Here is a 60,948-nt window from a genome sequence, read left to right on the forward strand (position 1 = left end):
TTGAAAGGATAATTCAAGCTGGATGTGATGCAGGAAATGGTGGTACACCAAACAACAATCATTATCAGCAATGTGGTTCATCTTCCCAACCAGTAGGTCCATCTGTCAGTCAACCATTAGTTGCATCTGTCACTCAACCATCAGTCAACGAGCAAAGGGTCACATCTCCAAAACAAGCCAAGATATTGAAGAGGCTTGAATCACTTCAGTAATTGCTGTAGCTCGGTCTTATATTGAAGAGGCAAGAATGATGTATTTTGGGCAAAGATGGATGTAATGAACTGTTAGGATAAGGCAGGCTATTTTTTTTTTTGGGCAAACCTGTAATTTTTTTGGTATCAAATTGTAAACCTATAACCAGGCTATTTTTTGGGGTCGCAAACTCATTACTATTGTTTTTTAGTCACAAACATGACCTGATTACTTTTGCTATATCATTATATATGACCTGATTTCAGTTCCTTAATAGTATGTCATTTGTGTAGTTTTATTTGTGTAGTTTTATTTGCAAAAGTATCAACTTAAATTAATGCACAAATTTATATATAGACTAAGAATTCAAGTTTATTAATATGCCAAAAGGATCAGCCAACAAGATACCATATATATCAACTAATAACAACCCCAATTAAAGAGCAACCCTTTACATTTTCATTACAATTACAGCCAACACAAACATAATCACCCCAATTTAATCAACCCCAATTTGAAGGCACCCTCAGCAAATTTGTTCCTTAAATCCGCTATTTCATGCTTCAACTCCATTATCGCAACAATGTCAGATCTACCACCCACACCTTGTGGGGCACGTTGTCCTCTCCAAACCATGGTTTCAGGCCCCACCCATTCGAAAAATCTGCAAAAATCGCACCTCCAATATGCCTTCCTAGGGTTCCTTGTTGAAGTAGAAACATGCAACTTGCAATCCAAAGGAGGCCTACAATTGCATTTGGGGCTGATAAAATCCCATTCACTGGTTGACATAAATGAACACCTAGAGTTCGCCATTAATTACAAGAAAAATGGTGAAGAGGGAAAATGGATAAGAAGAAGAGGAAGGAGTACAAAAGAAATGAATTAAGGAAGATCCTTATATAAACCCTAACAATTTTGGGCGGGAAAATTGCCTCCATACTAAAGTCATTAACTGTTAACAACACTCCTAACGACGATTTAACGTATTGGTTACTGTACAATACAAAAGATGAGGTGGAGGGTACAGCTATGAATTTTCAAAAAGCATGGGTACAACTGAGAATTCAAGGAACTTGAGGGGTATAGCTTAGAAAACCCAAAAAAAAGAAGTTTCATTTTTTAAACCTATACTAAACAACAACTATTTGACTTTTGCTCTATTAAATAAGGCAAAAGCTAATGAGCGCCCCTGGGGCGTAAGATAAGAGAAATAAGAGGGAGCCCCGGTTTCTCAAAATGAGAAACGAATTTGGTTAATCAAATGGCAATAGCGTAAATACCGAGGCTTGAAATCCGTGATCAATTGTTTAAAAATGCCCATCTGCAACTAAGATAGCTGGCGGTAACGTTTGAAGAGAGAAGCAGAGTTAACGGTGTTTGAAACGGAAAAAAATGAACCGTGAGTACTCAACGTTTGTTTTTTACCATGAGAGAGAAAGTGAATTGAGTAACTCTGTCAGAAGAGAGAGGAGAGAGGAGAGAGAATAATGGAAAAGGAGCTTGAAATTGAACAATGGAGAAAGCAAACGAAATTCAACATTAACAGCTAGATCGATCGAGAAGGCCATTATAATTCTGCTATCTAATTGAGGTAATTTATATCGTAGATTTGTGCAAGGGGTGTTTTTAGTTGTTAATAGTTGTTGATAATTGCGGGATTTGATTCCGACAAATTAGCTTTTGACCAACTAGTAATCTCGTAGAGAGGAAGTCATTTGAAATTATCCATCCTGATTACTTGGTTTTGGCTTTGCAAAATTATCCGTCGATATTGTGTATATTTAATGCTAAGTTAAATGGTGTAATTGATTGTTTTGTATTAGCTTTAATCGAATTGTTTAATTGAATTGTTTAATTGAATTGTTTACCCGAATTGTTTACCCGAATTGTTTAATTGAATTGAATTGTTTAATAGCGCGGAATTCAGCAAATTCAGATTAGCTTGCCTTTATTGTAGAATTTGTGATTTCAAATAGGTTACTAGTTGTTATTATGTAAATGTAATGCAATTTCAATGTAAAACCGTTGGTTTACTAGTTATATTCATCAGTGTTAATGTATTATCTCAATGCGGGCTGTGATACAGGTAACTAACTATTAATTATTGACCTTTGTTGATATTATGGATGGTGACTGTGATGCTATAGACGACGTGGCTGGTGAGGGGTGTTGGTCTGACTATGCAGATGACATGGATGACATTGATCTTATGCCTCCGATGTCCCCCATCCGCGAAGAACAATCTGTTAAAGTTGTTGAATATCGTTCTCCCATTCATACAGTGCAGACTATAGAGACAGTAGTTTCAACTAATAGGAGGAGTCCTGGTCCTGTTGTTGAATCCCCTAAAGTTGGCATGGTTTTTTGAAGATGGGAGGATATAGAGATTTATTACAAAAAGTATGGGGAGCAGGAGGGGTTTGGGGTTACGAGGGTGCAAGGAACGAAATCTAAAGTTACCAATGAGCGTAAGTGCATGACATGGAAGTGTGAGTGTTGGGGTGCCCCTAACATGAGGGCTCAAAGGGAGGCGAAGAAGAGGGCAAAGGCGATGGATGTTGGTGGGTGTGGAGGTAATGTTAATGGAGTCATAGGAGTGCAAGAGCATGCCCAAGGCAAGAGAAAGTCCAAAAAATGTTACTGCCCTGTTAAGATATATGCCGGGGTTAATGAACATGAGGAGTGGGAGTTAAGGAAGGTTTGTAATGAGCACAATCATGACCAAAAGCCCAGTGATGCAGTCTTAGTTAAAGAATATAGGATGAAGAACTACACCTCAAATGTGAGAAAGACTCTGATTAATTTTTATGAAGAGGGTGTATCTGTTTCCAAAATTCGTAATGGTATGTCACATACGAAGGAGGTCTTGCCTTCTTTGAAAGATATGGAACATGAGGTTTATAAAGCTAGGAGACTGAAAATGGAGGGTGGTGATGCAACAGCCATGATGGCTTATTTTGACCGGATGCAAGCGGACAATCAGAATTTTTTCCATTGTCACCGATTAGACACACATGGTCGGTTGAATGATGTGTTACGGGTGGATGCCAGGAGTCGGGCTGCATATGAGTATTTTGGGGATGTAGTATGCTTTGATGCTACCTATTTAACTAATCGATATGAACTTCCATTTGCAAATTTCGTGGGTGTGAATCATCACGGGCAGTCCATCCTATTGGGTTGTGCACTAGTTTCACGAGAAGATGCTGAAACATACACATGGGTTTTTCGACAGTGGCTTGCTTCCATGGGCAACATACCTCCTTTAGCTATTCTGACTGATCAAGCAGCATCCATGAGGAAGGCCTTGGTACAAACAATGCCCAGCTCCAGGCATCGCTGGTGTATATGGCATATTGTCAGGAAGTTTGGTGACAAACTAGGAAAGTGCGACAAGTAAGTGATTGCTTGTTTTGCTGTTTGTATATTATTGGTTGTCACTGTGTGATTGTGGTTGTTTTGCGTATTGATTTACTCAATGCTTGCATTGTAAACTGATGGTGCTTTTATAATGAAATTATATGTGTCACAATAGGTACAAAGAGTTTAAGAGCCCCTTGAAGGCCATAATATATGAGAGTTTTACTGCGGAAGAGTTTGAAAGAAGGTGGCACGAGTGCATTAAAAAATACAAGTTGGAGAAGAATGAGTGGTTGGATGGCTTGTTTAAGGAGAGACATATGTGGATTCCAGCTTATATGCGGGAGTATATCTGGGCGGGGATGAAAACCACGCAACGTGTGGAGAGCATAAACAGTTTCTTTGATGGGTTTGTTAATCGGAAAACCAGGTTGTGTGAATTCCCTGTACGCTACATAAGGGCAATGAAGAAGAGGGTTTCAGACGAGAACGAAGCCGACACAAAGGCTACCAAATACATCAGACGCCTTGTGAGTGGGTTCAAACATGAGAAATTATTTCAAAAGTTATAAACCGATGCTAAGTTTCAGGAAATTCAAAGAGAACTTACCCGAATGATGTATTGTTATGATGGTGAGGTAACTGTCATTGATGAAAGTACGACTCGGTATGTGATTGATGATAGGGTTTGGATTGTATTGGAAGGTGAAAGCGAGGAAGTAATCACTGATCGACGACGTAACTACTCTGTCATCTTCAATCATGTGACAAAGGAGGTTTCATGTGATTGTAGAAGGTTTGAAACTCATGGCATCCTATGCAAGCACTGCATACGTGTGTTGGATAAGAACAAGGTGGTAAAGATTCTCAACAAATACATCGTCGATAGGTGGCGTAAAGATATTGTTCGGAAGCACACTAGAGTGAGGGTTGCGTACCATGATCCCACGCAGACCCCAGAAGTTAAGAAGTTCAACAACATGATGAATGTGTTTGAGCCGATATGTGATGATGTTGCAGTTGCTGATGATGAAACAGTGGACATAGTGGTGAAAGCATTATCTAAACTCCATATCGAAGTCAAGGAGAGGAGAAAGAAATACATGGAGTTAATGGCTACAACAAACCCACCGTCTAGTGAACCTCCACCCCAGTCAGAGATAGACTCCAACAGTTCGTGTCCACCCTAGTCAGAGTTAGGTATCCACAGTTCATGTCAACCATCTTCTTCTAATGTACAGGCTACAATTTTAGATCCGCCAATTAAGAAGCGACCTCGGGGCAGGCCTAAAGGTTCCCAGAATAAATCATATTCTGAGACAAGTTATAAACCACCTAAGACCAGGAAAACCAAGGTAATTTTTGAGTCATTTCACTATGGCTTGTGAAGGTCATGCGGCTATGATGTTTGGTGTGAACTCATTTATCTTGAATTTTTTGAACAGGGGCGAATCAGAATGATGAGTTGGGAGAGTTGCAGGTATATTGTGTTGTTGTTGCATCAATTTGTTTATTAAGCAGGCCTTAAGTGCTCGTGACTTGTGTTGTTATGCGAACTCTAATGTGGGTCTATTTAATTATACTAACCAGGACTTGGATCCCAGTGAGGTTGATGTTTGCAACACCCAATATGGTAGTGCTGATGATGCTGATGTATGCAACTCCCAACATGGTGATAGTGTAAGCCTTGCTGATGATGCTGACTTGGTGATGGACACGAATTGCATGGAATGGACCAAAGGTAGTTCTGAAGCGTTTTGAGGCTATCCATGTAGTACTCCACCCTTTCAATTTGTACCTGCTGCGAATATTGTGTTCTGTAGTTTGTAATGTCAAGTAGTAATTTTAGTAAAATCTAGTAACTGAGTTATGATACTTTCAGATTTCGGTGATGAATTATGTTAGACGAAGTAAGGTGGTGTTGATTTTGTGATTTAAGGTTGGTCCAGTGAAATAAACAAGGGAATGTCTGTTATGGCCTCAACTTACTTATTGGATGTGTATGAGGATGACTGTGCTGGTAGCATCTAGGTGCAGCCTTAAGTATGGCTTGTTGGTCGAGATTACTGCCGTTGTTAAGTATTGGAACTTGATTAGTGTAGCCTTAAGCGTGCTTGTGTTTAGCTGCCCAATTTTGTGTACTTTGATCATCATTATTAATTAATTAAGCTCCTTTTCTATTTAAAAAAATATATATTAATCATATACTGGGGATGTCATACATGGCCCAACCCATGTATATAATATTGTCGTATGGGTTATGTTATATCAATGTATCATACCAATTTATTGGGCCTAAGCAATTGGGCAATCAGAATATGTTGAATATGTTGAAAATGTTTTTGAAATTTGGCAATTGGGCCTATACCAAATGTTTAAGCATGGAGATTGGTTTTTGAAAATGGATAATGGGCCCTATTCCATTACAAACACATTATCTAATTGAAACACATCTTAATAGTTGGACTTTCTAAAATTTGGCAATCAGCATATGTTGAAATTGGGCAATTGGGCCTATACCAAAAGTTTAAGCATGGGGTTTTTCAAAATGGTTTATGTGGGCCCTATTCCATTACAAACATATTAGTTATGGAAACACATCTACCTAGTTGGACTTTCTTAAAATTTGGCAATCAGCATATGTTGTAACCAGGAAGAGTTAGGTTGTGGGCCCTATTCCATTTCAAACATATATTGAAAATAAAACACAGACAATACATTACCACAACAAGTGTAGCCCATAACAATACACAATACCATTAACACATGAATATAGTCCTACAATTCCATAACAAATCCAGTTCAACAATTTAGACAAATCCAGTTCAACAATTTAGAATATCATCCAACAACTTACTACATGAAACCATTTCAGCCACCAAGTCTAGTCCATATTATTTAGGTGATAGTACCCTAACAACGGCGAACACCGCTCCACCTCCTACCACTTCATAGGAAGGATATACACACGCTTGCGGTTCCTGATACCCGCGCTCTGAACCGTGTGCTGCGGTGTTAAGATCATGTTCTTGTGCAACAGAACAATGCGACTAACATCAACCTTGAAAATATCAGCAGCCATGTGGTAGATTTTTTTGATTCTGACATGGAGTTGTGCTTGGACCTTCATCTTCTTGGAAGACCCACTGACATCAGCAAGATAGAACCTCCTCATTGATGTATCCATGTTGGATTTTGGATCCTTAATCACCAAGTTAAGACAAATATCACAAAGTTAAGCCAAATAAGTTAAGACAAATATCACCAAGTGAATTTATCATAACACTACAAATACCTTTTCAAGCATATTTCATACTAATCTTACAAATTAACAAGAGCAACTAATTACTAACAAAATATGTTAGACTTAATAAATCAAATAAAAAAAATTAAAAACAAATTATATTAGATTTATCAAAACTAAGCTCAAACAATTACAAACAAAATATTTTACATTTAACAAAACTGAGTTCAAACAATTACAAACAAGATAAATTAGATGTTAGGACCCAAACTAAATTAGATTTATTGAAAAAAAAAATATATTACATTCCATCCACAGGATTTATCATAACAATATAATTAGAACAACATAAATACAATTAAAAAATAAAAACAAAGATAATTAGAACTATGATAGTTGGATTTATTTTACAACACAAGCACCATAGTTAAAAACAACACAACCACCATCCATCTTTTATTTATTTACTAACATGGGTGAGTTAAAAACAAGAACCAAAGCTACATTAGAACACAAGTACCTTCCTATTGGCGATTAAAATTGATCCATTCCTAATTGAAGCTTGTCGAGCGGTGTCTTTCGCATCAATAGGCACACCATTTGTTTCCTTTGACAGCCAAAAGGATGTGGGCTGGCAACCAAGTTTAGTAGCATAGTCGTTGTAGATGTCATCAAAGGTTTGATCTAGGGTGATAGTGTACATCACACCTATGTCTCCAGGTGATAAGCTCCTCACAATCACCCCAAACTCTTCACCAGCATTCGCGTTGCCTGCATTGGAGGACTCTCCCACAGTGGGATGCACTTTAGATTCATCTTCAGTGCAGCTGGAGGAGTCACTACCGGAGGAGTCATCATTCCCCTGGCCAAAAAACGTCCTCAGTTGAGCCAGCAGCTTGCTTTTCACACATGGATTCAGCACCTCTTTCCTATAGTAAGGATGCACCTCACCCTCACCAAACATTGAGGAAGCTTTCTTCGACTGCAGCTTCCTTTTCTTTCGGGCTGACCTTCTAGCCTTTTTGGATGACATTACCCCCTTCCCTTTCTTATCTTTGCATATACCTTCTTCAGCCTTTTCCTTATCTCCTTTGGTTGGGGATAAGGCAAGTGACTTGCGTTTTCCCTTACCAACAACTGGGGGTAAGGCGTCATAAGGGGTGAGGGCAACGACCTTTCCCTTGTCTGCACTCTCATATGGTAAGCTCTTTTTCACTTTAGCCCTATCTTCCTGACTGGGGGAGAGACTAGCTATCTTCTCTCTTGGTTTGCTCGGAGAAGAAGCATCATCACTCATGTTGTCACTAACACCTTGGGAGATCACATCAGCTTTCGAGGAGGAAGGCATTTTGTATGTCGGTTGCTTAGGAGGCTGGTGGTGAGGGAGCCTATACAACACGCCTTTATATAGGAGCATATTTAGAGGGGTAAGGGTTATGCTTCTAAGTCCCACATTATATACTTATTTAGACCAATTTTGCTTCTGAGTTGGGTAAGGGTTATACTTCTAAGACCAATTTTGCATATAACCTAATTATACATTGTTAACATCTTACGCAACATCTTTTTTAATAGTTAAATAGACGTTACTAAGAACATCCAATCCAGTTAATATCCAATCCAGTTAATATCTTTACTAATACATCCAACTCAGCTAGTCGTTAAGAACTACATACAATACAACTAAAGTACCAACAAAAAAAAAAAATGAAAAAATTGGATAATTCGAATATTTTTATTCGGTTAAGATGTTATTACAACAACATATATGTACAACAACATATGTTAATAACCCGGGACTTCGTCGGGGCTCTAATAAAATGACCCTCCCGATTTAAAAATACAATTAGTATTATGTGCACCATGGTGCACCTAGAAATAGGTGCACCACGACTATACTTTTGAACATTTAGTAAAAGAAATTGAACATTTTACAAAAAATGAACATTTAGTAAAAAGAATATGAACACGTCACAAAAATTGAACATAAACATGCAATTTTAATGTTCATATTTTATCAAGAAATGTTCATTTTGTATACATTAAATGTTCAGTTTATATTACAAAATTATTGAATTATTACGAGTCAGTTCAAAATTTGTCTGACTCGTAATAATTCAAAAGTTGCAATTAACCAGATTTTTTTACTAAATGTTCAAAATATTTTATTGTTCATATTTTTTTTACTAAAAGTTCAAAATTATAGGCGTGGTGCATTGCGATTGTTCAGATTTTTTTTACTAAATGTTCAAAATTGTGATGTTCAGATTTTTTTAACTAAATGTTCAAAATTCTTGATTGTTCAGATTTCTTTTACTAAATGTTCAAAAGTATAGGCATGATGCATTGCAATTGTTCATATTTTATAACTAAATGTTCAAAATTTGCGATGTTCAGATGTTTTTACTACATGTTCAAAATTGCAATTGTTCAGATTTTTTTACTGATTGTTCAAAAGTATAGGCGTGCACCTAGAAATAGGTGCACCATGGTTTTAAACTCATAACCCGTAGCACCTAGAAATAGGTGCACCATGGTTTTAAACTCATAACCCGTAGCACGTAGAAATAGGTGCACCATGGTTTTAAACGCATAACCCGTAGCGCATCGACGGGTTATCAAATTCACGGGGCTTCGCCGGGTTTTAAACTCATAACCCGTAGCATCGACGGGTTATCAACTTACAGGTTATAAACTAATAACTTGGGCTCTAATTACATATTTACTGAAGTCCATGTTAACGCCGTTGTTAATTTGTCGTTATTCGTGGTCCGTAGTATATACAGGGAGTATTATTTGTAAAGCCACTTGGGAAAAGTTTGTCTAATATACCGGGCCTCCGTAGTATATCCGGCCCGAATTTAAGAGTCACAATTACCGTACTGGAAAATTATATTTTTAATTGGGATCTACTTCAAGTATGTACTTTATCACATGGGGTTGGCACTGTTCATCGTCAGGGGTTTCATTTTCCACGACCCAAGCCGTTTTTGACTGTACTCTAGTTACTCTTACAAAATTGCTAAAAGATCTTATACTTTCTTCCATATGCTTTATCGGTTTTCCTCCAACTTGTACAACTTTTCCTCTTTAATTATTAAAACTAGTACCCTACTAATGTATGACAAGACAAATGCTTTAACTCTATTAAACTACTAGCTTTGAATTGTCTTATCAACCATCACTTTCCCCCATTTTACTATCCCCTTTTTCATTATATTTTGACTGTACTCTTTTTTTTTTTTTTTGCAGTACTCTACTCCTACCGCCATATAAAGCCCAAGAAAAAGGCCCTTTTTTCAAGTTTATTTTTTTTTTTAAATTGGTGGGTCTAGTCCCCAATAAAGCCAAATCGGTACGGGACCACCTTTACCCTAAACCCTAACCATTCTAACCCTTCTTAAACCTTAAAGTCCAAACCACCTTAAACCCTAAAGTCCAAACCCTACTTAACCCTTAACACTAATCCTTAATTCCAAACCCTACTTAACCCTTAACACTAATCCTTAATTCCAAACCCTACTTAACCCTTAACACTAATCCTTAATTCCAAACCCTTGTAAACCCTTTACCCTAAACCCCAAAGTTCAAACCCTACTTAAACCTTAACCGTAGACTGTAAATCCAAACCCTAATAAACCCTTACAGTAAACCCTAATTCCAAACCCTAATAAACCCTTACAGTAAACCCTAAAAAAATCCTAACCCTAATTAACCCTACTTAACCCTTAACACTAATCCTTAATTCCAAACCCTTGTAAACCCTTTACCCTAAACCCTAAAGTTCAAACCCTACTTAAACCTAACCGTAGACCGTAAATCAAAACCCTAATAAACCCTTACAGTAAACCCTAATTCCAAACCCTAATAAACCCTTATAGTAAACCCTAAAAAATCCTAACCCTAATTAGCCCTAATTCCTAACGATTCCATACCCCTGTAACCCCTCTAAACCTTTCATTCCTAACACAGTACAAATGTAAACCTGTTGAGCCCATGCCATTGTACCCTTCTAAACTCTCAAATTCAAACACTGTACAACTGCAAACCCTATCGTTTCTTGTAGCCCTTCAAAACTCTTAAACCTTAAATCCCTACAACTATAAACCCCAAGTTAAACCGCCCAAGTGTAAGCAAAAAACGTAAATGGGACGTAATTGTACCGTTGGCGGTTACTTGATCAAGCTAACTATAGGTAATAATTGAAACTAAATTATTTTAAGGTAATAATAGGTAATTTCTTAAATCCAACAAATGGTTGAGCTATAAGGTGTATGGCATTATTATACATATTCAAGCATCACAACTCATATGAGTTGAAACAAAATTCTATGCATTACAGAATTATAAACACCTTCGCAGGACTTCAAATAATCACCATAACTGAAAGAAAATTACATTATAAACACCAAAATTGGAAAGGGAATTATGTACAATATAGAACTCTTTATTTTAAAACAAAAAGTGTAACAATAATAATAATAATGTCCTTACTAATTTTTCGTTTTTTACTATATTAATATTTGTTTTTTCAAAAAAAAATTAAAAGCAATTATATTATTGTTATTTATTTATAATTTTTTAAAAATTATATTTGCTACTTAAACCAAAACCGAAAATTAACATAATGATGAATTCGGAGTGTTTGCTAGGATTGGTCCCACGTGTACGGCCACCATTTAACACATCGCTTCACTTCAATCACACTGTTTGCCCCTTCATCTTCTAAGTCTGAACTCACAGTGTCTTCAAAAACCAAAATTAAAAAAAAAAAATCTGAAATCACAGTGTTTGCAACCATGCCTCCCCCCTTTTCCTTCGAAATTCGCCGAAATCCCATCATTTGTTTTTTCAAACCTCCCGGCGGTGGTGATGTTGACTATGAGCTGGACATAAACAAAACCACTTACCTACACTCCGGTGTCGCAGGCAATAGCCGGCAACCCACTGTGTCGAAAGAAATCATTTCCAGCTTTATCCTTATGCCTCAAAATTCCTCATACCCATTGCGAAACTTGAAGATGAAAACATGCGACGTGGATAGTGCTGTACAACCTGCCCACCTCCCAAGCATCCGTGTTTGCCACCCCCTTCCCACTAGTTTCCAAAATGCATGCGATTAAATGGTACCTCCAGAATTATCACGACATTCCTCCCCACCTTCTTAAATTACTTGACCCAAAACCCCAGCCCAATTTTGGGACACCAAGTTTTAAGCTGGTGTACGAAAAGCTTTATCTATGTATGGCAACCTACTCTGATGCTCTACAGGTTGTCGATGCACCGCTTCACTACTCTGTAATAGGCTTGAAGGTGTCACACCATGGAAATAATTTCCCCTATTACAGAGCACCTTTCCACACGGTGATCATGGATCCACTAGTTTGTCAACCATTTCAGCCGGGATATACTCCCCTTAGCCCTCAGACACGCATAGCTTGTTGGAATGTTCGTGGAATCACGAGACCTTCCTTTAGTAGCGAACTTCAACATCTTATGCGAGGTCCACAACCCAACGGTAGTCATTTTGTTGGAGATCAGGCACGCGGGGGAGAACGTGGCTGCCATGATCAATCAGGTAAGGGGGAGGTACCATCACTTGGCGACACCGGTGAATTCATTCGATGGAGGTGTGGCTATCCTATGGGTTCCGGGTGCAGTAATGATTGAGCATCGTCCAACCATCTTCCCTGATTCAGTGCTCAATGTGTTTATGCAGGGTGATTATAATTCTAATTGCCTTATAATGAATCAATTTTAGAGTTTAAGTTAATTAACAAAATGTAGTGTAATTGGATGTGCTAATTATGTTTCCAAAATTTGTGTCACATGGCAGGGGTTACAAGCATTGGAGGCACAGATCTTCCCAACTAAATCAGACTCATTGCCCTGGATTAATTTTTTGTACTTTTTATTTCAGATTTGGTCAATGTATGGACTGTAGTTTATTGTATTACCGTATGGTATTTTATTCCTCTTTTGGCTAAAACAATTTAATTGGTAATGAACGTTTACGTATGTCAAATAGCCATTTAAAATGACTCGGCTTCTTAAATATGGCTTCTTAAATATTACTTGTATGTGTTTGATTAATCCGTTAATGTGTTGTTTATATTACTTGTTTTTTAAGTTCACGCACACTATATTCAACTAGTCACGTTATACTTATTACCACTTTAATTCAAGGGTGGCAATATCGTCCAAACCCGATGGATAACCCGAACTTAAGCGGATGATGGATAGATGGTGGATGGGTTGGGTTACGGATCGTGTCGGATACGGATGATGGTACATCCAACTAGAGCTGTCAAAAGCTGACCCGACCCGAAATACCGACCTAACCCGACCCTAACCCTAACCCGTCTGAACCCGAAAAAAATGGTGACATGAACCCGACCTAACCCGACCTGAAACCAACCCTAGACCCGAGTTGACCCGAGTATTTGAGACCCGAACCCGACCATGACCCAACCAGAGATGACCCGACCCGAATGTGACTCGTAAATTATTGACCCAAATGCGATTTAACCCGTCAAAACCCGAATTCAACCCGACCTGTTACTAAACCGACCCGAGGTCAACCCGACCCGTTCCTAACCCGGCTCGAATTTAAACCCAACCTGTTACAAACCCAACCCGAAATCAACCTGACTTGTTATTGACCCGACCCAAATTCAACCCGACTTCTTATTGACTTGACCCGAATTTAAACTCGACCTATTACTAACCCGAAGTTTAGGATTTAGGAGTTGTTAGGATAAAAAGAGTACTCCGTATTGACTATTGAGTTTCAGGCTTTTTTTTTCAATTTATTAACATGGATTCCAATTATAAAACAAAAGTGGCCTTTCTCATCTTACTGACTTATCTCTTACATAATCCTCGTCAAAGAAAAACTGAACTGGACAACAACCAAAAAAAAAAAAAAAAAAAAAAAAAAAGAATGAATCTTAGTATAAATAAACTTTTTTTTTTAATAGCAAAAACATTTCATTAATTAAAAGCCATACGACATCTACAATAGAGATTCGACGTTAACAAATACATAAGATTATAACCCGTAAATAAACGTCAAAATAAACTTCCATATAACTACTTATATTTTTTTTTTGCAAATTTTAGTATTCACTTGTTTATTTTAATATTTTTTAAAAATGTTTTAAATTATGCAATTTGATTTGGAGCTTTAAAAAAAAGAATTAAAAAATGTATTGACTTGAATCGAACCCGAGTCGAACCCAAGAATGACCCGACTTGATTATAACCCGCAATTGACTTGAACCGAACCCGACTCGAACCCGATAATGACCCGACCTAAATATAACCCGTAAATAATTGACTTGAACCGAACCCGACTCGAACCCGAACATAACCCTAACTCGTTTAAACCCGTAAAAACCCGAATGTAACCCAACTTGTTTTTCACCCGACCCGAATATAACCCGACCTAAACCCGACCCAAACCCGATAAGATGTATGACCCGACGTGACCCGACTCAAGCATGACCCAACCAGAACCCAACCCGCATAGGTCCCGACATTAACCCTAACAACACGTTTCCTATTCCCCCGAAAGAGCTTGCTAATTCGATGTGGAACAAACTGGGATAAGATTTTAAAAAGCACATGTTACAATTATAGGGTTATGTCAGGACTTGTTCTCAATACACTTATGTACTTTCAAGTTAGGATACAATTGCTCACCAATTCAGACATCTTCTCGTCGTTAATCTGTACGGTGAACCAAGTCTGGCCTCCTTCTGACATAGCTACAAATTGAATAGACTTGAATAAAATTACACATTGTATTTGCTGAAAAGGTAATTTGAGAACACATTTTAACACGTGCGAGATTCTAAGATTTGTGGAGATAAAAGGGAAACGGCCTCAAAATTGACATCATACACAGCAAAGCAAACAAATTTTTAGTGCTGAAAGTGACCAACACTAGATTTTGGTATATATTTGGGGGAAAAAAATATAATTATTTATGGTAAAGTAATTATTTAAAACCAAAATTGTACAAGGGGCATCATGAGCACAAAATTATATTTAAAAAGATAATTATTTCAAGATAATAATGCGAAAAAAAACAACACATTAACATATAAGAATTATTGCACCGATTCACAACCACGAATCTAGGATCAGCAAAATTTAGCAACATAAGATACGTAGCTACAATCTCGAGTTAGAACATGCATGACCAAATCTCAAAGCAATTTTTAACATAGCGCACTATATATGAGAATGAAACATTCTAGTTTTATAATTAAGAATACAAGAACCCTGTGAATTTCATTACATGTAGATCTGGCCAAATTAGAGGCGTAAAATTGAAAATTTTGAAGCTAATAAAGGGGTGAGATTTACTGTATTTTCCGACTTTATTCAAGAGACAAAGACGCTCACCGTGGTGATGTTGACTGCGGCTTCGATCTGAGATGACAGTTGAAGGGTTCTTCAAACTCACCGGAGTAATGATATGGAAAGGAAAGTGAAAGTGATATATATTGTAAATGAAAAGGACAGTTAATTTTTTTTATTTTTTAAATTTCTTTGTATGGGGTTTAGAAGTCAAATAGTCAAGGGCATTTTAGGCGTGAAGCTAGCTTGTCAAATCATAATTTTTTTTAAAAAAGGTTATTGGACATAAACTGATTTGTAACATAACATTTTAACTACAAAATAAACCCAAACAATTAAGTGAAATAAATTGTTACTACTAAATATTACAATGGATTACAAAGTTACATGTTATGTGTTGGTTAATATCAACACATTACTTCGTAACAAGTAAATAGCTTAACAACGCGGACAACTTACAAGTGCACGGGCCAGGGGAGTGGGAAATTTATATTACACATAAAGCCAAAATCAATATTACACATAAAGCAAAAATCTCAACTCCACAACAAATACGATTTTGACAACTTCTTACAATTAGCAACTAGTTTGTACTCCCGGCGATGCCCGCTGTCCCAAGTTGGTGTACTCTTTCAATTTAATAATTATGTTCGATTGTTTGTGTAGTCAGTGTGTATAGTGGTTTGGGCGTTGTCTTAGGTGTCACTTTTTTAAGTAAAGTGTCATATGTATCTTATAATCTGATCTTTTTTTAACTTAATAAATGCAAGGAATATATCAAATTATTTGACTTAAAAACCATTACTATAAGTTTGGTAAAATGGTGAATGTGTCACTTGTGACATGGATAAGGTGGCTTATAAGTGTAAAAAAGTTTAGGGTAAGAATGTTACACAAAGCGTATTTTATTTTGGCCCTGTTTGGGAGAAAGCTGATAGCTGAAGCTGATTGAGTTAACTGATTTTGACAAGCTGATTTTATTAACTGATTTGACTAACTGATTTTATTAAAGGTGATTGAGTATGTGAAATGACCAATAAGCTAATTGTGGGGTAGGTAGTGTAGATAGGATTTTAAAATAAATGAGGTTGTAAGTGTCATTTCACAATAATTAATGAATAAGGTAATTGATAGGGGTCCTAGAATGAGCTTTTTCAAAAAAAAATTATTTAGTGGAATAAGCTCTTTCAATAAGCTTACCACCAAACACTTGTATTAGCTTGTTTGACTAGTCAATCAGCTAAATTTAGTCAAATAAGCTAATATACCCCCAATAAGCTTTCTCCCAAACATGGCCTTTGCTAAATGAAGGAGCTAGCTTAGCTTACGTCACACATAAGCATAACTAAATAACTTACAACCACACACATCCATCACTTTATTTTGGAAACAACTATATAATATCTACGTTTTTGAAATTGAATTTGGGAACAACTTATTGTTAAAACCAACCACACACATCCGTCAGTGTATTTGTTTTTTTTTTTATATATATATGTTTTTTTTTTTTGGAGGATGTTAATCTTAATACCCGTTACTTTTTTAAAAAAAATAGCAACATATTAAGTTGTAACAATTTAGAGGAGTATAGGTGTGTACTGAAAAAAATAAAAAATTAAAAAAAAAATGCATGCATGAGTAAATCGAAGAGCTGTAGGATTCGAACCTAAGATCAAGGCGCCTTGCTGACATGCTTTAATACCCAAACAACTTCCTTGCCATTGTGACAACCTTACTTATCTGATTGTATGCGTCAATTAAATTAAATGTAAGCGTGTTTTTTTTTTTACTTCAACAAAACTTATACCTATTTAGTGGTAAAAAAATTGGGTTGAATGAACCCCCCCTAGATCCGGCCCTGGGGTTTAGCACATCCGCTACTTAATATGGTACTTGTATCTAATCTAATGTAGTACGAGTAGTTCAGTATCAAGGAAAGATTAATTTATCAATGTACATATCTATATCTACAATTCTACTTATATATCAAAAATCATTCCTAAAAACTTTAAGTGGCGCACTGGCCATATGCGTTACGTATGCATGCATCCCTATAATCAGACTTAATTGGTGGTTAAAATTAGATGTCAGAGTCAGGTACTACCCGTACACTGTTACTCGAAAACATATCGACTCGCCTTAAACAAATTAGTTGTCACCGTAGTCGTGGTTGACTATATATGACAGACACCTAATGCGTTGCCTGACATGTATAAGATGTATTAGGCTACTTGGTTGTTTAAAGAGTCACAACGTAGAGGCATGTGGCTTTCAACATCTAAATTAGGTGAGTCATAAGGTGCATTGTTGATTTTCACACATCCCACTATGATCATCCTTTTTAGCTATTATATAAAAGTCAAAGTAACCAGGTAACATAAGATATTGTTGACTCTATTTTAATGTGTAGTTTGTTAATATTTCCTTTTTACGTCATTTATAAATATATACAACTTATTTAAAAAGATATAGACGACATATACAAGAGTCAAGGGTACTGTTACGAGTAAAATTTGAAGTTAGGGAGGAGTAATAGGCGACTGATGAAACAAGTTTAATTATGTTAGGCGATTTATCATGTCATTCGTAACTCTATTCATGTTTTACTAATCCACTCATAAATATAGGGATCTAGATTTGAACCTTCGATGCAAAAAAATCTTGTGTTTTATAATAGCGGAACCTATTATATGCTTACTTTACCAATTGTGGTAATACATGGCAAGAAAGATTAACTATTTTTATAAATGAGTTAAGGTAATTTACTTAGTTCGATAATACTTACGAGGTTATTTGGTGACGGCAAGGTGGGTCGAATATCATGTTAATTTTTGATCGGATTGGATCTAATTCGGGTTACGGATCTAATTTCGGATCGGATTGGATCTAATTTGGGATATCTGGTCCTGGGTCGGGTCAATATCTTAATCTGTGACAATAATCCGAATTATTGCATCGTACAACGTGTGTTTTACATTCGAAACAGTACGACTCTTCAAATTCTTCAAATGCTTGATGATCTTCAATAAAAGCAGGATGAATTCCCAAAAGGAAACGCTCCGCTCAAAGTAACACATCCCCCCAAAAGTTTTTTTCCATTTCCCTTTCACTAACCCATTCACACTCTCCCAATCACAGTCCCAATCCGGAAAAAAAATGGCCGGTGACGACGAGAACGCTCCATGGAATGATGAGTGGTATTGGAGGTTTCTCCAGAGGCGGAAACAACAGGCATGGGGTCGGCTTATGGCAAACGCCGAGCTCCGTCTGGAAGCAACCAAAAAATTAGACGCACTTCATGAGGAAATGGAAGACCTTGACAAACAAATAGCAAAGTGTGAAGCGTATGCAAAGGCCAACAAAAAACACGAGGAAGAGAAGGTGAGGAAGAACAAGAGCAAGGTTGAAGAATGTAAGCCTGGAAGCAACATCCACACTCCAATTGTAGTTGGTTGTGATAGTGATGACGAACCGGTGAGGAAGAGAAGGTATGCGGTCTGCGAGGGCGAGTCATCTAAAAGTAGGGGTCAAATTAGTGGTTATAAGGGGGATACGGGTGTTGGGGTTGAGGGTGGGGAGGTTGGGGTTGAGGGTGGGGAGGCTGACATGGACATCAGCGACGACGAGGGTCAGGGTCAAATGAAACTGGTGATTGATTTAAATGTAGTTGTCCAGGATGAAGAAGAAGTACAAGAAGAAGAAGTACAGGATGCTTCTGCGATAGGGGTAGATGATGCGGCGCAACAGGGCCAGCAACAGCAGCAGTTGAATCCGGGGGATGAGCAATCGGAGGAAGAAGAGGAAGGTCAACAGCAGGAGCATACGAGTGACGACAATTCAGAGGAGGATGGTGGGTACCCCTACCATTTCCATTCCCCTGAAGTCTCTCAAAGTGATGATAGCGCTTACGGATTCAATTCAGATTAAATAATCAAGGTATGTTACGGTTTAGTATTAATTAAGAATTTAGGTCTGATCAAGTTTTTTAAAGTAGATATGTTGAAGAATATGGTAATTGTCGACAATGAAACTTTTTGATTTGGAATTTTGGGTTTTTGTTGTAAATACTCTTTTAATTTGTAGCCTAATCTATCTGGATTGTGATTAAACTTTTATGTTAAGACCTTTTGTCAATCAGATTATTTAGTATATCTGCTTTGTGAATTTATGACTGTAATTGTGAACTTAATCGCTAGTCTAATTGGATTTAATTTCGGTGTTACAATTTTGAGCCTGAGTAATTAATTATTGTCTGTTGAACTTGAATGATTTTGCTTAACGATGTAGATTTCGTGTTTTATATGATTCCTTTGGCCTACAACAATAGCATAAGACTAATATAATTCTGAATCTAGTTCGCTTTAAAAATATATTTGTCCCATGTGGGATTATTGGTTAGTTTAAACAATAATAGCTTACGTATGATATAATGATATGTGTGATATGAGGTTAAAAATGAAATTGATATTAACCCAACAGTAAGGTATAAATCAAATGTTAATGTAGTACGGCGTGCGTTGGTCCCAAAAATATACGATTACAAATCGCGTAACAATTTTATATGACTTATGTGTAACAATGTATAGGAGATAATGGAATAATGAATACTTAAACCCCGTTTGAGACCTGTAAAACGAATACTTAAAGGAAATAATGTACGAATTGAGACCTTTAGTCTTCGAAGGGCACTAGAATTAGGGGTGTCCATAGTTTGGATATCCAATCCAAACCGAATTAGGGGTGTCCATAAATTCGGTTTGGGTCCAAACTTTAAATCGGACCTGATGTTAAACAATTTATGTTAATCATGAATATGTTTTATGTTATCGTACTAGTTTATTAGAAGTTATATATCGACTTAGTTTAATTCGGAATTCGGAATCGGATCCAACATAACCGAATTTTAATTCAGATTCGATCGGATTTGATTGGAAGAGCAATTCGGATCGGATCGGATTAAAAAATAAAAACGAATTATAATTCGGATCGAATTGGCCTAACTAGAATAATGTGAATTTGATGACAAAACTTGTTATTCAAATGGGGGTAACAATGAAAATATGTATTTATTTTTGTTACAAACACACGCATTTGCCTAATGGTTTAATACTCAAATTACACGCAAATTAGACTTATTCTATCAGCCACAAGCAACAGCTACTAGTCTAGACCTAAGGCTACACATTGAGTAGTCCCATCAGCTAAAAAGTGATACTTCCAGGGAAAGAGTAGAGAGTTTTTGGACACGAGCTTCAATAATGAGGATAGATCAAATATAAGTTTAACAAAAATTGTAAAATAAAGAAGAGGGATTTTTGCAATAATCCAACGGCATACGCAGTACCTCGTAAACACTTGATAGAGTAAATGATATAAAGACAACGTTTGACCATAAATCACCAAAAAACTCCAAACTAAACATGTTTAACTCCAAGAGTAAATCCATAGTTTCTCACCTTTCTACATCTGAGATCACGGCCAGGAGCAGGGGAATTAGATTTCATCCCAAAAATCCTGCTATGTATTTCAATCATTTCAATCCATCTACCAAAGCCGAAATCGATGTGAATGGCACCGATTACTACCACAACCAATTTGATTATAGTGATTTCAATAAGATCCATGTACAAACCCTCAAGGAGGAGTTGCGGATGAACGACCATAACGACACACCGTACGGTAGTCCATTCCGGATGATGAATTTTGAGGGGAATTACAGGCCTGCTTACATTCCCCTGCTATCTGACTTAGACGGATACTTACATAAAGGGGTTAGACACTTTATTAAATGGTTGAGCCTTCAACAAAGTCCCCTTGAACCAGAACTCATTCCAGAACAAGTGATCCCCATATTCGATCTGCGATTTGATGTAAACCCGAATCATATCGTCGACTACGCCCTCCCCACCGCACCTCGTGAGATCTTCATGGGGGCTTATCATGCTGGTGTGCACGTTATGGTGGTGACTCAGTTAATATCCCAAATTAGCTTCAAAATCTGGAGTCGTCAAACTAATCGTAGGGGGCATAGGTACTTCAGAACAACAATAGAATCAGAAACAGCCAATAAGTTTTCATGCCAATCTACATTCAGTAAGGGAAGTAGAATTGTGATTTGGAATGCTAGGGATGTTCACAGGCCCTCTTTTGCAGAAAACTTCGGAATCATTCACGACTCATATTCACCACTCCTCCTTATTGTCACTAAGGCAAGGGCATGGAAGCCAATGCTAAAATTCGTACAAAGTGAGCTCAAGGGAAACTACAGGGTTGAGGTAGTTGGCCCAAATTGTGGGTTAGGAGGAGTAATGTGTTTCTGGGCAAAAGGAGCTTCTCCATACTTCTCTTGCAGGAAGAATACCCTTTACGGAGAGGTTTTGTCAGCAAACATCATAGTAAGTATCCTCCCAACTAATTGATTAATTCAAGTAAATTTAAGTCAATTAAACAAATTTTCATTTGCCTCGCAGCCAAGCAAGCAATTGAATGACATTGGAAGGGAGACCTACTGCAGGGGGGTTTGTGAGTAATAATTTATCAATCATAATGCTTAATTTATGTAATTTCAATTCATGTGTATGATGGCAAACATTGTGTGTTTTAATCTCCGTTCATTCGTGCTGTAATAACACTTTTGTTTTTAAGGTTCATTATAGTTGCGGTAATTACAAAATTTAATCAAATTTAATCAAGTCCACGACCATCTTGTTGTATGAGGCCCATTATATTGTGCTTATACTAAATACTAAATCAAAGTATTGTGATTCATTGGGCCTACTTAAAAATGTTGCCGAATTCCAACCACTGTGGCCCAATCGCTTCAATTTTTTGTTAAAAGGCCCATAATATTCTGATGACAGCCCTAGTACAGTGTTCTCATTGGTTGGGCCAAGTATAGCGTAAGGCATGCTTCCACCCTTGTTTAGTGTGGCCCAATCGTATCATTTGGTATAAACGTTGGACGTGGGCCACCACGTGCGTGGCTTGGTAAGAATTGGGCGCGTAAGATTGCACCAATTTACAAATGGGTCAAAATTTGGGCGCGTAAAATTTGCGCCATTTTAGTACATCACAGTACACTTTCCACTGTTCATTCCCGCTTTTGTGAAATCAATACTATACAAGCAACACATCACTACAAACAGACATACCCCAAAAATTATATTCACCCTACAATCCAATGGTAACCTCAGTCGAAATACCTGTAGATGAAACTAATAGGCTCCAAATATGCGCTAGGGACTTGAAGAGAAGGCAAGGGAGAGGTTTTTGGATCAACCATGGTTGTAAAAACAAATTTGTTGTGTACAAGAACAGGTTGGTTCCAGAGACTGTTGTAGAAACCACTTCTCTTGCCGTCAAATTCAGGCCTCCTCGACCTGTAGGTGGATACCTACAAATGGGTAAAGGGATATTGGCTGTTGTACAGTCCGTATCAAGCGTTGAACAACAGAAGCTCAACCTGAAATTAGTTACTGCTGCAACCGTTGCTGATTGGATTGCCCATGGACGACGACCCGCTGGTGACATATTGCTTCTTAAAAAGAATTCCATTGTCCCAGCTCACCTTCCAGATCTTTCAGATTTGGCACTATTACCTGTTCCACTGAAAATAGCAATACAAAGGATTATCATCAAATGCGGGGGTGTAGATGGAATTGGGGTAGAACATGTTATCCCAAAGTGCGTGGAAAATATTGTAGACCCAAGTTCAATACTGCCGACTCTAATGGAATCGTGCTCCCTTAATGTGGGAAGACATCGGTTGGAGATAAACGGCTACTCCGACGACTTGAAGGTTTTTACAATTAACGGCTCACAAACTTTTACACAATTGTCAGCTAGCTGGAGTTGGTTATCCGGAAATGTGTTGGATGGACGGAAAGTGACACTACAATTCAGCGTAGATAGTTCCACCGGTGAAGACGTTGGGACGAGGATCATGGTCTGGAATTGTAGGGATATGGCGAGGAACTCATTTCTCCCTCAATTCAAGCACTTGTATGAGCTACACATGCCCGACTTGGTTGTGTTAACAGAGACCAGATGTTCTGTTCAAATGTCTCGCTTCATTTGTAATAATGTCAACTTCTACCGCTCGGTGGGACGTTCACAGTATGAAGTGATTGGAGGGGTTTTCCTGATTTTCCGAGATAAGAGACACAGAATCCAGAGCAGCGAAGAGAACCAGGTGATGAATGTATGGAAAATTATAACAAGTTAAATGTTAATCTAATGTTATTCACTGTTATCTGTTGTTGTTACATATTGCCAATTGATATTTTGCAGTTTTACATCCTCAATTGGCATAAGTATATTGTATTTTGGCAGATATATATTTTGGCAGCTATAATGCAATGCCATTTACTATTAACTTTTGTTATTGTTCAGATTCGGCAATAGTAGATGTTTGATCTGTCATTAGCAAATTGTAATATGTTGTGATTTAACAGTTCAAGTTTATCAATATCATCGGGCATTTGTTGATGTAGTATCCTCTCGGTTTTAAGGCCTTAAAAGGCCCACTACAACTAAGTTCCACAAAGTTGGGTTAAATTAAAACATCCAACTATCACTAGTAGAAAAAACATTATGGGAAACGGTTCAAACCCCCAAATGGGAAGCGGTTCTGAACCGCATGGGTTTAGGGGGCTTGCCAATTGCCAAGCAAATGGCAAGCGGTTCAGAACCGCTTCCCATTTGGGGGGAATGGCAAGCGGTTTGGCGCCAAAACCGCTTGCCATTTGCACTTCACATAACATTATGTGCAGTGCAAATGGCAAGCGGTTTTTGCGCCAAACCGCTTCCCATTTGTAATTTTTTTTTTATTTGAATATATATAATAATTAATAATAATATTATTATTAGTGATCTGTTTTGATAAGCACATTAATCCAGTTTTTTAAAAATTATTATTAATTAATATTATTATATTAATTAATAATATTAATTAATAATATTATTATTAATTAATATTATTATATTAATTAATATTAATAATTAATAATAATTAATTAAAAATATTACAAATTTTGGAATAATAATAATTCAATAACAATAAAATGCATAATAATAATAACATAATGTTTAGTACTAATTACAAATAAGTAATATAATGTACATATGGATTTACGTACTATAAAATAAATAAAAAAGATACGGTAACTAAATATTAATTGTTCATAAAAATAAAATAAAAAAAAAAAAAAAAAAAACTCAATCCAAGTCATTATCTAACTAACACATATATATTATATATTCTACCTAGATGCCATCAAATGTCACAAAAAAAGCCCACATGTCGCGAATTTCATCAACTTCTTCCTTTGTCAAAGGGTCTTCCCTTTTACAAACCTTTGAAAACAAAAAAATACCAAACATTAAACATCATTCATATATTACGTAAAATTCAAACTAATAATTAAAAAATAATAATGTATATATGCTAAATATTTCAAACATCATTCTAACTTGCCCGATTTAGCATTCTTCTAAGTTTTAGGACGACTTTTACCAAAAATCGCCTATTTCACTACTACTTTGCCCGTTTTCTACATTTCCTATCTAATGAGCTATTTATCTATCATAACATGTCAATTACAACTAGTCTTAGGTGTCTAATGTTTGAAATCATAGCAAATTAGCATTCTTCTAAGTTTTAGGACGGCTTTTATCAAAAATCGCCTATTTCACTACTACTTTGCCCGTTTTCTACATTTCTTATCTAATGAGCTATTTATCTATCATAACATGTCAATTACAACTAGTCTTAGGTGTCTAATGTTTGAAATCATAGCAAATTAGCATTCTTCTAAGTTTTAGGACGACTTTTACCAAAAATCGCCTATTTCACTACTACTTTGCCCGGTTTCTACATTTCTTATCTAATGAGCTATTTATCTATCATAACATGTCAATTACAACTAGTCTTAGGTGTCTAATGTTTGAAATCATAGCAAATTAGCATTCTTCTAAGTTTTAGGACGGCTTTTACCAAAAATCGCCTATTTCACTACTACTTTGCCCGTTTTCTACATTTCTTATCTAATGAGCTATTTATTTATCATAACATGTCAATTACAAATAGTCTTAGGTTTCTAATGTTTGAAATCATAGCAAATTAGCATTCTTCTAAGTTTTAGGACGGCTTTTACCAAAAATCGCATATTTCACTAATACTTTGCCCGTTTTCTACATTTCCTATCTAATGAGCAATTTCTTTATCATAACATGTCAATTATAACTAGTCTTAGGTGTCTAATGTTTGAAATCATAGGAAATTAGCATTCTACTAAGTTTTAGGACGGCTTTTACTCGAAATCGCCTATTTCACTACTACTTTGCCCGTTTTCTACATTTCTTATCTAATGAGCTATTTATCTATCATAACATGTCAATTACAACTAGTCTTAGGTGTATAATGTTTTAAATCATAGCAAAAGATCATTTCTCTCAGTTTTAGGACGGCATTTACCCAAAAATCGCCTATTCCACTTCTACTTGCCCATTTTTTCAATTTTTTTCCGTTTGGAATTTTTTATCACAAACATTGCCCATGATACACTAACAATGCAAGTACCCAAAAATTACACAAAAATTGCATGAACGGCTCGGTTTCTGCTCAGGATGCTGCCTGGGCTGCTGCAGCTGCCTGTGCAGCTCCTAGGCTGCTGCTGCAGCTGCCTGTGCAGCGGCCTGGCTGCTGCTGCCTGGCAGCTGTTGCAGTTTGGTGGCTGGCTGCTTGCAGCTGCCTAGCATAACCCGAGGTTGTTGCCTCGGGTGCTGTAGTTGCCTCGGGTGCTGTAGTTGCCTCGGGTGCTCACTTTCCCAATTTCTTCATTTCTTATCTAATGAGCAATTTCTTTATCATGACATGTCAATTATAACTAGTCTTAGGTGTCTAATGTTTGAAATCATTGCAAATTAGCATTCTACTAAGTTTTAGGACGGCTTTTTCCCGAAATCGCCTATTTCACTACTACGTTGCCCGATTTCTACATTTCTTATCTAATGAGAAATATCTTTATCATAACATGTCAATTATAACTAGTCTTAGGTGTCTAATTTTTGAAATCATAGCAAATTAGCATTATACTTAGTTTTAGGACGGCTTTTACCCGAAATCGCCTATTTCACTACTACGTTGCTCGATTTCTACATTTCTTATCTAATGAGCAATATCTTTATCATAACATGTCAATTATAACTAGTCTTAGGTGTCTAATGTTTGAAATCATAGCAAATTAGCATTATACTTAGTTTTAGGACGGCTTTTACCCGAAATCGCCTATTTCACTACTACGTTGCCCGATTTCTACATTTCTTATCTAATGAGCAATTTCTTTATCATAAAATGTCAATTATAACTAGTCTTAGGTGTCTAATGTTTGAAATCATAGCAAATTAGCATTATACTTAGTTTTAGGACGGCTTTTACCCGAAATCGCCTATTTCACTACTACGTTGCCCGATTTCTACATTTCTTATCTAATGAGCAATTTCTTTATCATAACATGTCAATTATAACTAGTCTTAGGTGTCTAATGTTTGAAATCATAGCAAATTAGCATTCTTCTAAGTTTTAGGACGGCTTTTACCCGAAATCGCCTATTTCACTACTACTTTGCCCGGTTTCTACATTTCTTATCTAATGAGAAATTTCTTTATCATAACATGTCAATTATAACTAGTCTTAGGTGTCTAATGTTTGAAATCATAGCAAATTAGCATTATACTTAGTTTTAGGACGGCTTTTACCCGAAATCGAACCGGAAAAAAGTAAAAACAAGTACCTCCTCAATGTGTTGGGCTTCAGTGCACCTATTGACTATGTCATTCATAAACCTCATCACGTAGAGGGCACAGTCAACGTCGTTGTCTTGTTGCGCACACTAAAATGACACAAAGTTAAAATAGTCATGCATAGCCAAAACTCAAGGCAATTTTATTAAATAAATCAATATATCAAGGCTTTACCTTCGCATATTTCCACGTGGGACCCGCAACCGAACGACAGTTCAAATTCTTCATAACACTTCAAAAAAATAAAAGACAAACGATTTAGGAACATAGCCACTCAATCACTTAAGTGATGATACAAAACAATAAATAGGAAGCGGTATGTACCTATTCAATAGGTTATTCACTAGCAACTTCCTTGGTGGCCATATACGAGCCGAGTCAAAGTAGTAGATTGTGTTATTGGAAACACAAATCACCATAAGGCTCCAATGTAGACTACATGTATATTAAAGCAAATATCATATCAATCAATTGTTATGCGTCAACATCTATACTTAACAAACAAACTAAGAGTGATATATTTAAACTTACTCCTCAAAACAAGGGGCTAATAAGAACTTGTTTCCCGCACGCATTGATTCTCTAATAGCCCGCTCAAGGTAATCTATCACATCACGAGGGTTATGCAAGCATTTGGTTACGGAGGTCTGCTCGGGGCATAACCACCCAACTGCTGCGTGACCATCGGGTTTACTAGCAAGGAGCTCCTGTAGTGACCTTCAAGAAAGTAATGTGTGCAAGTAATTACTAGTTGCATTGTTTTGGTATGAAAATATAAAAAATACAATATGTTTAGAAATAGTCTCATTAATTTACCTCATGAATGTTTGAATGATGGAAATGTTAAGCATGGAACTGGTTAGAAATTCCGTCACATCCTCTCTTGAAATGTATGCGATCGCATCCTCATCATAGTGGAACAATGCCTTAGGCAAGTTCACTTGAATATGTGTACCCGTAGGCAACTCACTAACACGGTTGTGAAGAAAAGTACATGCTTTCGAAAGCGACCTAAGGACTTTGGCTTCTACTAGTGGAGTACATGAAGCTCTCGAACTCTTCTTCGACAGTTGTCCTTGTTCCATCTTCAGAGGACCTTCTTCCTTGGATTTTTGCTTCTCCACCTTCTTTCTTTTAGCGGACTGAATTTCCATAGTAATCTAGTAGCATAAAAAAACATGGTCATTGCACAAAGCACATGTTAATCTAGTTACATACAAGTAGTTACATACAAGTATTGTTTACTTACCCCTCCTACCAACCTCAACCGATCACGTGGCCATTGCACAAAGCTCCCGGTCGCGTCACGCAACTTAAAAAAATCATATTCCTCTCTAGGCACCGGTAGTGGTAAGTCCTCAAACCCAGCAACTATAGAATCGATCCCGACCGAGATGTAATGGGTGCTAGTATTAGACTTAAAATGCACCTTGTCAAAAGGTTGTGCACTACCATACCCCACCAACTGCAACTGTCCACCGGTTGTTTCCCCGGGGTGAAGAAGCTCACAAGGCGTCTCTTCCTACATATTTGGTTAGGAGTTAGGACATAAGTTAAGAAATAATAAACGAAAGCCTAACATAAGAAAAGATGATTAGGTAGTGAAGTTCACCTTAACATCTGGGAAAGGTTCAGGCATCGGATTTGCTCTCTTCAGTGACTCTGCATCCGTAGGACAATTAAACATGCAAACGACCTCATTAGACGAACTTCATATGACGTAATTCGTCCTAGTACTAAAATTACCTCTCTCTCAACTACTGGATCATCCTCGGGGCCTCCTGGGTGACTACATGAGTCTACTGGGGTACTCGAGGGAAATGGCAAAGGCGGCAAGTTCATGTGCTTCAGAATGGCATTGAATTGACTTTGCATCTGTTCTTGCAGCTCCGCGCGTATCTCCGCCTTAATTGATTCCTTTTCCTTCTCATCAATCCGATGTGGCGAATTAACACTTGATCTGCTTTTTGCTGATTTGGTGTATTCTGAACCCGTCACCTACTCCCACCATAGTTGTTTCCCGCCAAAACCAATTACTCACCCAGGGTGGTATGGTTTTCCCAAAGCTAAGGTGAAAGGATCATGTGCGATGCTTGGAGTCAGCTTGCCTTCAATCACTTCCGAAGTATGCTCGAGCTTTAACAACACATAAAAATTTATCATATCTAAGTACAATGTACTTGACAAGGAAATACAATTAATAAGTAGAAAAATTTGCTTACAAGTGCGTCTGCTACTACTTTATTATCCGGTTGCATGACATACTTGCCGGTTTCCTTGTCCAACCCATGCATAGCACACCACCAGTCAATTGCACGATTAACCAAAGTTGTCACCGTGGAAGAAAGTGGTTTATCACTTGATGACATTATGGATTTGGGGTATAGACCCGCTTTGACCCACTTTGATCTTGACTCCGCAAAGGTCTTACAACCCATATGATGGTTATACAATTTCTTTCCGGCATTGATTCTAGCTTGTTCGGTTTTTTCCTACACATTCAGAAATATATGTTAGCATCAGTCATTGTAAGAAACTAAATATGAGTAGCCGACTCTATTGATAAATAAAAACATACAAGTGTGGTCCTAGTGGAAGATTTTTCCACAAACTTCTCCCAATCATCCACCGTTATTTGTGGATATAAATCCCACGGTTTCTTATCAGGTTTCTCTTCTTCTCCATCTGCAGGTACATTTTTCTTTGGTCTTCTCTTTCTTCTCTTATGGATCCATCTCGTCCTCAAGTAACTCTTGAAGTTTTTGAATCTCTCTTGTACAAAAGATTCAAAGACTTTTCTCTTGGCCGGCTCATCAGGAATATGAAACATACTCTGTAATTGGCGCAAACATCCACGTTAGGCAAGAGAAAAAAAATGAAAAAAAAATGGAAAAAAAAAACCCGAGAATCGGGCAAGGCACCAGCCGAGGCAGCACCCGAGGCAGCTGCAGCAGCTGCAGCAGGCCAGGCTGCTGCCCAGGCAGCAGCCCCGGGCAGCTGCCGGCTGCAGCCCTCGGGTTGTTTTTGCAATTTTGTTTTTTTTTTTTCCCGGGGGTTGTTTTTGCAATTTTTTTTTTTTGATATATATGAATTTAAAATAAAAGTTTGATTGCAATAAATACTTACCATAGTATTGTCCCAAAATGTTTGAAGCAACCCGTGAGGTATCTCGGCAAACTCAAGTGTGATTGGTATTTTACAAGTTAGAATGCCAACTTGACTAGAAAATTTGTCGCGCCATTGGCCAGTAGGTTGACCTAACTCATCAAACTCAAGCACCATAGGAACTCCGGGTTTCTTGAAAGCTTTAGTTGCACCCCTACTCTTTCTGTTCACCGGTGGCTATACCCCTCCTCCACCACCGGTTTTTTTCACTTGCCTTTGCATTTGAGTTTCACAATGTGAATCACCTACAACTTCGGTAACCACATTATCATTAATAGGTGGGGCAGTTTAAGCTATACGCTCAAATTCATCAAGCTTATGTTGGAACTGGTCATAAGCTTGGTCTTCCGGTTCCCCCATATTCGTCTCCTTATTAACATCATACAACTCGTCACCATCATCATCATCCATATCCTCATCAGAATGAAGGTTCTCATCAGGATCCATGATATGTGCACACCTACAGTAAACAAGCAAAGCATGTTGTTAGTCATCAGTAATGGCAATCAATTCTGAGGCACTATGAAAGACAAACACTTACCCAACTTCTTTGGTTTCATAACAAATTCACATATAATCCTCTAAACAATTCATATATTTAGTGAATATTACATGCTTATACGTTGAAAACACAAAAAAATAAAACACTTCCCGAATTAAAAACAAACTTGTTAGAGCATAAGATATTTAGTAAATAAAACATGCATTAATAAAAGTATCTCATTCGTGTATTCCCTCATTGTGGTCAGATCGAATATAAGTAGCATCATCATCTACATCAGTTGCTACATCAAGTGTAGGAGCAGTGAAAGGGGGAGAATCATCAAATGCATCATATTCTTCCTCGTCCTCAACCTCTCCAACCCCTAAAATTCTCCTTTTGCCAGACAGGACGATGGACCATCTTGGATCGGACGGGTCAGTTACATAGAACACTTGCTTAGCTTCAGATGCAAGGATGAATGGTTCAAGACTATCCCGCAAGTGGCCAAGATCTACAAGAGTGAAGTCATCATTTCTCACGTTGCGCCTATTATTATCGACCCATTTACACTTGAATAGACCAACCTTGAAGTCACGGTAATCTAGTTCCCATATTTCCTGAATTCGTCCATAGTATGATAATAGTGCGTCAACTGGTGATGTATCCTTCGCACTTGCAAACTCTCTTGATGAAGCCACAAGAGTGACACCACTATTTTGAGTCGATGAGGATTTCTGATCCCGACTTTCAGTCCAAAATGTGTACCCATTTATATCATATCCCTCAAATGAATGAACATCTTCCTTTGGACCATAAGCTAGCCACTTTATTGTATCAGACACAGTCTCATCCAATTGACGCATCACACGATCATGGAACCACTTCACAAACATCTTATTATGCAACTGCATTAGTGCTCTTTCCCCTTTTGATGGATATTCAACACGCAAACTATCCATGTGCTCTTCTAAATATGGGTGAACCTCCGCAATATGATGAAGCACAAATAAGTGAGCTTTCATGATTTGATCTCGAGCAGCCCAGATCCTTTTTTACCCGATTGTGCCATGACCATCAAGTCTCCCTTCATGTCGGGATGTAGGAAGCCCAATAGGCTCGGCAACGGCAACATACTCTGCCACAAAATTCCCAATCTCCTCGGACACAATTCCTTGTATCATACTGCCTTCTGGATGGGCTGGATTTCTTACTTTATCTTGCAGTGTACCCATGTGTTGTTCAAAAGGGTAGCACCACCTCATAAATACTGGACCGCACAACTTAATCTCACGAACCAAATGCAGAATCAAATGCACCATTATGTCAAAAAGTGAAGGTGGGAAAAACATCTCAAATTTGCACAAAGTTACCACAACAGTCGCCTGGAGAGCATCAAGTGTAAAGGGATCAAGAACTTTGCTGCAAATAGTATTGAAAAATCCACAGAGGCTTGTTATAACTTCTCTCACGTGCTTTGATAAAATTCCATGAAGTGCAATCGGTAGGAAAACTTGCATCATCATGTGACAATCATGGGATTTCATACTTGTCAACTTCAATTCTCCATTTAAGGAAACAAACCTTTTCATGTTTGACGAGAACCCAGAAGGAAGCTTAATGTCATACAAACAAGCACAAAACCTCCATTTTTCTTCCTTTGATAATGTGTAGCAAGCTAGAGGTAAATACACCTTTTGGTTTTTTCCTTTTCCATCACCTTTCTTCTTTGCGATACCCGTGGCCTTGTCCTTGCGCTTCCCCTTACGGTTTTGACCACCATCTTCGTTTCCCTTTTCCTTAACCTTCGCCATCCCTACCTTAGCTTGAGCCCACAACTCCGGAAGAACACCCCACTCTTGCAAATCTAACCGCGCATTCTTGCCATCCTTCGTTTTTCCAGGAATGTTCATAATTGTCCCCAGAATTGCATCACAAACATTCTTCTCTATATGCATCACATCGAGACAATGTCTAACATCATGTTCTTTCCAATACTCAAGCTTCCAAAAGATTGATTCCTTTTTAAAGAGAGCGTGTGGGTCAATTGGTTTCGTTGTTTTACCAAAAACACATGGAATACCCTTCACTCTCTCATAAACCTCCTTTCCACTCAATGGCCTAGGCGCAACCCCCTCCTCAACTTTCCCATCGAAGGCCTTTTTCTGCTTACGATACGGATGATCGCGCCTAAGAAATCTTCCGGTCCTCACGTACACATCTTTGCCATAGTGGTCAAGGTACACGTTCGGTGTATCATCAATACAAATGGGACATGCTTTATGCCCTTTTTTCTTGTACCCTGACAGATTGCCATATGCAGGAAAATCATTGATGGTCCACATAAGGGCAGCACGCAAAAGAAACATCTCGTTCTTATGGGCATCATAAACGGTAACACCTTCGTCGTCCCGCATCTTTCTCAAATCATTAATAAGGGGCTCAAGGTAAACATCAATGTCGTTTCCAGGTTGCCTTGGCCCCGTTATCAAAAGTGAAAGCATTTCCGTTTCATACACAGCCACGGAGGCAAGTTGTAAATCACTAAAAGTACCGACCATGTGCTGTGTTCAGTACTAAGAGTGTCAAATGGATTCATATCGTCCGTGCACAACCCAAGCCTTAAATTTCTGACTTCACCACCAAATTCCCTAAATTTCATATCGATGTTCTTCCATTGTGGAGAGTCAGCAGGATGCTTCAACAAACCATTTTTCTTTCTTCCCTCAGCATGCCATCTCAGGTTCTTGACGTCTTTTGGAATTGAAAATAGACGCTTTAACCTTGGAATAATAGGAAGATACCACAACACCTTGGCAGGAGGTATTTTACTACCAGCATTGCAGCTTGATCGCTTGTAACGCGACTTACCGCAACGTGGACACTCCTCCAACTCTTCATATTCATTTCGATACAGAACACAGTCATTAGGACATGCATGTATCTTTTTATACTCCAAACCAAATGGACACATTAGTTTCTTTGCATAATAATAGGAATTAGGAAGTTCATTCCCATCTGGCAACATATCACATAACGCAGTCAACAAAGAAGTGAAACTAGTGTCACTCCAGTTATGCTTAGACTTAATGTTAAATAGTGTAAGCACGGGTGAGAGTTTTGTGTATTTTTTGGACCCGGGATACAAAGGCTTTTTGGCAGCCTCTGATAATGACTCAAATACATCAGGTCGGTCACCAAATTCACCTTCAACATCACGCATCATCTCATCCAAGTGATCATCACCACCACCATCCTCGGTGTTATCCCCTTCACCACCATCATCACTCCCATTTTCTTCTTCAACATGAATCTCGGCACTTTCAACATGCGTCTCATTGCCAACAACATTCTCCCTATACGATCCCTTCTCACCATGCCAAACCCAAACATGATATTGAGGCCTAAACCCATGACATTGTACATGAGCCATGATGGTATCCACACTATTGACCCTTATGACATTATTACAATTGACACAAGGACAATAAAGGTAATTGACACCCGTTCTAAGCTGATACTGTGAAGCACTCTTGCAAAACTCTTGAACCCCATTAAAAAATTCCAATGTATAACGTCTACCATACATCCAACCGCGATCCATTGACGATTTAAATTACCTTTAAACATACCAACACATTTCAAACAATGATAAATGTAACATATATTATGTAATCAAAGTACATAGCATATATATCATCCATAAATCGTAAAAATGAATGCTCCCAAAAGGTCCTTATCACTCCAACCTAACCCATCCTTAAACGTCTAATCTCACTAGTGAATGTATGTCAACTTTTCAATTTTAAGGAAAATTCGGCAGCATTTCCCCCCAGTTCTCCAAGTACACGATGTAGGTAATAACTTACCTACATATGTACCCAGAGAACATACAGAGATAATGAGAAGCCCGGATATTCCTTAAAATCGAAAAACAGACATACATTCACTACCTAAGTGAGATTAAACGTCCAAGAACAGTCCCAACTGGGGACTATTCAAGACTTTCTCCTATTGAGAAAGACTCGAACGGGTATCTAGGCAAATGATGATGCAAGCATTCAATTATTATTTGCATTTATTTGACATTCAACAATAAACAAGTTCATTCATTTAAATAGGGCTAATAATAAAATTAACATACATACAAAATCAAACTAAGTTTACTTATATATATATATATATATATATATATATATATATATATATATATATATATATATATATATATATATATATATATATATATATATATATATATATATATTGCAATTTATTAACCACATTTAACAAACTAAAATGTTAACTAATATATATTCTATTCATAAATTTCATTTAAAGCTACTCAAATTCAAACAATATATATATACATATGAAACTTGGATTAACTACTTGAAACCCTAACTTGAAATTTTAGGAATAACAAACAATTAATACTAATTAATACATATGAAACTAAAATTTAGCAAGAACTCACCCTAATTTGAGAGTGAGAAAGACAAAGATTGAAGATTGAAGCTAGAATGCGTGATTGGGCTCAATTCAACAACACCCTCGAACATGCACCACCACCAAGTGCACCCACGAACACCACCAGCTAACACCGGCAGCCTCGAGCAACCACCATCAACCTCCGACCAAGCAGCAGCCGCCTCAACCCACGACCCACGCACGACCCCCAAACGCGCAGCTTCACTTAATTAAATAGCCAAATTAAAAAAAAATGAATATGAATGGAGTGGTGGTGGTGGTGGCCGGAATCTGAAGAAGTGGGAAGACAAGTGAGGACGAGGGAGACAGAGAGGAGGAGGGAAGGCGGGGGAATTGAAAATTTTGGGAACCAAATTGAATGAAACAGGGAGGAGAAGAGAGGGTGTATTGAGCCCGCTTTTTTTTTTTAAATGGTAAGCGGTTCAGCCTTGAACCGCTTGCCAAATTAACTAATGGTAAGCGGTTCAAGGCCAAATCGCTGGCCATTAGTTAAAAGGCAAGCGGTTCGCGCCAAAACCGCTTCCCATTTCACTTCCCTCTTTTTTTTTTTTATTAATCAAATGGGAAGCGGATTTTGTAAACCGCTTGCCTATAACCGTTTCCCATCACATTTATTCTACTAGTGTATAACACAAAAAAACCGGTCTTTTAAGGGCCAAAAGGCCCACTTCAATTAAGCAGGTCTTGCATTTGTTGATGTAGTATCTTGTAAGTTTAGGCCCACTACACATAAGGCAGCACATATACAGCCCATTTATGGTCTTTTAAGGCCCAAAGGGCCACTACAACTAAGGTCCACAAATTAGGCTTAACGTAAAACATGTAATTAGCAATAGTAGGCTTTTGGGCCACATCTAAATATTTTCATGGGCCGTAAAACATGGGCCAGAGGGTATTAATGCACGATTCTTATTGTTCAAAACATTTGGGCCGCATCTAAATATTTTCATTTACGACTCTTCTCATTTTCGGCCCATTTACAGAGTAGTAAGGGTTCCTAAAGGCCATATCACCATCAGTGTTTGTTCTTCCCAAACCAGCCTTCCTACTTCCAACTTTATGCTTACTGTGCTTACGACAATGGTGTCGAACTATGAAACTTACAATCCTGGCACACCCTCCCCACCTGATACACCAACAAGCAGACACAACCCATTGGAGACACCTCCGGACACACCTCCGTATAGTCAGCAGGTCATCCACACATGGAGGTCTCATGTGTCTTAGTTCGCACCACCAGCGACTGGTATATCAGACCTAAACCCAAACAAAGTAGAATTTATGATGGAGACCCAACAAATTGAAGATGTCAACATAGTTTCTGGAAACGTACTCCGTCGGATAATTTGCAACCCTGGTGGGGTACCAGATGAGTGGAAAGAAATGCAAATGCTGTCGAACGATGGAGATCTACACCCAGCCCACCTCCCTAACATTTTTGATCTGGTTTTCCTCACTGAGCCAGTCAAAAGGGTGTTTTTCTGGTTGATGGCTAAACTGAATCAAGAAGATTCAAGGGATGTAATCCCACCTGAATTCGCCTACATTCTTTATCCTCCTCCCGTCCTTCCACGTGTAATTGAAATGATTCATGTACAGTATGTTGCAACGACAATGGATACAAGCAGCTGGTCAAACGCGGTGTTGTTGTTCAGCGCTGTTCAAAGAGAAAGGCAAATTCAATTCAACATACACTGGGATGGAGCAGCGGATGAAGAAAGACATATTCAATTATCCGTAGTTCCACGGCACTACATTTTAATTGATGCTGCTACTGGACAGGAAACTGAATTCCTACCGGGTGTTACTCATGAAGATGATGTGCATGCATATCCGTACTCACCAACAATCCCTAACACTATCATTCTGTAATGGAATGCAAGAGGGATTGCAAGGGCCTCTTTCGGAAGGCACATAAATGCCTTGATCAACCAACACCATCCACACATGGTGGTTATTTCAGAACACCGAGTTTGCAGGGCGGACACTGAAAAGATAGTGCGTGCACTCCCATATAATGGGTGGTTGATGGTGAACCCCGACGGCATCTCTGGTGGAATTGTCATACTTTGGATGTCAAGGTACTTGTCCTTCTTACCAATCAGAACAACAACCAAGGGTGTCCTGGGTCTCATTCAGGTAAAAGCCCAAAAAACTATTCGCTCTTGTTAATTAGACACTAATATGCATAACCATTGCAATAACCATGTGTGTGTGCACTTGTTGTAGGGGCCAGGGATGTAAAGCATGGTGAATGGTCGTGATTTCCTAAATAAGGGGCGCTGAACTCGTAGATACTGCGACATGGAGTACTAGGTTGTTGCAATGGATGTGTATCAACAATGTTTTGTAGCCCACGGTTTATATGTTCTAACAACTAAGTTATTGGCTTGTATTGTTGTGATGTACAACTTATCAGTTATGAAAACATATTATTGGCTATTATTGTGCTAATAAACAACAATCATGACATTAATAGTATTATTACATTGTGTATCTTGTAATTGTTTATTCCCGTGTAAAGTTACAATGATACAATCTAAATGCTATTAGTACAGTACAAAGAATGAACTCACTTAACAAACTGTAAATCATATTCCTTGCTCTTTTGTCGATCGTATCCTTGTTGAACAACTACGTTGACACAATCGGCTTGCTCTTCTTGTTGTTGAACATTGCATATCATTTCACCAACCTGGTGCACCACGAAATATAATATGAGCACCAAACACCAAAAAACTCATACGAGCACATGAATCCTTATAACTATTACACATGCTAACCTCCATGTACAGAACAAATTCATCAGGTACCGGATTCCAGACAAAACAAGGATTTGTCGCACATCTAATCCTCCTTGCCTTAGGAGGTTTGAGTATGTATGGAATTACCTCATCGTTAGGCTGTACATTCCAGAACGATAGCATTTATTAACAAGTATTCCTCACTACTCTTAACTTCTGATTCAATTATAACAGTGTTGTTTAACAAACCTGAATCAAACTTGGTCCGTTGCTATCCCTAGCCTCCTTAGGATGACTCTCTCCATATGCAACGTCAATCATATGAAATACGTACATAATAAGCATACTTACATAAGAGCATAAAAAGCCTTTAAAAACACCAAACAACATGGTCCATTGCTACACTCACCCCCATTTTACCAAAGTCACCATCAATGGAGTGACGATCAAGCCTTGCAACTGACCCAATTTCCTGCATATTCCAGACTTTGATCCTGGGAAATACACCCCATCTTAGCGGCACCCTATTAAGCCTGTCCAAGTACATAATCTGTTCAAATCTTAAGACAATTAATACACAATACAAATCAAGCAACATATGACAAATTATGCTAATAACTAACCAGAAGGAATATCTTACCACAATGAATAACAAGCAGCCTCCAGATCCTCCAGCATAACCATTAGTATAAAACTTACGCGCAAAGGATGATACACTACCTAGTAACTTCGACACCACCAACCCACACCAGTCATAATCCATGCATGTGCACATGTCAACGCAGGAACAAGATCGGCTGAAAGTCTAGGAGACTGGGTTGGACATAATACCATGTGGAGGGAAAACAATAGGAATAGAGTCTTGAATTCAAATTCCTCCCCCTCCATCCAATCACCCTCCAGTCTTTCCATCAGCCTAGGATTCACAGATATACCCTTACTAGTATATACCTTACCCTCATAACCATTACACCTAGTTTCCCACGACTGCCCATACTTATTCAATATTGCTTCAACCTTATCTTTTAACTTTGATGTCATATTCTTCTTTGTAGGGACAGCCTTCCCACCATTAGGAATTCCTAAAACCCAATACACTTGATTAGGAGACAGACTAAATTCCTTACCATCTGGAGATATCAAAATTTTACTAACTGGATCAACACGAGTCAACAACCAATATGCCAATTGCCTGGGTAATTGCATGCCTGACGAGGAAAGATGCAGTAAACCACCAAATCTCATTTCTGTTACCCACCTCCAACGTCTTCCGTCAAACTTTTGACAAATTCTACCAAATGACTCTATACGGCATGTCAAGTTGGGTGCCTGTGCATCATCAAACGGGTGATATATTACAACCCCAATGACCAGAAGAAGCTATGGCACATACATATGATGCATTAATTAACAAAGTAGCAAGCAAACCTTAGAGCTACCACGAGCAAATTCTTTCAAAACTTCCCCCTTGCCTTTTAATGCCTCTCCAACAGTATGGAAGTTATCCTATGAACAAGTAGAAGGTCACCATTAATTAAATAGGTACACAACTTTGCAAAAAAAAACAACCTAATAAATCTCAGGTTACCTTAAACATCTCTGGATGCAATTGTCCAATCTTCCCACACTTGACGCTGCCAGCCTTTTTCACACACAATTTCATTTTAAGTAAACTGTCATTCCCAACTATGCATAGTTACTCGGTGAACATACAACATAGTTACTCGGTGAACATACAACATACCTGATCAAAATCAAAATGCCTTTTCCTTTTGGTAAAACGACCAAGTTCCTACAACCAGACAAGTAATCTTTCACAGTTATATCAATTAACAGATTAATCTAACTAATTTAGATTCAAAAAAAGTCAGAATATATACCAACTCAAGATCAACACAGGAACAATCTTCTCTTAAATGTGCAATATCCATTGCTGTAAAATGTGATGGAACAACACATATACCTGCACATTTTCATACCGTATAAACATAACACCTTTACACAACTCTAATAACACCAAATACTTCAGGGAATACAAGAACATTACTACAAGAACTATTGATTCGCCAGACGTAACTCAGATGAAATAAACACAATAACGAGTTTTAATAACTACAAGAACTATCAGCGACAAAAATAACATTAATTGTCCCAATATTTCTAGCTAATTGATTCAAGCGAATGCAATAATAACATTAATTGTCCCTACATTCGTCACAAATTGATTCGGATAACATAATAACTTGAATTCGGAAACCCTAAGTAGAAGCAAATAATTGCAAAGAATTGATTCAATCAAAAAATAAAATTGAATCTAAAACCCTAACTGTAAATAACAAACTTAGCATTGGAAACCATACCAGCAATAGCTCCAATTGGGGATTATCCAGGTTGAAGTTCTTACGGCTCCAAAAATCAACTCAAAACCATACCAGCAATACGCTCCAATTGGGGATTATCCAGGTTCAAGTTCTAACAACTCCAATTTCTTACAAGTGCAAAGACAACTGATGAAGGTGATAATCCTTAGGAGGGAGAGACCCAAATTTACTGAGGAGAGAGAATTATTACTGATGAGAGAGAAAGTAAACAGAGTAACAACGTTAGGGGGTCAACAAAATTTGGGTTAACGGTCAACAAAAACAAGAACTAACGTCTGTCTTCAACGATTATGATCAAATGTCCGAATTACCCTTTGTAGACACCCATTTGTGTCTCCCCAAAACCAAACCCAGTGATGAATACCTTTCACGTCGAACCATAATCGAATGAGGTGAAAGTGTGAAAAGTCTAGTGTTGCGGTTAGTTTTTGTTAAAATTCTTTCTTTCTGTTTTCGAAAACCCACTCTATTTTATGAAAACGTCCATTCCATTTCAGTTTGGTCCATGATAAGGGTCCAATAATGGTGTAGTTGGATGGGGCTTGAAAATAACTTTCCAACGATATATTATAAGCCCAATTCTGATGGATAATGAGGAAGTTATGGCCAAAATACTAAACTGGGCCCAAACCGGATTTTACCTACGACCCAATGATCATGAGGAGGGTCCAAAGGTTTAATCCTATTCCTAAACTAATTAGGATTGATTAGAATCTTCTATAAGTTTCTAAAATATCTTAATTATCCTTTTTTGAAAAGATAAGATTAAGGAATTTGATTTAAATATAAACTTTCCTTTTTTATAAAACTTTCCTTTTTTAAAGTCCTAATTCTATTCGGATTTAAACATGTTCAAAGACAGTCAGATATTATTTTCGTGCCTCATATTTTTTATCCAAATTTTATATGGTTGGATAGATCTTGAAATTATCTTTCCAATGATATATTATAATAATAATTCCGAGCTATAACGGAAAAGATATGAATAAGATATCAAACTCTATCCAAAACTAACACCGTCTCACTATTTCGTTCATATATTTTATTCTACAACATATTTTAATCTGATTCCAATTGGGTTAAAAAGTAGATCTTTCCAAAGACATCTTATTCATCTTATTCCGATTCCTGGATCAAAAGATATGATAAAAACAAAATCCGCAAAAACTGTTGTCTACGAGTTTTATTTCGATTCGAATTTGGATTCTTTTCTTAATTCTCCGACCCTCTTTTTTCCTATAAATAGAGGCCATATCTCCCCTTTTTCAATCACCAACTCTCATCAAGATTTTCTTGATTATTCTCTCTCTTTTCTAAACTTTGTTTTCAAATACAAAATTCCGCATTCGCAAGATCTAGAAACACCTAGCCATATTCGAAGTTGTCTTCGCCCTAGACGTGAAAGGTTTTAATTTCTGAGGGTTTGGTCTCAAATCTCTATTTCAATTATTTAATTTAATTGTTTTGATTATTATTTTCCTTGAAGTTACTAACGTGTGTATTTTGTTATTAGAAAGAGGTACGAGGCATCAAAGTAAGTACTTTAATTGATTAATTGATATTATGATCATGTTTATATTGTTATTAATCTTGTTAGTATCATGCCTAGGATCTTGCTATTTTTATTATGCTTTAATATTAACATGAACATGATTATGATTATAATTGTTATAATTTATGATGATTGTGAATATTATTGTTATTATTATTTTGATGATGATTATTTTATTTATAATTATTATTCATGATGTTGATTATTTACTATGTTGCTTGATTATATTTATTGTTATTGCCTGATCATACCTTTCATGCATGTTTAAAGGGAATTGGTACTTGTAATCACGCTTAATAAGATAATTAATAATCTTGTTAGGGTTAATTTGATTATAATTCAAGTGATCGCCAATAATAGATTTGTTTGTGCATTAATATTCAACCAACATATATTAAGCAGGTTTAGGGTTAATCCTATTGATTGTATGTTAATTAAAAAGCGCACATGAATACGATCAGAATAAAGTAGAGGCCTATTATTAGGGCAGGTTCAATCTATTTTAGGTTGGATTTGTACCTTCATCCCCGGACCCTTATTTGGTTCATGACCTTATGGAGTTGACGATCTCTTAGATCGTTAAGGGGTGTAACCTTCACCTCGTGAACGGTTTACAAGTTCCTAAAAAACTTGTTGGCGACTCTTTTGCTCTATCTTCTTCCCTTTTGGACGCCACCGTACTTTAGTGTATGATTACAGTGGGGTTCAAGCTAGTGGGATTTTTAAGGCTTGAAATTATTCCCTACACCCTTACTTTCCGACGCGAAATGACGACGCCACCCCTTGATAAACAACATTTGTTTCTCATTCTGATAAACTTGAATTAGCTCGAGAAATAAAGTGCAAATATTAGAGTAAAATTAACATTAATTACACCGAACAACGCGTGATTTTGTCATGAATTCCTAACTTAATACCATTTCAACCAATATAATTTATCTTTATCTAACGCCCCGGGACGCTCGTTAGCAAGATCCATTAAATAAATATACAAAAAATTACAAATAATAAGAATAATTTTAGTTCGATAAAAATTAGTAAATTTATTGAGCAATTATGATAGAAAATCGATAAATATATTTTAACCCGCAAAATTAAGTTTTTGAGTAAAAAATTTTATTTTATTTTATTTTTTTTTTTATTTTTTTTTTTTTTTTTGAGGGGTGAGAGAAGACTGTCCTCAATTCCTTTAAAACGGGAATTTTTTTTTTAAATAGCTAGAGTTGTCATTAATTAGATTATTCTCCAACAACATATTTTAATTTTTTTAAAACGGAGTAGAAAAAAACTGAAAAAGCTAACCACCGGCCCAATATGCCCTCTGTTTGTCTCCCTTAATTTCTCGTTGGGGTGACCTTTACCAAATCGGTGTCCTTGCAAACAAAAGACGGACATCCCGTCATCATCTTCCATCTTCAATCTTCAATCTTCCATCTTCTTCTCTTTTCCCTGAATCAAATTTATCACTTCATCGAACCCGGCGTCTTAATTTTCATTTCTCTTTCTCTCTCCTCAAGGTGCGTTTCTTTATCTTATTTCTTCCTATCTGTTGAACATATCCAAAACCCTGAAATTATAGTTTTTTTTTTTTTTTTTTTTTTTTTTTTTTTTTTTTTTTTTTAATTTCATTAAAGCTTAGATCTTTCTGATTTTCAGTACTGCTAATGGGTATTTTTTTTCATTATTATTTTATTTACCTATTAGGGTTTTACTCTCTGATTTTTAATTGATCTGTTTTTTTTTAATTTTTTTTTTAATTTTTAATTTTTAATTTTTTATAATTATTTGTTAAATTACCTGTTCATGTCCTTTTAAATTCTTAGTATTTTTGTTTCTTATCATCTGAGAAATTTATTTTTTTATGACGATTCATGTTAGCCAACCCCAAATCATTTTGGGACTAAGGCTTTGTTGTTGTTAATGCATCATTTGAGAAATTATGTGGTTGGTGTATGGTGTGATTAACTCCATATATAGTGCTAAATGATTTTATAGGTTGAAGGTAGAGCTTTACTATTGTCTGAATAGTTTTGAATCAGGTTTCCTTTTTTTTTTTTTCTTTTTTTTTCTTTTTTTCATGTAATTGTTGTATAATAAACTGATCTAGCAGCTGTTCTCAGCTTCTCACCCCTCCACAATAATATTGGTGTCTGACTGTCTGTCACATGTTTATGTATGCAGAAGTCTGGACTCTTTTAGAATGTTTCACAAGTATGCTTAATTAATCTTTGTTATGTTATAATGATTACGTGTATTGCCTACTTCTAGAGCTTCTCAGGTAAGAAGGCTATTCTGTGGGACTGTATAAAGGAAATGGCAGCAGAGGAGCATACTGATTTATCAGTTTCGAAGCCTCGTTTAGGTGAAAGGAATGCAATTTGGAAGGAGGAGATGGAAAGATGTGAATCTCAAGTTGATGCATTGCAACTGAAATGTATGGAGGTAAAAGCCTCTATTGCCGGGTCTGAAGTGGAGGCAGATAACGAGTTGGATATTTTATTACGGAGAGTGAAAACAGCGGCAACTTTATTGACCTATTTGAAGACTAGAGCACGAACAATGGCGGTTCCGCACTTAGCACAAGCATCTTGTGGGATAAAGCAGTTGGAAGGGATAGGGCTTGTTGACAAGGACGGAATTCCATTATCTAGTTGGTCTAAATATACTGATATTTTGTCTTTTGATGGCCTTGGTGATGTAACATCTACCGGAACAAGTGATCAGAGTGGTCTTGTTTGTGATAAAGATGGAGCCTATGTGTGTGATCTATTAAAATCTGTGCATATGGTCACAAATGTGATGGAAACTCTGGTCAAAAGGGTCCTAATTGCAGAGTCTGAAACTGCTATTGAGAAGGAGAAAGTAAACTTCAGTCAAGAAGAAATTAAGAAGAAGGAAACTCAACTTGAAATCATGTCTTTGAAGTTGGAGGAGATGGAAAGATTTGCTTTTGGAACAAACTGTATTTTGAATGAGATGAGGCAGAGAGTTGAAGATTTGGTTGAAGAGACATCTAGGCAAAGACAAAGAGCTGCAGAAAATGAGCAGGAACTTTCTCGCGTAAAGCGTGATTTTGAGTCTCTGAAATCATATGTCAGTAGTCTCATCAGTGTTAGAGAAACACTCATTTCGTCTGAGAAACAATTCCAAACTATTGAAAAGCTCTTTGAACGGTTAGTATTTGCTCAATTGTTTATATTGTACTCTGTATTTTTTTTTTGCCACCATTATTATTTTTTTGTTGCTTTGAATTATAGTGATTTTTGGAAGGTTATTTTTTATCTGCTAGTCCACAAACAAAGCTCAAATTATTGCTGCTTTTATAAATCGTTCACACCAGCCACCAAAGTTTGTGTAGTTTAATTATGAATAATTTGAATACACAAGCACTAATAAAATTTGAAAGCTTGATACCAAAAGCAAAAGATAATTGAGAGGGAGAAACTATGCCTGTATACTTTACTTATTGATTGAAAATTTGAAATCTAAATTGTTGTAACTTAGATGGAGAAGAGTTTGTAGAAAGGAGAAAATCAAATGATTTTATTCCAAAAATTGAAATTATTGACTTAACATAAATCAATTGACAGATTAAGATTTGATTTGAGAGAGAGAAAACCATAAATTAGAGAGAAGTGATCCAATTAAAAGTTTTCATAGGTCTGGCTTGCGAAGTGATCCAATTTAAAGTTTTCATAGGTCTGGCTTGCGAAGTGATTCAATCAGAAGTTCTCATAGGTCTGTCTTGCGAAGTGATCCAATCAAAAGTTTTCATAAGTCAAGCTTGTGAAGTGATTCAATTAAAAGTTTTCATAGGTCTGTGAAGTGATCCAATTAAAAGTTTTCATAGGTTTGCCTACAAGCCGCATATGTTTTTCCCCTCAAGCAAATGCTTACAAATCTTATAACAGTATATCTATATATGATGGTTGAGATCATTTCTCACCCTTGTCACCTTAAGGAGGTTTCTTATATGATCCTAAACCCACCCTCTCATATCATCTTTTTCTTACGTTACCTCACTCCAAAGTCTAAACCCATCCTTTAGCCACTCTCTCTCTCTCTCTCTCTCTCTCTCTCTCTCTCTCTCTCTCTCTCTCTCTCTCTCTCTCTCTATATATATATATATATATATATATATATATATATATAGGTGATATTCGAAATTATACATTGAGACAGTTTGAACAGATTCCAATATGACTATGTTTTATCTTATGAATAAAACACTGGAAGTACATGACAACTTTTTATAGATTAATTGATCAGAGTATAAGCAATGAGATATCTTACTTGTATATAGGGGTGATCACAAAGAATGACTGGAAATTGGTTAGGACCGGTTCCTCAACTTTAGAACTCGGGCAAATTGGCTGCTAAAATTTTGAAAATCGGACTTGTCGGGTACTAGTTTTGATTTCAGTTACCCGGGTATACACACACACACAAACCAATTGATATATTTTTAGTCTATTAGCCTATTTAATTTTTAACACGCACATTTAATCAGAACCCGTTCCTAACCTCTAGGTACCCGAAATTGTAGCTCATCCCTACTTAGAAATGTTGGGGTGTTTTTCAAGTGGTATTATAATAGTTGGTTATTTTGCTAAAACATTTCTCTGTTTTGTTGTCACAACGTGTTTGTTTTGTGGTAAATATGTCATGTATTTTGACGCCGGGCAATTAGCAGGTTGTGACATATAGCAAATTGTGTTGGTAGTTTTGTGTTGTAGTTGTTACTTTGTTATAATAATTAAATAGGTGCATTTGCAAAGTATTATACAAGTATTCAGTATCTTAGTACTTCCTCCATTTTCCTAAGTTCTACTCACTTTCCATTTTCATTCGTTATTTTAAAACTCACTTTTACTTTATTCATTCTATTTCTTCTACCTTTATTCAATTTTTCCATCTACAATGACACTTTGTGTGGCCCAAATTTTATATAAATTAATCCCTTACTGTTTATTTCTCTCCTCTGTTAAGCAAAAGTAGTCGCATATATGGATCCCATTTTCACCTCTTCTCGACTTTTATAGCTACAATAACCAAGTTGAATTTGGAAATATGGAGGGAGTTGTTAAATTGCTTTTTTGGTGTTATTGGTTGTACACTATATCACTTGTATGTGTGTTGGGTGTGGCTACATAATTACATATCCGACTATCATACGTTAAAAGCTGAATAGTTTTGTCATGGCGCTGTCCTTAAACTGGACAAAGGTGCAAGACTTTGGGGACATAAAGGTTGTTATACCCATATCGGAAGACAAAGTGAAGTGTGTATATTTATGTTTATATTCTCCAGAGGTTGATTCTATCACTAGAATTCAAAGACTGATTTCAATATGTTCAAGGGTTATTGGGTATTGTAAAATTGAATACAAAATCTACTTTTCAATATGTTTCTCTTATGAGTGTAATAGTATCTTGCAATTTAATGTTACTTTGAGAGATTGCAGTTTGTTTTCATTTTCTTGTTGAAACTGTACTCTAATTTACATTTGTGTGTATGTGTGTGTGTTTTTTCTTCCTAAAACAGGTTGGCTGCTAAAACAACCCAATTGGAGGGGGAGAAAATGCAAAAAGAAGCTGAAGTACAGAAACTGATGGATGAAAATGTGAGGTTGCATGCTTTATTAGACAAGAAAGAAGCCCAGCTATTGGCCATGAATGAGCAATGCAAGATGATGGCCCTGAATGCTTCTAATATCTAGACTTAGGGCAATCACCGGTCTCCAAACTGCGTGGTTTGCTTTCTTTATTCCGTACCATTGTACAGCTGCTTAGCTCCATTGTTGTAGCAGAGCTGAATGCCGGGAAATCCTTCGATTTGAATTGCTATGGCATTTTATGTAGCATGGTGGAGGAGCTGCCATAATTGTACTATAGTGAATCGACTGTTGTAACCAATGAAGTGGATTTTTCATTCAATCAATGCTGCCAGAAGGCTTTTATCCTGCGATGTTTATTTGCATTTAATTAGGGAAATTTTCAAGAGTACCCCGGAAATTTGATGAAATAGCCAGATTGACATTATCACCTCGAGTGGGTACATGATGCGTATCCGAATGGATGAAAGACTGTATATGAATTTGATGATTAAAAATCAAAGGATAGTCTTAGAAGGCAACGGCTTCTAAGTTTGATCTTAGGAGCAATGATCCCAAAATCCTAGTTAACAACTAGTTTGAACCTTAACAATGTTCTCTCCAACAATAGCTCAATAATCTCAACTTATTTTTTTAGGAACAATAATATCAGCTTCAATTCATAAAAGTTCCAATTAATGTTGACATATGACTAATATATATTGGAATCTAACCTACTTGCCACTCAAGCAAAAAGGCCTAATAATTACTCATAGTTCACTAAATAAACATGATATAAAGCCTCCGTCTTCTCATAATTTTTTTTTTTTTGAAAGACTGTCTTCTCATAATTTGTTAAAACAAAAGTTAGTTTTTTCTAACCCCCCTCTCGAAGAAAGGAGTTCCTAAAAGAAATCCTACTTTGTGACCCGAACTTTAACCATAAAAGATTTCAGGATGATTCTTCAAAATCAAGCTTCTTAAATTTTGATTTGGTATTATGTTACAACTTTAGTTGTTGGCAACATTAATAATGGAAAACACGTAAACAAAAATTTTTAGGGTATAAATGTTTGTATATTATTCTTAAGAGTTTAGCAATATTTTAAATGGTAAAAATAAATATTTTTAGGGGCATAATTGTCACAACACTATGAGTCACCTTAATATGTTTTACAAATTTACTGGCTTAGTTTTTCGCATGGGGCACCATCAACCTCGGCCACCATGTTCATATATGTCAATTATGCACAAGATTATTAAAAAACACGTACTAAAACACGTATGGCTTTAATTTCAAATCTCTAGGGATCAGATGTACTATAGCCATATATATAAGGATTTTTATGCTCATTTGGTTGATATCGGAATTTTTTTTTGTTTTAGTTCATGGATAATTGTAAGTGTTTTTTAGCCGGCAGTAAATTGAAGGAAGTAAATTCTTGTGAGAATTTCAATTTGAGTAACTAATTTCATACGGTACAAAATGATGGGTTAGATACCGGATCGACATCCACGTCCTCATCCGTCAAGGATTTTGGAGCCACCAAAGGTGTCCTCAAGCATCCTTATGATGCCTTAGCAAAGAAAGACACCACTTATAGTGCTTATAGTGGTGCCTTTGACTACAGTGGTGGATACTCATTATCACCAAAAATAGAGCCAAAGTAACACCTTTTTCTTTCAACTTATGTCAAACAATTAGTGGTTTAAGGAATGTAATATTTGACATCCCAGCAGGCAATAGCACTATATGACCATTTTCGTGATTGATTATTATGCTATTGTTGTTCGAAAACGAAAAAAAAAAAAAAAAAGATGTACTCTTGCCAATCTTGACAATTGGACTCAACTTTCGGGCAATTAACAGTGTAACCCTAAGGTTATAACAATAGTTGTGTATAACAAGTAAAAAAAAATTATATTAGATACAAAGAAGAACGTTTGAGAGAAGAGAAGGTAGATAAAGCAACATATATTTAACAAGCCATAAAAACATTAATGTTGCCACTCTTGCATTGTTTTATGTACATAGTAAGCTTATATATAAAGGGTTCTCCACAGGGAATAAAGGATCGTATCCGCAGGGAATAATGGTTATTAGTACACCATGAATAATGTAAAAGGGGTATAAGCTAGTTCGGTCACAACTCACAAGTTGCAGTTGTGATTAGTTGACTACTTGACGGTTAAATTAAGCTAAGGAAGATACTATAGGAAATTTAAAATAAATGCTAGGGGAAAACGAGATTCGACACTAACCAAACCAACAAATCAATAAAATAGGCAAACACTAACACAAATTAGTGATAGAGCACTAAACATTGCCTTATTTCGAAGCCACAACATTATGTCATTCTTAAGCCAAACTCAACTAATAAGGTAGGCCGCAACAAATTCTCGATGATAGGAACGAGATACTAAATTGGGTTTGTATTTCGATCGTTTCGAGAAAGCATACAAACACAACTAATTGAGATTTTCACCTAACTATCACAACTAAGGCAACCGTACTATTGAAACAAATTAATGTAAGCAAGATATAAATTACATCTAACCATACAAGAAAAGCCTGTCAATTAAACCTCAATTTTCTAAGCAAGATAGAAATTACATCTAATCATACAAGAAAAGCTTGTCAATTAAACCTCATTTTTCAATGCAAGCAAAGATAATGAATACATGAGTATTAACTAATAAGTGGACAAAGTGGTCATCTATGGGCCTGTTTTCTTCAGTTTAATTTCAATTCAGTTCAATTCAACTTCAATCAGTTCAACTCTATTCAGTTTAGTTAACACATGCAAGCACATACAAAATTAATTATTTAACAATCAATCATCAAACTAAGGTAAACATGCAAGCACATACAAAATTAATCAAGCCATAGCTTGGTTTAATCTTCACCTAACCCCTACTCCGTACTCACTAGTCAATATATATTCACTAAGGGTGCAGTCTATTTACTTGATTTTTACTTATTTGAGCTTATCTCAACTTATTAGCCCTTATCAGAACTTATTTTAGTTACAAATTGAACTTGGGTAATTCTGATTAACCTTTTATCACAACTTATGAATTTAATAATCCTTATCTATTTTTATTTTTTTTAATGAAGTAAGGACATGTTCTCTTCAGCTTAATTTCAATTTTGTACAATTCAGCTCCTAATTTCCTTTTATCATAAACAATTCATTTCAGCTATATTCAGTTCAGTTCAACTCCAATCAGTCAGCTATGTTTAATAAATTAGATTAGGTCCTAAGTGGGAATGAGGTGAACATAGAACATTTTGACAACAATTTTTAAATTCACCATTTAGGGTTTAGGGTTAGGATTAGGGTTAGGTTTAGGGTTTGGATTTAGTGTTTAGGGTTAGGGTTGTTTTTTTTATGTAAAAAATAATTTTAATTTTTTTAAATTTGGGTTTTTTTTAAAAAAAAAATTACAGATTAAGCCAGTATAACCAAATGAATCATTGTTACTCCTCAAAATCGTTACAAAACCCATAGACATTAACGGCTGATATCGTTTTATTTCATTTATTTCAGAGGTTCCAAGCTGGTTCCTTTTAATTTCAGAGGTTAATTTTTATTTTATTTTTTAAAAAGGGTACTTGATAGATCGAAAATAAAATAATTGGTAATATTTTTGTTTATTTCCATTGATTGGATATAAGAATTTCGAAAAAACCATTTAAAAAAACAAAAAAATGTTAATTTCAGTAAAACCAAAAAAGAAAAAAAAGGATAATTCAAGTTACCGGTTAATTGTTAGAAAACCACAAACGACGTAAACAAAACGGCTATAATTGATTTATTCCCATTGATTTCGGATTTCGTACGCCGGTTGCTAGAGGCTTCTTGCCGCTGAAGCTGGGTGATAAATACGAAGTATGTTGTATACTTAGATCTGGGTATTCTAATACATATAGGCCCAGATATCTCGATGTCCTAACTTAAATTTCAAGCCCATTTTATTTGGTGACCTTTATACCCACATCATCTTTCCTGGTTGGTTCATTTGACAAAAATTAATACTAGTAAAAACTTGAGATTATACACACATTGTGATTTCTGATTTTGTGATAAATCACTAATGTAATAAAAATTTACATAATACGGAGTAACATTTGTTTATAGATATCATACAACTTCCTCCGTCCCATAATATAGTTACTGTTTCTGTTTTTTCACGTTATTTAAGAAATCTGAGGAGAAAGTGAATGAACTACATTAATAAAAGTGAAAAGTACAATTATAGACAAAAGTTAGAGAGAGTGTGGAAAAAAGTATAAGACATGTGCAAAATTAAAGGTTAATGTCGAAAGTACATGAATAAAGTTAAAAACGTGAGGGTATAATAGTCTTTACATATTATATAAAAATAGAAATAGGAACAACATTTTGACTCTCCAAAATAGGATAACAAAAAACTAAAATATGTGATGGAGGGAGTATAATAGTATTAAAATCAAATCAAAACTGAAAACTGGTATGTGATACAGTGAATGGAGGAACAACTTTTAAATGGAGACATTTATAAAAAAAAAATAAAAAATAAAAATATATATATATATTTTTTACTCATTTGTAATTTTTTTTTTTTTTGTCGGATACTCATCTGTAATTGAAAATTGAAAGTATAACTCAAAAAGTTTAGTAGGGAACTAGGGATATTATTGCTTTGATTTTAGTCATGCTTGTTATATAAAGCAACGAGGAGCACACGTACATAAGTACATAAGTAGTTAAGCACACTGTAGTGCTTAACAAGGCCTTTGACATTTACATTTGAAAAAGTCACAAACTCCAACAGGCCAATTCTCTTTAGTACAAGATTGCCTACAAGCCTCATGAGTACCGCAAGGACCTTTGAAAAACTGGCTTGGTTTTTCGCATGTGGCACCATCAACCTCGGCCACCATATTCATCTCTGTCAATTATGCACAAAAAAATTAAGAAACACATGCGTAACATAAGGCTTGAAATGAATATCAAATCTCTAGGGATAGGATGTACTATAGCCCGGTTTGTAATTTAATTTCTTTTTCCTTTTTTTTTTTCTTCAGGAGGATATTTTAAGAGTCACTACTCCCCGGTTTGTAATTTAATTTCTTTTTGCTTTGAATAAAAGGGTTTTGCCTTCGTTTGCACCCAAAAAATAAATAAAAAAAATCAGGATGTACTATAGCCATATAGATATTTATTTTTATTTTTATTTTTTTTTAGTTGATATTTGTACTTTTTTTTTTAAGTTAATGGAATGTGTAAGTGTTGTTTAGTTGACAGTAGATGGAGGGAAGTAACTTCTTGTAAGACTTTCGATCAGGTACAAAATTCTACTTTTAGAAGTACAACTCACTCATTGTACACTCAAAATTTCTGATTCCCATATTATCTCATGCCTACCAATAATAAATGAAAACTCATTTAGCTAACCGTCTCATAAAATTAACTAATCTTTACTATACTTAACTTAAATCAACTTACTAACACTAATCTAAACTTTTTTTTTTTTTTCTAATATAAAATGAAATAATGCGAACATAATATATGACTTGAATCAAATATAAGCGCATAATTTCTTGAATTGGTCGTGTTTAAGTATTAGTTGAATCAAGTATAAGTGCATACAAAAAAGAAAAAGAAAAAAAAAAAAAAAAAAAAAAAAAAAAAAAGGAGGAAGTGATCGATTACCTGAAGCAAATAAAAAGATAAGCAACAACAATAGCCCAAAGAATTTCTTCATATTTCTTGAATTGGTCGTGTTTAAGTATCAGTTGTTTAAAATTAGTGAGTATACTATGTACACTTTTAAAGCTATATTTATATACAAAGTATTGCTCAGAAAAGATGTTTATACCTCATAATTCAAGGCCTTCTAATATATCAAGCTCACCAAAGCTGAAAAGTTGCGAAAAAGTAGTTGGTTATTTATTATTGAGCTAATTGACAAGAACGGCAATTAAGGCTATTAAGGGCACAACTTTGTTGACTCTTCAATCTATGCCACTTGAGTTGATATGTACACTCATAATAAGGGCAATAACAGTAGAACAAATCCATATAAGAGGTTTGTCCATGTGCCCGTAATGTCACTATGTCACATCATCATTACATAAATTTCTCATCTAACAAACCTTTCACTAACAGTAACAAATTAATTTTTACATTTTAGAGATGATTAGACCGGTTTTGGCAGCCAATTTGGCCATTGACTGCTAGTTGTTGTTATTATTAAAACCTAAACTCTTGGTCACTAACCTTAACCCTAAACCCTCATAATAATAAAGGCATAAAGCTATGTACTTTCTAATGGCAACAATTGAATGATACAAAGTACACATGATTGCTGCTGGGTCATTGACTCATTGTAGTCTGTCTTGGACCGGTTAATTCATATTGGACTACTCATGAATTGCTTTCTAATTCTTTGCATTGGGCCGAGACTTGTTACAAACTTACTTTTTTTTTTTGAGAAAAACTTGTTACAAACTTACAACTAACGAGTAATATTGTTATATTCCTAATTATAGAATTTTCTTTTTCTTTTTCTTTTATGGGATAGTTTCCTAATTATAGATTTTTAATTAAATATACAGAGTATTGCTTTTTTTTTTTTTTTTTTTTTTTTTTTTTTTTTTTTTTAGAAAACAGAGTATTGCATTTTATTACACACTTTTCATTATACTCGTTTTGATTTATATTCATATGACCATGTTGACCCATCATAAATAAACAAAGTACTCGACAATGAAGAAAATTGGAATTAAATTTGAAACTAGGGTCCTAACCATCTAAATATAATATGGCAACTTTGGTGAGACAAATCACCCCTTAACTCCAACCTTAAACCTTAATTAATACGAAGTATAACCATTCTTTTCTAACAGTCTATTTTGAAGAATCTTAAACCATGTTTTAGTGTCACCGGGCCCATGGAGGTGTGGGATGTTTCCAACTTTCAAATTTATGGCCTATTTTCATACGTTGAAATTCAGTTTAGTTCAGTTCAGCTCATTTGTAATGATATTGCTAATGATATAAAGCAAAATTTCATTCTTTTAAGCTCTTATTACAACGACGATAATAATAATAATAATAATAATAATAATAATCAATAAATAAGAATAATAATAATAATATAATAATCAATAAATAATAATACTAATAATAATAAATAATAATAATACTAATAATAATCAATAAATAATAATAATAATAATAATCAATAAATAATAATAATAATAATAATAATAATAATAATAATAAAATAATAATAATAATAGTATATTTTTCTTAAATATTTTAATATGTATATTTGTATATACACATATGTATAATAATAAATAATCAAAGATCACTAATCCGTAGTTAAAAATCACTAATTAATAAGTTCAGTTCAGTTCAGTTCAGTTCAGCTAAGTTCAGTCAATGAGAACAGACCCTTAGTCAATACATCACCTTTAAACATTGGTTGAAGTCTAATATTTTCCCGAATAAATCAGTTGTACGTTAATGCAATTCCCTAATTTTCTCCTCTTTATATTTCTTCAGTTAAAATTTATTTCTCTTCTAAAAAAGTCGTTAATAATATTTCATCACTCATCTTCCTCCTCTTTGGAATAAAACTCATCTTCCCCATTATTATAAGCAAAAAACTATAAGTTCCAAAATCCAAAATCCTCCTTTTATGAGTAAAACTCATCTTCCCCACTTGGAGGTTTGATGTAAGCCAAGACAACATCACATTCGATTGCACCATAATCAAGATGAATTTTGCTTTCAAGGTAGTGTTTATAAAACATCACATGCATCATTTTTTTTTTTTTTTAATACACGTCAAATAATTTGCATGGTCCACATTCCTAACATCTTTTTATCTTACATGAACTTTTACTTATTACCTATACATGACTTTAATAGAGGAAAAGGAGCATAAAATTTTCTATCTTACGTGATTAAAGCCGTGTATAGGTAATAAGTAAAATATACATAATAGAGTGAAAAGAACATGAACTAACACTATGCTCCTTTACCTCTATTATTTAATAATAATACACGCAATATTTTTTGTTATTGTTCCCTAGATTGTATACTATTTTAACTTTAGTAACGTAGCTGAGAAAATGAACAAAATTTAAGTAGTTTAGAAATTAGTGGTTGGATCTAAGAAAGAATTTCAGTATCTTTCATCTTTGTAAGACAACTTTTTTTTGTGTGTGTGTGTTTTTTTTTTCATTTCAAGTAATGACAAATTGAAAACTCCATAATTTAAATAAAACACATATTTTACATAAGCAAAGGGGTGAGGTGATGGTGTCCCCCTAAAAATACCATAATATCCCTCATGACTCAGTGTTAAACTTAGAAGAAAATAAAATCAAGAACTATTCAATTCAAGGAGGTTTTTTGTAAAAATAAATTATGATCCAAACAATAATAATAAACATTGCACCTAAAATAAATACGATGTCTAAATAATGGCAAAAACTACACAAAATGATATATATTATAGACGTTTAAACAATTAAGTTATAAGGTTGTATATGTTTAAAGTGAATTGATTAATGGTTAACTATAGGAAATGATTTTGGTAGTATAGATACCACTTACATAATCTCAGATTTTTGTTTGAAAACATAATGATTGTACGTAGGTATATTGGTAGTATCTATTAAACTTAACGAGTAATATAGAATATCGCGTAATAATTTTAATTATCTAGTGTTTACAAAGTATGGAGTAATATGAAGTATATATATGTATTAAACATATGATAAGATTGTATAAAAACTCGGTAAATTTATATATTAATTGTGACGACAATGTGTACAATAAATGTTTAAGGACCAAAATTGCATTTTAGACCGTTCCTTTGCTACATACACTAACAATACACTTGCATTTGCATAGGCTTCTGCTCCATAAGCAAGGACATCAATACTTTATTTAAATTTTCGAACTTTACGGTGTGGCTTCCTCCCATCTGTTACATAAATATATATGAAGTATATATCTTAGACCTCAAAATAAATAAATATATATATATATATATATATATATATATATATATATATATATATATATATATGGTCAATATGGAGTATATATGTAATCATAACAGTTAGTTATATAGAGGAAAATCGAGATTAGGTAATTATCAACATCTTGAAAACGACATTGATCTATATTATATATAACAATTGGTATCTTGCGTGCTTAACTGCTTATACAAGAAGTTCTTGTTTTTAAATGAGAAACGAATCCGAATTGAAATGAAAGGTTTTTTTTTTATTTTTTTATTTTATACTACTTCTGGTTTTTATTACTCGCAACAAATAAATATTTTATGTCTCATAAATAATACGGAGTACCTCTTTGTTGCAAGTAATAAGAACCGAAAGTAGTATATTAAATAAAGATACTTTGTAAGATACTTCGTATTAACTTAAGCAATAATCTTTAATTTATACATGATAAAATGTTATGGTGTAAATTAAAGTTTAAGAACTTACAATCAATTAAAAGGTACCAAAAATATAGCATGAAGAAATGTACGTAAAAAACTAAAACATAACATTGAAAAGTACGTAACAAACTAAGGTGACTTACCCATAAATGTATATTGTAAAAAGTTGTTCCTCCAAAAGATTGAAAAGAAGAAATATCAATAACAAGATAACCCTTCTTCTCAAGCAAATCAAGCACCTCAGATAATGATATTTTCTCGAATGCTGAAATTTGGATCACCATTTCTTTATCACCCATTTTATTCACAGAAATCGAACACGAAAATGTATCCTTGATCGTACGATTTTTAGTCATGGGTTTTTCCTCTTGAATAATTTCCCTTGCATTTCCTTGAATTAATGAAACTTTTGATAAAAGCTCCTCCTTCCTACTAATTAAATTCTCCACTTCTTTTTGTAATTCCGGTATGTACTCAACCGCACGTACAACTGTCCCTGGAATGCTTAGTCTTTTCTGTAATAGATAAAATTGTATAAATTACATAAAAATAAGTAGTAATTTTACTTTGGCATTAAAAGAGATGAAGAATAATCAAATTGTGAAATAATAATAATACTTTAGGGACCGAATATTAAGATTATAAGAGACTAGTTGATACAAGGTATAATATTTTATGTCTCACAAATAATATATGCTAGTAATATGAAAAAGAGTTAGTAATAACAATAATAAGTACCTTATGATCCGAAGAAGGAAGTAAAGCACGTAGAGAAGAATACAAGTTACTGATCTTCTTTCTTCGAACTCGTTCACTTGCATTATGATTGAGTTTCTTGGATAATGATATTGGATTATTATCAAATAAATGATCTGTTGAACTCGTATCTTGTGGCAAATCGCTTCGCTTAACATCTATAGAACTTGTACCTTGTGGCGATTCGCTTCGCTTAACATGGTCATGCTCTTGATATTGGTAATCTTGAGATTGATGAGAAGATGAAAAATTTAGAAGAAATACAGAATCTAGGTCGACATTATTAAAACCTTGAATAGTACCTAAATCTATGGGATAATCCCATCCTAAATAAGTAGGGCAAATTAAAGACATTATTTGGAATAATTAATTTGGTGTGATTCCTTAAAAGTTCAAACTTTATTCCAAGGAACGGACAAGCTAACTAATAAGGTGTTTTGAGCTCTTCTTCACTTGGATCGACTATATAGACGCTTTTATATATAGAGACATGCATGTGAATGCATAATGTATTACTCCCTCCGTTTTTTTTTATATGCATCACTTGCATTTACACGGAGATTTAGGAAAGTTATTTGCTTCAATATTATATTGTGCAAGTGGGGGAAGTGGATGATTAATTTATTTTGATAAAAGTACAATGTGGGTCATGAAATAGATAGTATGTGTGATAGAATGATTTATTTAATAATATAAGTGGGGACCATGAAAGAGAGTGAAATGATAAAATATTTTGAGTGGGATATTTGAGAAGAGAGAGAGAAAATAAAATATAGTATAAAGTTACCAAATATAAAAGTGATGCATATATAAAAAAACACCCCTAAATAAAAAGTGATGCATATAAAAAAAACGGAGGGAGTAAAATTATTTAATTTGCATCGAAGAATACAAAGTGACAAAATAGATTCATTTTCCTAAAAAAAAATTAAATAAATTCATAAAGTAAATAAAATAATAATTTTATCAAAAAGAGAGCGGGAAAGTGATTAATTATCATTTTAAACCACTGTAGGAATAAACTTGCGTCAAACAAATAGGGATCGAGGACGTTAAAAACTTTGAAATAGCAACGACGTGGTCGTCAGATATTCCACGTCATAGACAGAATATGCTGTATGATTATAATGCGTGTGTTGTGCTCGAGCAATGCTCGTGGATTTATCAAATAAAAAGGTAATACTGCGCTAGTTATATGACGTGTATGCCATTTCACTATAATATAATGTAATCATCTTCTAGCTAGTGTACTCATCTTTACCTAACAAACTCTCCTAACTAAACTTTTCTAAACATATAGTTGTGCAATTCGCCAAATTCATTATACTTCCTTCGAGCCTTTTCTATTTTATTTTATTTTATTTTATTTATTTATTTATTATTTTTTTTTTCTGAAAACGGGAGGAAAGCTTTAACCACTTGAGTCATCCCTCACTCTCTATTTTATTTATTTTGATCATTTAAAACTATTTTTTTTTTACCCTTCCTTCATCATTTTATAACTCCAATTAATGTAATAAATTCATATCTTTAAAAAAAAAAACTTACGAAAATAATTATACTCCGCATAAGAGTAGAAAAGAAAATTGCTCTCTACCATTTTCTGATTTCCTTAGTTTATTTTGCAACAATAATAGCATAATAGGGAATAACTCAATAAAAATAAAGCGATATAATGTTGTCAAACTATAAAAGTATATAAGATAGAGATCGAATAATGTCTTATGTCTTTTTCACGTATTCAAGTATTCTTCTAGCCCGTCAAAATATAGGAAGTTATTGAATTGCAAGTCTTCAAGCTCCAACTATCCCAAATAAATTTATAGTTCATTAATTAGTATGATATAATTAATTAATTAATTAGTTCTCAACCAATAAAAATAATATAGATACAACGTTTAGTTTGGAATAATACACGAAGGTGTATGTCAGCCCTAATGAGAAAGGATCTATGGAGGAATTGTTCCAAGTATATGGGATATTCCTTCTGATACTTTATTGAGACTCTAATAATAAAAATTGTTGGTTATGCATAATTAAAAAATTGTTGTTATGTTAAATTATAAAAATAGCTAATGTATGTATGTATCATATATTCCGTAATTGTTTACTCTGATCTTGGCCTGTCAAATTGTTAAATAGATAAATTAATTACATGGTTAGTTGATTACAAAGAAGGTGACATCGATCTGCCTAATAATAGAAATGACTATCACATCCCTATCTCCTACCGCCCAATTACAACTGAATGTATATTTTTGATTTTTGAGTTGATAACATTTTTTTTTTACTCCTTATTGAATATGAGGCCTAATATATTTGAACGGAGTACATTGTTTAGTTCAAATATATGTACATTCAGCATCTCCAACGGTATATAAAAGAGACTTGTATGCAAATTAATTAAAATTACAAGCATATAGTTTACCACGGGAGGGTGATGTGAGTCGTACCAGTGTCGTGATTGGTGGCAGTTGACTTGGTTGTGGTGGATGGGCTAATGTTAGAGAAAAAAAATGGGAAAATTTTAGTAAGGGCAAGGACGTCTCTTTGGTTTGATAATTTTTATAGCGGTATTTAGCATTTTCATTAAGAAAAGGAATGGTAAAAATAATGTAAGACAAATGAATTAATTAATTAACATAATCGTGTAGGGTAGATTTATCTAGCAATGTAGTAGGTAGTACTCCCTCCGGTTTTTTTTTAAATGCATCACTTTGATTTTTGCACTATTCACATACCATGATTGACTTGATTTTTTCACCTCTATTAAATAAATAAATGTTATTATATAATATATCATTAGATTCGTCATAATGTCTAGTTTCATAATATAATTTTGTTGTAATTTTTACTAATTAACCATTAATGATATTAATGGTCAAAGTTGCATCTCGACAAATGTGCCGGTCAAAATGATGCAAATTAAAGAAAACAGAGGGAGTAGTATTTTAGATTCTATCAGTTGATACATTTTAATTTTTTTTTTTTTGAAACCATTCAAATTTTACTAAGCATTATTTTATAAGATAAAGATATATGCAGCCCTATATAAGGAGCTAAAAATGAAAAGAGTTGACAATAAATAAATATTTATTACACTGATTTACTCGTGAATTGCCGATAAATTTCCAACTTAATACTAAAAAAGAAGTATATTAAATGCTTATATGCAGTCCTTAGGGCTGCATATAGCATACCCATTTTTTAATTAAGGGGGTCTTTTCAGGATTAGGTTTAAATTTTACAGTAATTCTTTTTTACACCCATAAATACACACTTGTAAGGTCACAACATTATTACACTAGAAAAATAAATATGATCTCAGCAATATTCTTCCTGC

General features: G+C 35.3%; 4 protein-coding genes and 1 long non-coding RNA gene across 6 annotated transcripts in view; 3 read left to right on the plus strand and 2 right to left on the minus strand.

Annotated features, from left to right (window-relative positions):
• LOC145567726 (uncharacterized) overlaps positions 1-212 on the plus strand; it is a 2,256-nt gene extending 2,044 nt beyond the window's left edge. Inside the window, exon 4 of the mRNA XM_081627091.1 lies at positions 1-212. This exon is cut by the window's left edge and continues 675 nt beyond it. Coding sequence (XP_081483217.1) covers positions 1-212 — 212 coding nt within the window.
• A 2,495-nt stretch (positions 213-2,707) lies between these two features.
• On the plus strand, positions 2,708-4,127 carry LOC145567737 (protein FAR1-RELATED SEQUENCE 5-like). The gene is made up of 2 exons (XM_081627103.1): positions 2,708-3,591; positions 3,731-4,127. Exons 1-2 carry the CDS (start codon positions 2,708-2,710, stop codon positions 4,125-4,127), a joined length of 1,281 nt encoding a protein of 426 aa, XP_081483229.1.
• Positions 4,128-43,084: 38,957 nt separating this feature from the next.
• LOC145595025 (uncharacterized) lies at positions 43,085-47,612 on the plus strand. 2 transcript variants are annotated; one of them, XM_081651380.1, is made up of 3 exons: positions 43,085-43,299; positions 44,061-44,955; positions 47,327-47,612. In XM_081651380.1, exons 2-3 carry the CDS (start codon positions 44,096-44,098, stop codon positions 47,499-47,501), a joined length of 1,035 nt encoding a protein of 344 aa, XP_081507506.1. In that variant the 5' UTR covers positions 43,085-43,299; positions 44,061-44,095; the 3' UTR covers positions 47,502-47,612. The 2 variants fall into 2 exon arrangements, with proteins under 2 accessions (XP_081507506.1, XP_081507514.1); XM_081651388.1 differs by having other exon boundaries at positions 43,142-43,299; positions 44,051-44,955.
• Positions 47,613-52,032: 4,420 nt separating this feature from the next.
• LOC145595042 (uncharacterized) lies at positions 52,033-53,266 on the minus strand. Its single transcript, XR_014102906.1, has 2 exons — positions 53,075-53,266; positions 52,033-52,310 (listed from the first exon to the last, which is right to left on the minus strand). It is a non-coding gene; the product is annotated as an uncharacterized LOC145595042 (long non-coding RNA).
• A 3,001-nt stretch (positions 53,267-56,267) lies between these two features.
• On the minus strand, positions 56,268-57,959 carry LOC145567744 (transcription factor bHLH101-like). Its single transcript, XM_081627115.1, has 3 exons — positions 57,588-57,959; positions 56,993-57,364; positions 56,268-56,366 (listed from the first exon to the last, which is right to left on the minus strand). The coding sequence occupies exons 1-3, from the start codon at positions 57,957-57,959 to the stop codon at positions 56,268-56,270; spliced, it is 843 nt and encodes a 280-aa protein (XP_081483241.1).
• Positions 57,960-60,948: the final 2,989 nt, after the last annotated feature.

The sequence above is a fragment of the Chenopodium album genome, chromosome 2 (assembly GCF_948465745.1).
Source record: "Chenopodium album chromosome 2, dcCheAlbu1.1, whole genome shotgun sequence".
Classification (NCBI taxonomy): domain Eukaryota; kingdom Viridiplantae; phylum Streptophyta; class Magnoliopsida; order Caryophyllales; family Amaranthaceae; genus Chenopodium; species Chenopodium album.

Coding starts and splice junctions, on each gene's coding strand:
- LOC145567744 (XM_081627115.1), bottom strand. CDS start 57,959: ATGTCTTTAATTTGCCCTACTTATTTAGGATGGGATTATCCCATAGAT. Junction 57,365..57,587: donor TTCCTTCTTCGGATCATAAG/GTACTTATTATT, acceptor TATCTATTACAG/AAAAGACTAAGCATTCCAGG. Junction 56,367..56,992: donor TTTACAATATACATTTATGG/GTAAGTCACCTT, acceptor TTTATGTAACAG/ATGGGAGGAAGCCACACCGT.
- LOC145595025 (XM_081651380.1), top strand. CDS start 44,096: ATGGCAGCAGAGGAGCATACTGATTTATCAGTTTCGAAGCCTCGTTTA. Junction 44,956..47,326: donor ATTGAAAAGCTCTTTGAACG/GTTAGTATTTGC, acceptor TTCCTAAAACAG/GTTGGCTGCTAAAACAACCC.
- LOC145567737 (XM_081627103.1), top strand. CDS start 2,708: ATGAGGGCTCAAAGGGAGGCGAAGAAGAGGGCAAAGGCGATGGATGTT. Junction 3,592..3,730: donor AAACTAGGAAAGTGCGACAA/GTAAGTGATTGC, acceptor GTGTCACAATAG/GTACAAAGAGTTTAAGAGCC.